Raw genomic sequence first — 59581 nt, 5'->3', positions numbered from 1 at the left:
TTCTGATGTCTTTTTAGAAAGTGAAAAACTCAAGACCCTTTATTAATAACTTACTAACATTTTTAACTTACTAGAAAGAGAGACACATGAGCATTTCTAAGATATTATAAATAATTCCTATAAATCATTCATTAGGGTGACTTATCAGAAAGTAACTAGAAAAGATATTATGCTAATTCTTGTGGACTGAAATGACTGAACTGATGATTGCAGATAATGATGAACTTTATTGAACAGTGCAAAGGATCAGAAGTAAACAGTAAAAGTGCAAACTGGTCATCTTTTTTAGGGAGCATGGCTGGAAAAATGAGGCACTAAAGTCTCAGGTGGAGCGTCTCTGCATTCTTCACACCTCCATTAGTCTGCTTGGTGAGAAACTGCTGGTGGAACTGAGATAGGGAGGGTCGCTCTCAGTTTGGGAGAGGAGCAGGAGTTGGTGGTGAAGGTGCAGGATGGGGAGGAGGAAGAAGCATCTCTGGTACACAACTCGTGTAGAAGGAAGGTATCCTGATGGCCCTCCATCATCTTCTGGTAGATCTTGAAGTCTGTGAAGAACTATCTGCCCAGGCAGGTATAAATGTGTTTGCATGTTAACTGAAAGATCATAGTGTGTGTGTATCTCCAGTCCTCGCTAAGGTTTCCACATGGCAATAGGACAGAAGCTGGCTGTGCAGGTTGCCGGAAGAGGTTGTAGGTGGAGGTTTTGTCTCAGCTGTCTGCCAGAATCTGCAGGTGGAGGTGGTGGTTGCAGGTTGTTGACAGAGGCTGTAGCTGGAGGTTTTGTCTCAGCTGTCTGCCAGAATCTGCAGGTGGAGGTGGTGGTTGCAGGTTGCTGACAGAGGCTGTAGGTGGAGGTTTTGTCTCAGCTGTCTGCCAGAATCTGCAGGTGGAGGCGCTGCCTGCAGATTGCTGACAGCGGCTGTAGGTGGAGGTTTTGTCTCAGCTGTCTGCCAGAATCTCCAGGTGGAGGCGCTGCCTGCAGGTTGCTTACAGAGGCTGTAGGTGGAGGTTTTGTCTCAGCTGTCTGCCAGAATCTCCAGGTGGAGGCGCTGCCTGCAGGTTGCTTACAGAGGCTGTAGGTGGAGGTTTTGTCTCAGCTGTCTGCCAGAATCTCCAGGTGGAGGCGCTGCCTACAGGTTGCTTACAGAGGCTGTAGGTGGAGGTTTTGTCTCAGCTGTCTGCCAGAATCTCCAGGTGGAGGCGCTGCCTGCAGGTTGCTTACAGAGGCTGTAGGTGGAGGTTTTGTCTCAGCTGTCTGCCAGAATCTGCAGGTGGAGGCGCTGCCTGCAGATTGCTGACAGCGGCTGTAGGTGGAGGTTTTGTCTCAGCTGTCTGCCAGAATCTGCAGGTGGAGGCGCTGCCTGCAAATTGCTGACAGCGGCTGTAGGTGGAGGTTTTGTCTCAGCTGTCTGCCAGAATCTCCAGGTGGAGGCGCTGCCTGCAGGTTGCTTACAGAGGCTGTAGGTGGAGGTTTTGTCTCAGCTGTCTGCCAGAATCTGCAGGTGGAGGCGCTGCCTGCAGATTGCTGACAGCGGCTGTAGGTGGAGGTTTTGTCTCAGCTGTCTGCCAGAATCTCCAGGTGGAGGCGCTGCCTGCAGGTTGCTTACAGAGGCTGTAGGTGGAGGTTTTGTCTCAGCTGTCTGCCAGAACCTGCAGGTGGAGGTGGTGGTTGCAGATTGCAGATTGCTCTTGAACCTGTGAGGAGTTCAAGAGTGACAGAAATATCAGAAATTAAATCAGAACAATGAATGAAACATTTTGCGATAGATTTCTCAGTGATGGAAATGTGTTAATTATCTGATTGATTGTTGACACAACATACCTCAGCATATGATTTACAGCTTCATGGTAGAGCTGCTGGTACTCCTCGACTAAGCGGTTCTGTATCTTTAGAGGTTTGTCAAGGTGCAGTGCAGCAGTGTGGGTCTGGGGGCCACGGCGGTCTGCTTCCTCTTCTGGGGAAGGTCTGCAGAAGCAGGAGAGCGCTGGCGCTTTTGCTTTACAACTGGCACCTGGAGAAGGTCAGCAACACACGAGAGGATATCAGGCTCCAGTAAACTTCTTACTTAACAACATACTTTTAACACTTTGAAAGAACAAAGATGAGAATCAAATGTCTCACCTGGTTGTCTCTACAGCAGGGACACCGTCTGCATGCTGCAGGCTTCCTTGCGCCCTCTGCCTGGCGTCCAGAGATTCTCCTTCCTGTCTGCTTGCCTTGCAGGTGGACGGGGACATCACACTGCAACAACACACACATGTTAGAATGTGGCTTCACAAGTACAATTCAACGTTTTCAAAGCAGACATTTTGACTTCGCCCTCATGTCAGTAATAACTTAGTGATGCATATACCGTAGCCCATATTTTATATTTTGTCACATATCTACTGGGAATTACTGTATGTACTAAGCCCAAGTACTTCAGTGCCACAGGCCTATTTTAATTAGCTTCATTGAAATACGCAATATCAATGTATTCCAGCTGGGAGATAAGTGATATACATTATTTTATTATATGTATAAAGGGAATATTATTAAAACATAATTGTACGTTGTTTTTAATGAATAGTTTGACGATTCAAATGACATTGAAAACACTGCAGAGTTTCAAAGTGATCAAATCTCACATTTTCCATGATGGAAGTTTGTTGCGTCGCTTTCGTCAGTCTCTGTGAGTCTTTACTTTTTGTCCGGATGTAAAAAGTCCTCAATAACAGCGATAATTTGGAAGAAATCGTTGAGTGAAAGTTGAGAAAACACTTTTCTTGACCGTTTTCAGACGTTGTTTATTTTTGAAATAATGATCGTATATGAATGATGTACCTGGAGAAAACCATAGCAACCAAGGAATCCTCCACGTCCATTTTGTACACATGTTCTTACAGTCACCTCATGTCTGTGATCTGAAGGTTATACAATCAGAGATCAACTCCATATCTAAATATGAATCTCCAGATCTGACTGCAGCCTCAGTCAGAGCTGGATTATAACACTGGACATGTATTACTCCAGTGTTCAGTTTGGTTGCTCAGATGTAACTCACAGTATTTAGCCTACAGCAGACATATTGTGCGCATGGAGGCGTATCTTATTCACCATTATCCACATACTTATTTATATAGCCTATCTATATACAAGTAAATCTAATGAAAGCACTTGTTATTGCATCATTAGTGGTACAGACCTGTTGTTGTCTTTACACAGAAGGCCGATCATTCCGCACAGACAACATTAGAGTTTCGTGAAACATATATTTAACTTCTTTAAAAAAGAAAAGTAGGCTATCGTCTACCACTGACTGCATATTTGGGTTGTTATTAAGATTTTTTAAGCTTTGGCTCAGACAGCAAAAAATAAGCAAAATCTGCGGGTTCATATCACAGCCTGAGTGAAGGAACAACACGTGACAGTTGTAAAAAGCTGGACGGTCCGCCCGCGGGCCCAGCAGGACTTTTATTTGGCTGTGTGTTGTGTACAGTCCACCATGCTGGATGTGGTACCCATGCCATACCTCGTTAGAAAGCTTCGAATCTCGTCTATTTAGATTTTGAGATCACAATCACAACAACAGGTACAAACTAGCAAGCAAACTCAAAATCATAACTTTGAGCCAACTCACCTATGCAGCCTCATAATAATCCTGTTGTAACTGTCTTCACGTTTTCCCTGTTTATGTAGTCGTACTGCACTTTAATTTTGGTTCCTAGTTTTAAAGTACAGGTTCATAGAGGCGGAGCTAATCTGCGGCGTTTGTGTAACGCGGTTTATTTAATCGACGCATTTAGTGATCGCGGCTCCAGACCATTGTAGCACAGTGCGAGGGGATACGATACGTGCTTTCACGTCAGAGTCTCCAAAAACACCAGAAAAGTCGCTAGATTTGTCGCTAGTAGCTTTTGACAAAAAAGTCGCCAATAGGATTTGAAAAGTCGCTAGATTTAGCGTTTAATTCGCCAAATTGGCAACACTGGTTCACCGTGTTTCTGTGGAGTCGTGTGTTTTGTCCTCAGGGGCTACCGTACACAAGTGTAACGTTACCGTATTCTCTCCCTGTATCAACAACACTGAAAAAGATTAAAATACTGAAACAATGACAACACACTTATGTACTTATATAAGCAAAAAGAGGGGAAAATACTTCTGTTTGGACATGAGCATGCTTTCTTATAAAATAATAATATATATAAGAATAATTATTATACAATAACTTCTCTGAATGTATTGCCCTTTTCCAGAGAATTAAGAACTCTTAAAATTATGTATAAATAACACTTGTAAAAAATTCAGTTTTAGTTCCTTTTACTCACAAATATTGCCAACAGTTGAAATATTAAACTTGAGCCTCATATAGGGCTCACATAGGTATGCTGTTACTTCTGAAATGATGTAAAACGATATCTATGCTAAAAATATCAAGTGATGTTGTACTGAATATATCCACTAGAGAGCAGGGAAGAGCTTTGCTGTGAGTAAGTCGAAGCTATGTAATAATAAAGGCCCAGGGGCTCTCTGTTTCCTTCATCTGCTATTTTATTCTAGGAGACCTATTTATGCAAGCCTAATTGCACGAGGATGTTTGTGATTGTTTGTGTGACTGTAAATCTTGTTTTGTATTATTTATCTATACTTTGTGATATTTTCCACATGCACCCCTCACTCTGCGTGTTTGTGTGTGTGTGCTCAAACCCTAAAGGACATCTATTTGCACAGCCACTAGACGGTGGGAGTACATTATCGGCCTGGAAGACAAAAAGGTATTAGTCAGAGAGACCGTCATCTATCCCACTAAGGTGCGGCTGCTGGCCGAGCACGTTGGTATTTCAGCATCGGTCGCCCAACTTCGATTCTGAATACATCTCCTTTAAAGGGCTTAAAGAGAAGGAGGGCAGCGGGGTCAGGCTAGTCTGTTAGGCTGACATTAAATCTATATCTGGGATATATGGTAACACACACATACACAGATGGATAGATGGGCAGGGAGGAAGGAACATCACAGAGTGGATATACAATAGTATAATATAAACACACACACACAGGTTACACGCACCATGCACATGTGCTATGCCATGTAGAACGTGTACACAAGCATGCACACTCTCACCTCACATACATACACCCACATGAAATGCACACACTTCTGTCATCATCACCTAGACCTCTCTCATGGATATGACGACAACAAATCAGGTTGTCTGCATCCTCTTGACATTTACAGGCGGAGATGAGGACTGATGTGTCTTTCTTCTGTTCTGCGGGCCTGTTTTATTAAATAACATCTGTTCACGCAGCATCCCTCCACCTACCAACACTCTGTAACCTCATTCCTATTTTTATTCATTCTCTGGAGTATATACAGTGCCTATAGAAAGTCATCATACCCCTTTGAAATAGTTACTTTATTTGCCGTACAGCCTGAAATCAAAACCCATTAAAAAAAAGACTTTTTCCAGCTTTATTTACAAATGTAGCCTTACAACATCAAACTAATGAAAAAAAAGTTGAGAGTTGTGAAAATTAATAAAAAATGAAAAACTAGAATAACAGGGTTGGAAAAGTCATCAGTCCCCTGATTTAATACTTCGTAGAGCCACTTTTTGCTGCAATTACAGCCATCAATCTATTTGGATATGTCTCTACTAGCTTTGCACACCTAGATTGGAGAATATTTGCACATTGTCTAGCAGAAGGACACAGTTTTCCTCAAGAATGTGGGTGAACTTGGCAGCATCCATTTTCCCTTCAATCCTGACCAAGTGCCCAGTCCCTGCTGAAGAGAAACATCCCCACAACATAATGTTGCCACCATCATGCTTCACAGTAGGTATGGTGTGTTTTGGATGGTGTGCTGTGTTCGGTTTTCGCCAAACATAGCGTTTGGAATTCAGTCCAAAAAGTTCAATCTTAGTCTCATCTGACCATAGAACCTTTTTCCACATGGCAACAGAATCTTCCAGGTGTGTTTTTGCACAAACAAGACTGAGTGTGGCACCTTTGGAGAAAAGGCTTCTTTCTTGCCACCCTGCCATACAGGTCAGCTTTGTTGTCACATGCACAGACCGACCAGTCCCAGCCATAAAGACTTGTAAGTCCTTCAAAGTTGCCTTCGGCCTCTTGGTAGCTTCTCTGATCAATGTTCTCGTAGTTCGGTCATCCAGTTTGGACGGACGGCCTGATCTAGGCAAGGTGTTGGTGGTGCCATACGCTTTCCACTGCTTAATGATGCTCTGAACAGTACTCAGAGGGAGCGCTAAAGCCTTCAAATATTTTTGTAGCCTTCACCTAACTTGTGCCTTCCTACAACTTTATCCCGGAGGCCTTTTGAAAGCACTTTTCCAACAATGGTACATTCTTTGCAGAACCATGCACTTCTATACAAGAAACAGCTGGTTTGATTCTGAAGTAATCAAAGTCACTTGAATGGATGTCCGGTGGGGGGCAATTAGCCTGGTGTTTGATCTGGAAGTTGATTGGTTGCACGTGAGCAAGTTTATAATGGTATACTCTAAGGGGCTGATCACTTATCCAAACCAGGTATTTCACGAATTCATTTTTAATAAGTGTCCAGAATTTATTTTACATTATTTTTTGCTTTGATGATGAGGGTCATAATGTGTACATGCAGTTCAAAAAAGTTAGATTTAATTTATTTTAGTTTCCAGGGTGTAATGTGACAAAAGGTAAATATTTTCACAGGGTATGATGACTTTCTATAGCCACTGTAAGGTCAGTTTTGTGTTTTCACTTGTGTTTGTGTTTACCACCCAAAATGACCCCTGATGTTTATTTTGCAGGACTTGTGATGGATTTCTCAGTACAGGTGAGCTCTGCCAGATTGATTTTGATTTGATGTGTGCATGTATAAATAAGTAATAAACCAGATGTGAATTATTTTCTTTTCAAAAACATTTATTTCAGTTTTTATCTTTACCTTACAGTAAATTGCATATCCGCTCATCAACATTTAAGGTACAGCGATAATGTTTTTTGTTTTGCCGCCCATCAATGAGACCACTGCTGCTGATGCTGCTGTATAGTTTAAATTGTAATACGGTATAATTCCCCATATGGTCCTTGATGGCTTCAGGCATCAGTCTAAAAATAAGGCTGTTTAATCTGAAAAGATACGAACTGGGAGATGGTGATTCAGCAGAAGTGTTTTGTTATAAAGTACAATTCCAAGTGAAATAGACAAATATTTATTTTCAAAAAGGCTTTTTTGCCATTTTTTCCCAGCATTATATTATAGTGAAATGATAGAGGATGAGGCCTGTGGATAGTGTTTTGTTTTGCCCTGTTGGGCTAGTGCAAAGTTCCACACAATGAACGGAGGCTGAGGACGCTGTCGCCAAGTAATCCCACTTGGTCAGAGCCCAATATCATTCAAGTTTATCTCTACAGTTACATTTTCAAAATGCTTGTGCCATGTCTATTTGAGCTATTACAAATGCTGAAACATTTCAGAAACAGTTTTTGAATTGAGTCACCTTCACAAATTCAATCCCTCCCATTAAATCAATGAATGGAACATGTACGATTAATGTATAACACGGAAAACATTTAAAAGGGCTCCCACATTTCTACAAATACGTTTATGTTAGAATAAATGGATAACCTTCTACCAAAGTTTTTAAAGAAAATTGGAATTGGTTGCTTCACAGTATCCCTAAAATAGTAGAGCACACAGCATGACAGAGTATTTATAATCATTAAAACACTGCTGTGTCTGAGCTGGTATGAACCTGACTATGACTCATACTGAGCCAAAAAATAGGACATTGCACACACATCATCCAGGCAGTTTTCTCCTAAGGTTTTCAACATTATCATCAATTGTCAATGAGGAAATGGGAGCCAAACGTCCAGAGGCTTAATCTTTGGAGCAAATGCACTACTTTGATGTGGATATCTGTGATTGCTTTAAGAGGTTAGATCTTCTTGAAGACCCTCATTTACTTAATATGCACAGGCATATAAATATGAAATGGGTATTTACTAAGAAAATAGTGTGCTTTGGCTTTGCGTTGAACATTTTTGTTTGTTTTTCAAGCCAATTTAAGCATTGCATATTTGTTTAAAAAGTGATTCCTTGGTGGCAAAAGTTGTCAACAACCAGTTCTTTTTAATCACAGCTTTGGCCTTTTATAATCCATACTTGTTTTTATGTTTGATTGTCTACAATTCCATGTAAAAATATTTAAACTTGAGTGATCTAGCACATATTTTTTCCCATGCTAGATGTTGGTGGTCAAGGGTAAAATGTTATGTGATGACAAGGCAAACCTTTTGCTGTTACTGTCCCTGTGCAGGCATCCAAGCCTTGACCGTACTTTAGAAAACTCCGGTTTCAGTAAGTAGTGTACCAGCCTCGAGCAGCAGACACTTGACATAGACGCGTACGGTGTAGAACATCGTGAGGAAGTCCTGGGTACTGAACAGAGTGTCTGCCAGAGCGAATCCCAGCGTGGAGGGGATGAAACCTTGGCCGTACTCCACCATCCACGTCCCGGCGCTCCACTGGACAGACGTGGCCTCACCTATACTGTGTACGATGGTGTCACCTGTGGAGAAAAAGATTTGGATGTGAGGGAAGAGAATTTCCTAAAATTGTACCCCTGAGTAAGGTACTTGACCCAGAGTTGCTCCAGGGAGACTGTCCCTGTACCTGATAAGAGCGTCTGCTAAATTACCTGTAATGTAAAGAAGAAAAAAATAACTATGTTTTTCTCATTCAGATACAGTATGGTTGCACCATTCATTTAGGATAGTAAGGAAAACATGAATACAAAAACATAAAATTGTAGATTAAATATGTTACGGTATTACCAGGGTAGTATATTTCGCTCTTGGTTGTCCCCTCCTTCCACTGTCTGAAGGTGCCGGATATGATAGTGTCAGAAATCTCGGCCCAGTAACGACCTGACGGAAGAAGAGAGCCGACATGGAGTCAAATTTCTATTGGTTGCTGCACAGAGTGATCACAAAATGTTAATATAAAAATAGGACAACAAATATTCAGCATACAATATAAGTAATACAATTGTGGGATACATGTACTGCATGTTAAGGTTTTTTAAACAAACCCCTTCTGTTTCTATTTGCCACCTACTAAAGGCAAGGGTCCAGATTATACAAAAACATGAGTGTGGTCCTCCTCAATATATTCAAGTTTTCAATTGCATGACAAACAGACCAACTCTAAACCCCTGTCATTCCTCACCTGAGTGTCCTCCTGTGTCCACTGCAGTACCAAACAGCAGCAGGTACTCTGTGAGCGAGGCATGGAGGAGACACATGGAGCCCATCCAACCTCCGGCGTTCACAAACACCCACTGCAGGTCCTCGTCGGGCAGGATGTGGCCAGGGTACCTAGTTCAGTTACACTTTATTAGCTGTTTTTTAAACTTACTTAAAACCGTTAAAAAAGTATTCAATCCTATTCTTTTTTAAGACTAAATCAGTACTTGATACATTGGGAAAACATTGTTAGATGCAGTCCTATCTTCAAGGCTGAGTAGCTAACCAAGTTTGATTGAATTGTGACTTTCAATACAGACATAACATAGTCTAAAGCCGAAATTATGAAAGTCAATTGACTAAATATGGTACATTTGGATTGTGATATCTGTTTCAGCACTTTGAATAAAAGCAACCAGCAATGTCCTGGTTGTAGCAGCTTCAAGGGGATGACATGTGTATTAGTTCCAGCTATAAGTGCTTACATGTCAGTCAGTGTATAAATATATTTCTGATTCAAAATAGTGTAAGTGTTTACCTCTTCCTGAGCTCCACCACCACTTTGGAGAAGGCCTGCTCATGGTCCGGTCCTGAGAATAGACACATTTCACTGTACACAAGGAAGGCAGGGAGAAGGACTATTTTGGCTGCCAACACTTTTTAGATTGCATTTGAGTGAACTGCAGGCTGGTCTTGACTTGATGTAGCTATACAACTCCTCATTACCAAACTCACCTGCGTACTGTTTGGCCAATTTGGCGACGTCTTCTTTGTTGAAAACGTACTGCTTAGTGGCCATCCAGTGCCGCAGCAGCAGCACGGCCAGGACGGTGACTGCAGCAAACAGGAATAGTTTTAAACTCGTTTTGACTATAGACATGGTGGAAACAAAAATAAACAGACAAAGACACAGCAGCAGTTTTGACTACACGTGTAAACAGAGGCAGATAGGTTGTTTCAAACACACCATCGGGAGAGGAGGTGTGGAGTCCAACTGACAGCCTCTTCCCGGTCAGGTGGGACCGGGAAGTGGCTGCTCAGCCAATCAGAGGACGAGTCAGTCACGTAGGCGACAGCAACTTCAGGGTTGCCAGCAAACTGTAAAACCCCCTTAAGATAGCTTTTAGATATTTCTGCATACTAATTTAACAATAGTTAATAACCCTAACCACAAATATATATTTTAAGAGTATGTATTGATTTCAAACATTTCATTTTCATGTTATTATATTTGGTCGTTTTTGCCGACGTTCACACGTTGATTTGTCCCAAACAGCAAGTTTTTTTTGCATGTCAAAAAAACAGGAAGCAGGAAGAGGAGTTTTTGGGCAGGAGGTAGCTAGCTGTTAACTAAAGTTCAGAAGGAGTTGATGGTTCAGGGTGAGGTGACAATTCTCAAACAGCACCGACAGACATGAGCACCAAAAAAGAAGTCAGTTTTGATCCAAAAGGTAGAACATTTACAATTATTGTATGCATCCCGGATACGGTAGCTGCAGATCTCTTGTTTACATCGGTGCAGAGAAGTAATTCCAAGCTCCATTCAACATTTGGTCATTTTATCTATTCCTTGCTAAACACCAAATACACACAAACATACTACATACATACTTTACAAGTAATTAGGATATTGAACTTCGCATGGGTCCATAACACTACAGAGCACTAGATATTGTCTTCTTACTGTTTACCTCTAACGCTACCTAAACGCATCATGCTTGCAATCAACCAATTTCAACCAATTATTGCAACATATTTATTCAACCAAAGTGATTTGTGTAAAAGCCGAATTTACTGGTATGTTCTAGTCATTTATAAACTGTCTTTAGACATAGTATACCCGGAAGCTGTTTTTTCTGATACTAGAGGAAGCATTCAGTTCACATATCTTTCATTGGAGTTCGGTCATTGAATTTCCATGTAAAAGAGACCGTATAGGCTCCCTGAAAGCAATATTGATTTCAAACCACTCAGACAGGCCTGTCTTCTTACATTGACAGACAACTTATTGCGTTACAGTACACACAGTCAGCTGTGTAGTCTCGTGAGTTCCTGCTGATTTACTACTGAAATAGTCATCCCTATAAACCACAGCTATACCATAATCATCTGTATCTGAATGCTTTTGGATGTGTTTCAGAGTTTGATGTTGTTTATTATTGATGTTGTTTATGTGTAATATCTAGATTCTAGAGTATAACAAATGTTTGACATTTTATAGAATAAATGACTTATACTTTTTCTTTTCTTTTTTAAGACCAATTCATTCATAATGAAAATAATTATTAAATGTTGCCATGATTGGAAGCATTCAACAAGACAAATCAGCATTTTACTGTCATTGCTAAACCAACATGAAGAGGATAAAATTTACTTTGAGTGACTAGTTTGTCAGGTTGACTTCACATGCACATGATTAGAATTCCGTCTTGGTCACCCTTTTGCCCTTGAGAGAACCAGCTCTCTCTGTAATTACATTGCCTTGTCTTATGTCTCCAAAACCCCGCAGAGCACCAGCATCTGCGTTATAACCCTCTGCGGGACACATGGGTCCTGGTGTCCGCTCACCGCATGAAGAGACCCTGGGCAGGTCAGGTAGAAAAACCTCCTGAGGAACACATACCCAGACATGACTCCCGCAACCCACTCTGTCCCGGGAACACACGTGCAAATGGAGAGGTAAGAACAGGGAGATACAATAATTCAATCGATGCAAACATCCCTTCTGTTTCTATGCAGTTAGTTGCAATTGATTCTGTAATAAACCATTTCACTGAAATTATAATGTATCAATACTATTTAATGCATGTGTCATTTTTTATACATATCTGGAAACATGCGGCAACCAAACATATGACAATTATAAATAGTATATGCTTTGGACAAGAATTAGATTTAGTTGTTTTCTACCATTCTTTGATATCTCTGTTTCTGTCTGTTTCTCTCCAGGTAAATCCAGACTATGAAAGCACTTTTCTTTTTGAAAATGACTTCCCTGCTCTTCAACCAGATGCTCCAGATCCTGGTAAATGCCACTTTTATGATGCTGTAAAAATGCTCATTGTATCACATAATAGACTAGAAAAGTGCAGTCAGAAGAGTGCAGATCTGGGAACAACCACTGCTGTTATGTTTGATTAAATACAAACCACAATTGTCTTACCTAGGGGTGGATAGGAACAATTCCTAAACCCTAGTGGAAATAGGATTCCAAAATGAAGAAGTTGTTGATCACTTGCGGATCATACCAGTCAATTAAGAGGAGTGAGGAATCACAGTATACACAGACATAATGTTTGCCGACTTATCTTATCTACATCTTAGGCACAAAACATTTTAAATCATTTCATGGAACTATGAACTGTTCAATCAGGGCTAAAAAGTGCAGGTGGTCAATGTGTTTGTGCCTAAGATTACAAAGAAAATAAATTGTTGAAAGTGTGATACCTTTTGTTCAACAACTTACATTTGCTGATGTGTTATTCAGGTTCAGATCAACATCCACTGTTCCAGTCTAAAGCTGCCAGGGGCGTCTGGTAAGAGCAAAGATTCATGTCACACATTACAGGAATAATCAATGACTGCTGTCACACTGTGTAAAGCATTTGTGTACAATATGTGTGAATGTTCCATCCATCCATCATCTACCCCTACCCCCCTCCAGCTCCGACTGGGGGATCCTGAGGCGTTCCCAGAACAGTAAGGAGATATAATCTCTCCACCGAGTCCTGGGTCTTCCCCGGGTTCTCCTCCCAGCTGGACGTGCCTGAAACACCTGCCTAGGGAGGCGCCCAGGTGGCATCCTTACTAGATGCCCGAACCACCTCAACTGGCTCCTTTCAATGTAAAGGAGCAGCGGCTCTACTCCGTGTCTCTCACGGATGGCTGAGCTTCTCACCCTATCTCTAAGGGAGACGCCAGCCAACCGTCTGAGAAAACCCATTTCGGCCGCTTGTACCCGTGATCTCGTTCTTTCGGTCATGACCCAGCCTTCATGACCATAGGTGAGGGTAGGAACGAAGATCGACCGGTAGATCGAGAGCTTTGCCTTTTGGCTCAGCTCTCTTTTCGTCACAACGGTGCGGTAAAGCGACTGCAGTACCGTCCCCGTCTCCAGCCAATCTCTCGCTCCATCGTCCCCTCACTCGCGAACAAGACCCCGAGGTATTTCAACTCCTTCACTTGGGGTAAGGGCTCATTCCCTACTCGGAGTAGGCAATCCACCGGTTTCCTGCTGAGAGCCATGGCCTCAGATTTTGAGGTGCTGATCCTCATCCCAACCGCTTCACACTCGGCTGCGAACCGATCCAGTGACTGTTGAAGGTCACAGACCGATGATGTCATAAGGACCACATCATCTGCAAAGAGCAGTTATGAGATCCTCAGGCCACCGAACTGCAACCCCTCTCCTCCACGACTACGCCTCGATATCCTGTCCATGAAAATCCCGAACAGGATTGGTGATAAAGCGCAGCCCTGGCGGAGGCCAGCATTCACTGGGAACGAGTCCGACTTACTGAGGTGCCGGATGGTTTTCCAGAAGCACCTTGGTGCTGACCGAAAGTCCTTCTCCATAGCTTCTCCAAACTTCTCCCACACCTGCTGCTTTGCCTCTGACATGGCAGAGGCTGCCGCCCTTCTAGTCCTTCAGTACCCTGCAACTGTTTCCGGAGTCCTACCGGATAACATAACCCGGAAGGACTCCTTCTTCAGTCGGACGGCTTCCCTGACCACCGGGTCCACCACGGTGTTCGAGGGTTACCGCCCCTTGAGGCACCTAAGACCTTGAGACCACAGCTCATCAACGCAGCTTCAGCAATAGAGGTTTTGAACATCGCCCACTCAGGTTCAATGCCCCCAACCTCCACAGGGATGGCTGAAAAGCTCCGCCGGAGGTGTGAGTTGAAGATCCCCAGGACAGGGGCTTCCTCCAGACGTTCCCAGTTCACCCGCACTACCCGTTTGGGTTTACCAGGTCTGTCCAGAGTCTTCCCCCACCCCTTGATCCAACTCACCACCAGATGGTGATCAGTTGACAGCTCCGCCCCTCTCTTCACCCGAGTGTCCAAAACATGCGGCCTCAGATCAGATGATACGATTATAAAATCAATCATTGACCTATGGCCTAGGGTGCTCTGGTACCACATACACTTATGAGCATCCTTATGTTTGAACATGGTGTTTGTTATGGCCATTCCATGACTAGCACATGTCTGGGTCCCTGACCATCACTGCCACCCGTGTGACAGCGCACCCGACCCCAGCAGTTTTTCCCATGAGTGGTGGGCCCACAGGATGGATGGATGGGAGGCACCACGTAGCTTCTTCGGCTGTGCCCGACCGGGCTCCGTGGCAAACCCGGCCACCAGGTGCTCGCTGTCTGGCCCTCCCTCTGGGCCTGGCTTCAGACGGGGCCCCCGGGCTCCTCCGGGCAGGGTCTCTCCTTTCCTTTCCCTTTTTTTCATGAAGTCGTTTTGAACCATTCTTAGTCTGGCCCCTCGCCTGAGACCAATTTGCCTTGGGAGACCCTACCAGGAGCACTAGGCTCCAGACAACACAGCTCTCAGGTTCATAGGGACACACAAACCTCTTCACCACGATAAGGTGATGGTTCCCAGAGAGGCGAATGTGTGAATGTTATTAATTGGAATGATACATCCTATGAAACTATGAAAATATGCCAAAGGACAGAATAAATAATACATCAATTAGCAACATTTATGTTTTAATACTTGGTTCTTTTTTTTAAATAAATAAATAAAACATACAGTGTCACAATGAGATGTATATTAGATATTAGAAGATGTGGTTAGAATGAACTCAAGGATGCATCTTAATCAACGTTCCTTGATGATACATTCAAATTTATGACAAATTAAATTTGATCTGATGAGAGCAATCATGCAAGCGGTCATGCTGAGGCAACTTTCATAAGTTGTTGTGATTATCATCAGCTATTATAAGAGAAGAGGATTTTGTTAATCAACACGCTGCATGCCACTTGTGTTCATGACATCTTAAATTATGCAAAACAAAATCACAAATCCACACCGACCTTATTGTATATTAATTAGTGTGAAATCCTCTGTGGCACCAGCAGATGGGGATGTTTCATAGGAAGTAGATTACATTATGAGGACTTTGATTTCAGGCCTGTGATATTTACCTCAGACCATGTTTGTTGGTACAAAGTGGATAAGAGCTTTGCATGTTGTCAAATAGTGCTTATTCCTGGGAGTATATTGTATTCAGTTGTGAAATGTGGACTTTCTGATCTATTGGCATTGACTATTGGATTTATTCTGTCAAAGTCGATAGATGGTCTCAGAAGACTACCAGGAGAGCTAATGCTTTGTCAGCGCTCACTTACATACACAATACACAATAGTGTATAATTGCGACATCCACAGAAAGCTATGTTGCACAAAACCTTTGCTAACAAAGTTATTTTTCTTGAAGCTTGGCCTCACATGGCTCTTACTGTGCTGCTGATCAGTAAGTGAAGCTTTAAGCATATAGTGTATACAACCCGTTCACATTTCATATCTAGCAAAAGACATGTGCTCATGAAAGTTTCAGTTTCATATGATATAAAACAGAGTAAAGCAGAACATGACCGGATTTGATAGGCTGAAAACTGTTTTTGCAGAAAAATTACTTTATCGATTATCAAAATAGTGAATCAGTGAATCTTTACAGAGGTTCCTGAACAATCTTGCATTTCGGGAAATAGATTCTGCCTGACAGCAGAGTGACACAGCAACCGAAGAATAGCCTAGAATAAATCAAAACACTGTGCTGGTGGAAAACTGTTGGCAGATGTAGCGGCTGTCAGTTATTTCTCGCCACATGCACTCACAGAGTAAAGAAGCAGAGAAACTGGACTGTTATACGTGTTGCGCTGTCTTTGTATTGATTGTTACATTTCAGGGTATTTTTTCTTTCCCAAAGATTCATTCTGTGTGAGTTTGTGTGTTTTTTCCTTTTTATGATGTAGGTAGTGGTTGTTAGTTCAGAACAGGTTTTCTTACTTGTTGTCCGCGCAGTCCACAAAGACTCGTTGACTAGAGCGTTCTGCCCTGCAGCAACATTCAGAGAGCCAATTAGAGGGTAAACAAAATGGGAATTTGGGTCATGGTAGATAAAAGTGAGATGAGGTGAGGAAATTCTTTCTAAACTCTGTACAAAGTAAGACATAATTCCACCCTGATTCAGCACAAAGTGTTCATATATCACGGTGGATATCATGTATAAAGCTCAGACCATATACACAGGATGCTCATAATAAATACCTATCATAACATAAGGAAAAGCAACAATATAATCAAAGTGTTTGTATTTCTTCAAATTGTAAAATACATTTCACAGGAGCACACGAATGAATTTCAGCCCATAAATGTAATCTGTGTTAATACTGAACTTCTTGCATTTGCTTCTGATTGTATTTCAGAGCTGAAGAAACCTGCAAGTTGCCAGACTTGCTATTTTCTAAGTGCAACCATTTAACAATTGATCTGTAAAGCAGCACCAACAACAGCTTGCTTCTACAGAATATCCAAAGAAAAAAATGTCAAAGAAGACATGTAGCTGTCTTACACAAGTGGTCTCTGAGAAGTACAGAGCAGGTATTTCACAATACTCAGCTCTGGGGTTCAGAGATATATATTTTTTATTTTTTTATTTTTTACAGATTATCACTTTTACTGTTATTAACCAGGCCAGTACATTACATCAAAGCTCTTTTTTTATGTATTTCAAGTAAAACCCAGCCGAGACAGCAGCGCATTCATCACTTATTAGCCACTACCTAAACAAAAACAAATCCTAATAAATAATAAACACACATGAGATAATGGAGAGCCAGACAGAATAAAGACAGAATGAGAGTTGAAGAATTACATTTTTTGAATATATTTTTCTTCCCTCATTTTACATGTAGATTTGGTATATTATGCTGATTTTGTGCCTGGATTTAAAAAAAAGAAAATAATCTAACATTTTCTGCCATCCTCTGTCTTGTTCTTTATCTCTTTCTTCAGTAAGGTCATGTGTTTCCATCCCTGGTCTGACGTCACTCTCCCTCTCATGAACAAGCAAGAGGTTGTCAAGGTGATTAACAAGTGGGCGGAGCTCGTTGAGGAACTAGGCATCACATACCCCTGGGTTCAGGTATGTAGTACACACACACACACACACACACACACACACACACTGATCATTCCTTTGTCTGCTCTGTCCAATTTTAAATTTTATTGTGTCTTGTATTGGATTGGATAAAACTTTAATAATGCCTCTGGGTAAACTAACATTCATACAGCAGCAGCAGCAGAGACAGTAGGATGTAGATACAATGTAGAGATCAGGAGCTGACGTACATCTTTACTGGTTATGATACATTATTACATACAGGTTGATATTCTAAATTAGTGTTTCTCAAACTTCTTCAGACCACGGACCACCTAACTCCCCAAATATCCAAAAACAATAGGCCTGCTTACCACTCCAACAATATATAACAAATGACAGCCTAATAATGAGGTTTATGTGACCTTCTCTATATCGCTCGTTCACACATTAAATCAACAATACAAATACAACTACGGATTCTACAAGCGTTTCGTTCATATGCGATTTAAACGGTGAATGCTGATAGATTTTACACATCATAGGAAACGTGGACTACATTTATTACTGAGTTTATGTCCATACAGAGCTTACCCACAACAAGATCGTTTGCTACTGAGAGATACGCAAAACGCAAACTGTGAGGGCGCCTTCGCCATGTGTTTATTAAATTCATCATGTTTTCTCTCAAAAAATTCTAAAGGTTTCCCAATGTAATCTTTGTTTTTATTCTCAAAATGTCGCTTGAGCTTGGCAGGTTTCATAGCCTCGTTCGCCAACGACTCATAGCACAAAACACAGTGTGGATCCTCTTCATCTCCAGTCCAAAAAAAATCCAAATTTGATGTAGTCGCTGTGTAGGCATGTTTAGTCCAGTGCCACTAGAATGCTGTTTGTATTCACCTATTAATATATTAAATTCCAGTCTAAGATTGTTTTATACACTTTTAGTGCTTGTCGGAAGTCACACACACACACACACACACACACACACACACATATACAGGACTGTCTCAGAAAATTAGAATATTGTGATAAAGTTCTTTATTTTCTGTAATGCAATTAAAAAAACAAAAATGTCATGCATTCTGGATTCATTACAAATCAACTGAAATATTGCAAGCCTTTTATTATTTTAATATTGCTGATTATGGCTTACAGCTTAAGAAAACTCAAAAATCCTATCTCAAAAAATTAGAATAGTTCCTCAGACCAAGTAAAAAAAAAGATTTATAACAGCAAAACAAAATCAAACATTTGAAAATGTCCATTAATGCACTCAGTACTTGGTTGGGAATCCTTTTGCACGGATTACTGCATCAATGCGGCGTGGCATGGAGGCAATCAGCCTGTGGCATTGCTGAGGTGTTATGGATGCCCAGGATGCTTCAATAGCGGCCTTTAGCTCATTAGCATTGTTGGGTCTGGTGTCTTTCAGCTTCTTCTTCACAATACCCCACATATTCTCTATGGGGTTCAGGTCAGGGGAATTGGCAGGCCAATCGAGGACAGTAATGCCATGGTCAGTACACCAGTTACTGGTGGTTTTGGCACTGTGGGCAGGTGCCAGATCATGCTGGAAAATGAATTCCTCATCTCCATAGAGCTTTTCAGCAGACGGAAGCATGTAGTGCTCTAAAATCTCTTGGTACACAGCTGCATTTACTCTGGGCTTGATGAAACACAGTGGACCAACACCAGCAGCTGACATGGCTCCCCAAACCATCGCTGACTGTGGGAACTTCACACTGGATTTCAAGCAACTTGGATTTTGCTCCTCTCCAGCCTTTCTCCAGACTCTGGCGCCTTGACTTCCAAATGAAATACAAAACTTGCTTTCGTCTGAAAAGAGGACTTTGGACCACTCTGCAACTGTCCAGTGCTTCTTTTCCATAGCCCAAGTCAGACGCTTCTTCCGTTGTCTTGAGTTCAGAAGTGGCTTGACCATGGGAATACGGCTATTGTAGCCCATTTCCCGGACACGTCTGTGAACAGTGGCTTTTGATACCTGGACTCCAGCTTCAGTCCACTGTCTTTGAAGCTCCCCCAAATTCTGGAAGCGACTCTTCTTCACAATGCTGTTAAGGCTGCGGTCATCTCTCTTGGTTGTGCAGCGTTTCCTGCCACATTTCCCCCTTCCAACAGACTTTTTGTGGATGTGCTTTGAAACTGCACTCTGTGCACAGCTTGCTCTTTGAGAAATTTCTTTTTGTGTCTTACCCTCCTGATGGAGGGTGTCAATGATGGTCCTCTGGACAGCAGTCAGATCAGCAGTCTTCCCCATACTTGTGATTTAGTTTACTGAACCAAGCTGAGTGTTTTTCAAGGCTCAGGAAACCCTTGCAGGTGTTTCGAGTTAATTAGACGATTCAAGTGATTCGTTGAACACCCTACTAGTATACTTTTTCATGATATTCTAATATTTAGAGATAGGATATTTGAGTTTTCTTAAGCTGTAAGCCATAATCAGCAATATTAAAATAATAAAAGGCTTGCAATATTTCAGTTGATTTGTAATGAATCCAGAATGCATGACATTTTTGTTTTTTTAATTGCATTACAGAAAATAAAGAACTTTATCTCAATATTCTAATTTTCTGAGACAGTCCTGTACATATACATATACATATACATATACATATCATATGTGTGCTTGCAGCTCCTATGATACTCGTGAAACATTCATAAATACGACCATTCAGCTTTGCTCAGAGCATAAACTCCAAAGTCTTGTTAAATTATTGATCATGTACTGGGCTAGCTGCTGTGTTGATAGAAATTTCATTTTTCTGACATTCGAGCTGGTTCCCTCTGGGTACCTTAGGAAAGGCTGCGAGCAAACTTACACAAGAGGACGTAGATCAAATACACACACTTCTAAACTCTGTACAAAGTAAGACATAATTCCACCCTGATTCAGCACAAAGTGTTCATATATCACGGTGGATATCATGTATAAAGCTCAGACCATATACACAGGATGCTCTAGCTTTGAATCTGACCCTGGACATGTGTCATATGTTCTCAAATCAACAAGTTAATCCCTTCTCTTATCATCTTTCCAATTGATGTCAAAAACATTTTTGCCCATTAAATCTTTCTTTGGGATACTAAAGTACTGTCTCATAATAAATACCTATCATAACATAAGGAAAATCAACAATATAATCAAAGTGTTTGTATTTCTTCAAATTGTAAAATAAATTTCACAGGAGCACACGAATGAATTTCAGCCCATAAATGTAATCTGTGTTAATACAGCCTAATATGCGCTTCATGTGACCTTCTCTATATCGCTCGTTCACACATTAAAGCAACAATACAAATACAACTACGGATTCTACAAGCGTTTCGTTCATATGCGATTTAAACGGTGAATGCTGATAGATTTTACACATCATAGGAAACGTGGACTACATTTATTACTGAGTTTATGTCCATACAGAGCTTACCCACAACAAGATCGTTTGCTACTGAGCGATACGCAAAATGCAAACTGTGAGAAAAAAAATCTAAATTTGATGTAGACGCTGTGATATTTTCTCTTCACTTTAGCGTTGGACTTTCTGCTCGCGTTCAAGACGAGTTTCACAGATTTCAGCCGGGTGGTGGTTGGACGGTGAACCGCTCTCCTGGGACTCAGTAACGCACACAAAATCACTTGTTGTCGCTGAATCACCTGCATCAGGACGATGCACCTTCACTGTCGCGTCGGATCTTTGCTTTAATTTTCTTTTAACTGACCCTGTCTAGAGCCATCCATCCATCTTGTCAGTTGACCGTGGCTCAAATTGACCGCGCAGATCATTTATGACGTAAGATCGTAAAACGGACCTACGTAGCTACGCTACATCTATGCTACACTCTAGTCTATACTAGTCATTTTTAAGAAACACTTTAAACTTATAATACATTAATTTCAAATGTGACATTTCACCAATATACTCACGGACCACCAGTGGGTGGTCCGCGGACCACTCTTTGAGAAAGACTGTTCTAAATGAATCCAGAAAAATCACAGCTTGTTTTTGTTTTATTTGTTTAGTTTGTCCAATGGCTCCAACTACTGCTGTACACATGAGCCATAAGCCATTACTGTGTAAATTAAACATGCTGGAGCCGTAGAAGATAGTCATTTATTGGTGATTTTCCAACCAAAATGCTCATGTCTTCTTGCCTTAAGTTTTAATTTAATTTACAATTGTTGAATGATTATTAGACTCAGAGATTTGTTTCTCTCCATTTCAGTATGCTCAAATGTATCATGAGCTAAAGAATACATTTAATGAGATTTCTTAAATTTCTCTAGTCTGGTCAGAAACACAACTAGTGTGGAAAGTATTTACATTCTTAGATTATATTTACAGACCAACCAAATATGACCCTAGAAATACCTCATGTTCTGCATTTCTGAATCATCCCCACTCTGTTATCCTGGATGTCGCCAGATGTTGGTAGCTTATATTATTGTTTCCTGCATAACTGCAAATAAAAAATCCTTCCTGAGATAGGAAAAATACTTGAGTGCAGGAAATTCTCACTTAACAGAAAAGTGCATACAGTGCTTTTCCATATGCTAACGTTCTCCTCGCTTTCATAACTCCAGTCTCTTCCTCGCGTTTGAGTCCCGCCCATGAGAGGAGGCGAGGAAGTGACACGAGGACGGAGGAGCCGAAGCTGCCGAAAATGAGAAATCCTTCCATAGTTCCATAGCGTCAGTCTTAAGCGACATCTGTTACATATGACCTAATTTTGGGCAATTTTAATAAGAAGAGCAGCAACATTGCACCACAATGAGAAACCCTAAGAATAAGAAGGCAATTAAAACAAAATATGTGTTTGATAAATTTCTTATGGGCCGATGATGCATTATCTTAAGTTTGTATTTTATTATACAATAATTTTTTTGGTTTGTATTTTATTATATATATTTTTGGTTTTAGGAAAAAATATACAAATATTCTTTCCTAAAACCAATTTTTTCTTGAATAAAAAAGAGGTGCTGCATTTACCTCACGCCAAGACGTAGATACACCTGTGTTTCCTTGCTCTAAGCGTAATGATTGTCCACTTTGACTTTTGACTCATGGAGGTAAACAGAATTGCCTTCAGCCCAGTGCTGACATCCATTGTAGGGCTCTTCTCTTCTTCTCTTTCTGTCGTTTTGATTCGCTTTGCCTCAGTCCAAAGGGTAAACTAAACTCTGGTTTAACTTTTCCACTTATTTTCTGTTAGATCTTTGAGAATAAAGGAGCTATGATGGGCTGTTCAAATCCTCACCCTCACTGTCAGGTAAGAAATGTACACATGCATAAAAACACACAAGGTAGTCATTTGACTTGCATTCAAGCGCAAGTGCGAATACATTTAGGTAATTTCAACGACACAAATAAATCAAATGTCCTCGAAGGGAGAATATTAAGTTCAGGAATACATACATATATTATGACACATACACCAACCACCTCTTTCGGTACGACTACTTTCGAGGTGCAGCATTAACATGAAATAACAAAAGCTTTTATCACACAACACAATATGATTTGGTCCAATTTGCACATCTGAGATGCTGGCTATTCAGATTCACTGTGACAAGTTGAATGTGTTAAAAAGGACTCTCATAAAGGTTTTGAGTCAACATAGCTGTTAATTGACTCAGAAAACACCAATTACCGATTGTGCTTTTGTCACATTTTCTGTAAGCGTATGTCTGAAATTCTTTCCCATTTGTGATTTTATTTTTTTTAATCCATAATCATATCTATATTTTTGTTTGGCTTGTACAAGAGTGTTTCTTGTCTTTTTATATTTGCCTATAAGGTAAGGAGATCCAAGCAAAATCAACACCTGAGAGAGAGAGAGAGAGAGAGAGAGAGAGAGAGAGAGAGAGAGAGAGAGAGAGAGAGAGAGAGATGTATTTCCTTTCAAACTGTCACTTCACAGTGTGATGCTGAGATTGACCACAATCAGAAGGGAGAATGACATAAACAGAAGCATGGTTAGTGTAGACAGGGGCATGTGTTGAATTTTAAAAAGCAATAGTGTTAATATGTCAGCCTATGTCAGCAACGAAAATCCCACCTGTGCGTGCGTGCGTGCGTGGCGCGGTTTTTATTTAGTTCTCTCCTCTCCTTTCTTCCGCTCTGTAGGTGTGTGCGCACGTGTAGGTGTGTGTGCACATGTAGGTGTGTGTGCACGTGTAGGTGTGTGCATGCGCACGTGTAGGTGTGTGCGTGCGCGCGTGTGTGTTTTTTTAATTCGAGAAAAAAAACAAAAACATCTTGAATTTCAGGAGAGGCGCAGGGCTCCGTTGGCGGGTACGTAAACACATAAGGGACGGGTATTTACATTCAGGAAATACATGTTTATTTAAAGTATGTATTACTTGTACAGACATGTTTATAAGATTTATTTATTTTATTTGATGAGTTATTATCATCAATGTATTTGACGATTGATGAGTTGTGTGGCTTTTGTTTTCCCCGACGAGTACTTCCTTGCGATGGCAGAGTCGGGAAACATGTCCGCTACACTGCGACTGAAATCATTGCAGAAACTGAAGGCTACATTATTTTTGGCGCTAAGCATCGACATCTTTCCCTCAGCTTTGGTCACTTGGTTTGCCTCCGATACAGTTCTTGTCACAAATGAAGTCATTGACAGTGTATGTTTTTGTGCCTCTTGGGCGTGCTTGTGCTTGCACGATTTTTCTTGCTGGCGAACATCTGAATGGCGTCTCCATCTATCTCCATATATTTTCGTCTTCTTCTGTGTTATTGCGCCTGTTTTCTTCTGTGTGTTTACTGGCGGATAACGTTTTTCAGCTAAAGTTAAACATAATGCTCTATTGGAGGCCACTTTACACTTTTTTTAATTAGGCCTATTTTTTTTTTGAAAGGTTAAAAATACGGGATAATTACGGGAAAAACGGGAGGGTTGACAGGTATGATGGTAGGGGAAACACTGATGTATATGAGATTGACTTCTGATTGGTCAGGGAAAGCTCTGAGTGGAAACATTATGCCAAGGTCAACTGTATTTGTGAAAATAATAAACTAAGATGAAAATATTACTGATTTGAAGTAGTAATAATAAGCTTTATTTGTATAGCACATTTCATATAAGAATTGCAGCCCAAAGTGCTTCACAGCAAAAACATACACATTAGCACAAAATTAGATTGAGCATTTACAGTACAATAATCACAGTGTTGATGTAAATGAGTGCGAAATAGCATTAAAATAGCAGAATAGAAATGGTATAAAATAGGGAAACTTGGCATGATTTCCAATGCTATCTATTACATTACATTACAGTTCATTTAGCTGACGCTTTTGTCCAAAGCGACGTACAAAAAGTGCAAACAATCATGGAGATACAACTCCGAACAGCAAGAATCTTGTAAGTAGAATAGCCTCAAATAGGTACAATCGTATAAGTGAACACTTTCTTCAAATAGCCAGTTTGAAGTGCAACAACACAAGTGCAACATACAGAAACAATAGAATACAAATTCAACTATTAGCTATAAATAAGCCAAACCAATTCAAGTGCAACATACAAAGTACAGTTATTTAGTTTTCTTCATTCGCCGAGGTGCAGTCGAAACAGGTGAGTTTTCAGTCTGCGATGGAAGGTGTGAAGACTGTCTGCTGTCCTCACATCAATGGGGTGGTCGTTCCACCATTTTGGAGCCAGGATAGCAAACAGGCCCAGATTCCTTGCAGTCAGAATCGGGGAAACAACAGAGGTGCCGATGTTAATGGTAAGGTCTTGGATGGGAGAGCCCTTACCTGGAAGGAAAAGGAGCTCGGTCTTGTCAAGGTTGAGTTTCAAGTGATGTGCGGTCATCCACCGAGAGATATCGGCCAGACAAGCTGAGATCCGTGCCTCCACCTGGGTTTCAGAACCGGGAAAAGACAGAATCAGTTGAGTGTCATCTGCGTAGCTGTGGTAGGAGAAGAACTGACTGGATGTTGAAGTCACCGAGAAGTACGAGCGGAGGGCCATTTTCAGGGATTTTGGACAGGAGAACGTCCAAATCCTCCAAAAACTCCCCCAATGGACCTGGAGGACGGTAGAGAACAACAATGTTTAATGTAACCGGCTTTGTTACAGTGACAGCATGAAATTCGAAAGACGAGTGAGTGAAGTCTGACAGTGGGTAAAGAGAAAAACTCCATTTGGGAGAGATCAGCAGACCAGTGCCACCTCCTCGTCCAGTGGGAGAAGGAGTAGGCTGTGGAGAGAGCAGCAGGGGTGGAAGTGTTATCAGGTGTGATCCAAGTCTCAGTGAGGGCAAGGAAGTTGAGGGATTGATGGGAGGTGTAGCCAGAGATGAACTCTGTCTTGCGAGTGGCCGACCGGCAATTCCACAGGCCACCTGTGACGAGGTGTTGGGTCTGAGAGGAGCGGGTGGGATATACAAAAGCAGAGAGGTTGCGGTGGTGTTGCGAACATGTGCGAGGCCTGTAATATCTACAAGAAGAGACATGAACGGGAATGGAAAATATACACATTTGAATAAGGAGGGAAGAGCAAGCAAACCAAGATACTTATCCTCCTCACAAAGTACACTTTAGCAGACAACCTATTAAAAAGCTACACACTTTAACTTAGTAAAAAACTCACTCAGTGAAACTAGATCTGGTAGATCTTCTACCACAGTGTGGTAGAAGATCCTCCAAGATTCAGAAGCACTGAATTTGGTATGACTTTCTAGAGAGTATTTATCTAATTTCAGCTGTGTTAGCCACACCCACTGTAATCAGTTCACTGATGGCTTACAATGAAACTGATTCAGGAGTCAAGACTTCAAAACTATGCCGGGAAAAGTCAAGACTTCAAAACTATGCCGGGAAAACTATCAGAGCCATATTTTGAAAGCATGACATCAACAATGGGCCCCTGTGGCCTTTCAACTGGTTTACTCCCTATGACTTTTTACGTTTCAACTGATAGCTAATCGGGCCTACTCTGTAGGACTTGTTCTTTATCTTCCGGGATGCTGCCGGGTATTCTATTCTTAAACTAATCTAACTATTTTTATTTCAATGCTTGCATTAGTATAACACGATAATCTTACTGTGGGACGACTAAGCGACCGTCATCTGTGTTAGCGTAATCCACCCGTATTATTCGCTTTACTTACTTTTGTCTCTACAAAAGTCTCTCTGTCAACTAGGACTCCTGTTACACAGGACTTCCTTGTATTTAATTTACCAGTACGTGTACATAAAGCCCGTTTATCGGTTAAAGCCAGAGAAACTTCCTTAACACAGTCTATTTGATCTCAGGTTTTTCAAAAATACGCACTCTGAAATGTATACACATTCAATGTTAAACCAGTTCTAGCAGCATTTAAATGGGTTTAAAGTGGCATAGAGTAGCAGCATTAAAGATTGTATAAAATATTACCATTAAAAGGCTAAAGTATGAATAAAAGCATTAAAATGATTAAATAGCATAATACAAATAGTAAAATATTACCATTAATAGTAAAGAGATAAAATAGCAGCTTTAATAAAAGCATTTAAATGAGTTTAAAGTGGCATAAAGTAGCAGCATTAAAGATTGTATAAAATATCACCATTAAAAGGCTAAAGTAAAGAGATATGTGTTTAGCTTACTTGTGAAGATATTGAGAGAGCTTGCCTCCCTAATGTCTGCAGGTAAAGTGTTCCATAGCTTTGGTGCATAATTGCAAAAGGCTGCATCCCCAATTTTCTTTTGGATGTTTCTGAGAACATTTAATAAACCAGTAGTGGATGATCGCAATGTTCTTGCGTGCACAAAGTTGACAGTGTAACTTGGTCCAGTTCCGTTTAGGGGCTTTGTATACAAGTCAATTCTAAAAGTTACCGGAAGCCAGTGTAGAGTAGCTAACACTGGACTGATGTGGTCTCTCCTCTTGGTTCTAGTCAGTAGCCTCGCTGCAGCGTTTTGGATGAACTGAAGTCTCTCCGTTTTTGGGAGGCCAGTAAAGAGTGCACTACAGTAATCCAGTGTGCTTGAGATAAAAGCATTGATTCGTTTATTCTCATTTCATTTTAAGAAATTATTGCTCATCCATTTATTTATTGCTAAAATACAGGTGGTGATGGAGTTAATAGCTGTAGTATCATTTGGTTCAGCAGAGATGTACAGTTGTGTGTCATCCGCATAGCTATGGAAGCACACATTGTGTGCTCTAATGATGTCCCCCAGTGGTAGCATGTATAGGGAGAATAGTAATGGACCGAGGCACCTCCCTTGTGGAACTCCAAAGGGGGCATCATGCTTCTCTGACACATGATCTCCAAGCCTGACAAAATACTTTTACTTCTATTAATACTTAATAGTTTAATACACAGTCAGAAAGACCAACCAGTGTTTCTAGACGATTAATTAGGATGTCATGGTCGATCGTGTCAAATGCTTCACTTAGGTCTAGTAGGATAAGAATTGAAGCCTTATTTGTATCAGAGTTTAGTCTGAGGCCACTCATCTTTTTTTGTAAGAGCAGTTTCGGTACTGTGGCATGCTCTGAAGCCTGATTGAAATTCCTCCAGGATGTTGTTTTCTTTAACCCTTTGATGCACAACATAGGTCCAAATAGACCCGAGTGAGTAGACGATGGATGGATGGATGGAGTTTTAATTGTAAATATCTTTGCAATAAATTACTTTAATCATTCAGAATTCCAGGAATTCCTCAATTAACTTGTTTTTGATCAAATTCTTATTTTCATTTTTACTTTCTTACTTTTTGAATAAAAATCAGTTTTGTATCACTACCCTTCTAATGCGCAACATGGTCCAAACGAACCCGTATTGGTTTCCTATGTGATTTCATGCATGGCTGAGTGTTTCTTTACTATATTTTTATTATTATTTTATTAAGTATTCATTAAATATCTTGTTGTTGATTACCACAAATCATTATTTTAATTTCCCCTTTCTTAATTTATAAACTAAAATAGTTTTAGTATTACTACATCAGGTTTACACACATGGGTCTAAAATGACCTGTGTGTGTAAAGTGTGATAACAATGAAAAAAAGACATACTTTAATAATAATGTTGTTAAGAATAATTATTATAGCAGTGGTTTGGACCAAACAACACATTTAATATTTAAAATCTTTATTTGTCACTTTGTCACACTCACACATTTTCTTTAGCAAGGGTTTTACAACGGCTGTTTTGAAGACGTCTGGGAAGATGCCCGTTAGAAGAGACGTGTTTATAATATTTAGGACGTGACTTGAAATGCTATCGAATATCCGCTTGAAGAATGCTGTAGGTATAGGGTCAACACAAGAGGTGGAGGAGTTACATTCCCTCACAGTTTTATGAAGCTCAGTTAATGTGATGCAGGTGAATATTCCCATGGTTACATCACAATGTTTGCAGATGTTCTCTGTGTCTGCATCATAAGTGATGCTGGCTCTGATTGTTATTTTATTATTGAGGAACAATGCGAGTTCTTCACACTTTGACGCAGAGGACTGCGGAGGGGTGTTAAGTAGCTGGTTAATATTTGAGAATAGTATTCTAGAATTTCCAGCGTTCTCTGTGATAATCCTAGAAAAGTATTCCTTTCTTGCTAGCTGCATTGCTTTACCATAGGCAGCCATGGATTCTTTGTAGATATCGTAGTTAACTGTGACCTTAGCTTTCCTCCATCTTCGTTCAGCTGCTCTACAAGTCCTCTTAGTCTGAGTAACATTGCTGTTGTTTAACCATGGGAAGATTTCATCAGTCCATCATCAGTCGATTTCTTTTTTACCTTTTAATGGAGCAACAGTATCCAGGGTAGATGACAAAGTGTTCTTTAGATTTTCAACCATGCAATTAAAGGAACAGTCTGAGCATGGCTCAAATGATCCCATGATGTTAGATAATGTTTCCTCTGCTGTGTCATCTAGTATTCTTTTTTTGACTACTGTATCTCTTTTGGTCTTTGTAAAGATTAGGTTAGCATCAAAAAACACAGTGATGGTCAGATATTGGTCATTCGATTACTGAGACCTTATCGATGTTCAGCCTTGTCGTTATCACTAAGTCTAGTGTGTTACCATGCTGATGAGTGGGTTCACTAATATTTTGTTTTAGATCGTAGCTGTCTAGTAACTTTCCAAATTCAATAGTCTTGGGATCATTCTTCTTATTTACGTGAATATTTAGGTCTCCATGCAAGATTATTCTTTCACATCTAGTGATGCTGAGTGAAATCAGCTTTGAGAATTCCTGTAGAATTTGTGTTGAATATTTTGGTGGCCTGTACAATGTGATGATGAGCAAAGAGTTCTGCTTTGAGCTCAATAGCAAGATATTCAAATGATGTAAATTCTCCCAAGCCAATGTCATTACATACAAGCGATGCTGATAAGATAGCGGCAATCCCTCCACTGTTCTTATTTTGCCTGACTGACTGATAGTATTTATAGTTTGGAGGAAACGTCTCAGTCAGTGTTGCCACACCAGTAATGTTGTTTAACCAGGTCTCAACTAGAAACATACAGTGCAAGTTCTTTTGAACTATCAGATAATTAATCAAAAAAGATTTGTTAGCCAATGATCTGACTTTCAGAAGAGCCACATTCAGCTGCACGGAGTCTGTGATATGAGGTAAAGCCGGTCCTGGTTGTGTACTGATAGATCTAAGATAACCAGATGTAGTGCATGCTGTGCGCCAGTTTGGGGGGGCGGGGGTTGATGTCCTTCAGTGTCCATGAGTGTGCTTTTGGTATAAGCCGAGGGGAAGGTGTGGGGGATGTCTGGGAGGGGGGAGAAGAACAGGGGATGATGGTGGGGCATGATGGTTGGACATGATGGTTTAGAGCGGGAGGTTATTTGAGGTGTCAGTTTAAGGTGGATGAGGAGGAGGGGGAGGGGGGGTAGGGTGTCTTAATGTTACTCCACATAATTCCAACTTCATCCATGTTTGGCGGTGGAGTTGAGGGACTGGGGTCCTTGGTGTGCAGGCTTGTTGTGGCTGGTGCTGCAGCAAGGTCACTCGCTTATTTGGACGTCTCCATGGTGGTTATCTGGTGGTGTGGGGTATGGTGTCTCCTTGCATTTAGCCAGAGTTGGGTGGCTAATGGCGTAATCCATGTTGGAAGCGAACAATGTTTCTCTAGATCTGTTGAGAGAAAGTCCATTTCTTCTGAAAAGGCCTCTACACTCCCAGAACAGATTGAAGTTGTCAATAAAGTTCACTTTGTGCAAGGGACAGGCAATTGATAGCCACCTGCTGAGCCCCAAAATTCAGCTAAAACGATTACCTCCTGACCTGGCTGGTGGGATGGGACCACTGATGTATGTTTCAATGTCTTTAGAGCCTAGAACCTTTAGCAGTTCAGTAAAGTCCAGTTTTAGTGTTTCCGTTTCTCCCCTTGAAATATCATTTTTACCAGCATGAATAAAAATCTTGTTCACAGATTTGTGGGTAGACAGCATTTCTGGATTTTTTTCTGTTATGTCACAGATCATTTCATCAGGGAAGCCGTATGTTTTGGTATCTTTCTTACCGTTAATGTTAATGCCTGATACAGTAGAGTCGCCGATAATTAGCGTTGCTGGCTCAGTGATCTGTGGTCCTCTGTCCGGCGCACATCCTCGATGAAGTGATCAGTTAACACACTTAAACGGAGACAAAGAGAGAAAGAATATACACACTGCTTTATTTTCTAAACAAACTGTGCAAACAGAGACGGTGACAACATATTTTCTGTCTATTCATTTTCATATGAACACAAAGATCTACTTCCTATTCTACTTCATGCATCGTTAGCAACATGGCTACCACTAGCAGACTGGCTAACTTTACTACGAAGATGAAGGCAAAATAAAAACACCTGGTAGTGTCATGATCTTGATTTTCTGTTCTTGTTTTATTTTAAATGTTCACTTCCCCTTGTGTCATGTCTTGTTTTACTTCCTGTCCTTGTGTTTTTCCCGCTGTTTGTGATTGTTGATTTGATCCTCCTGTGTCCATTCACCCTGCCCTTGTGTCTTTGCCTTTTACCCCCAGCTGTGTCTCGTTCCCGTGATTAGTGTCTGTGTGTAAATATCCCTCTCTGTCCCAGTGTTCCTGGTCTGTTCGTCATCCATATTACCTGCCGTGCTTCCTCGTGTCATCCCGGTTTGTGTTTTCACTCTAAGTTTCACCTTGTTTTGTATTTTTAAGCTTTTATAAATAAGGCTCTCTTTTGTTAACCCTTTTTAATCTGCTCTGCGTTTGGGTCCTCACCTTTTCTCAACTGTAACAGGTAGTATAAATAAGTGGGCAGGTTTTGTTATATACTGATCTAACTTAGCACAATTTTTTTTTTTTTATCACTCTTCCTCTTGGCTGTATTTGCCTCTTCCGTCGCGTTTCTACAGTTACTGCGGTTGTACCGCGAACTAGTGATAGCTACTGTTATTTTGTTGAGTTGCCTCTTAGTGAAATGCTCTCTTGTAAGCACTGAAAATTAACTGCTCACTAATTAACAGGTTTTAGCTCATTCCCCAAAATGTTGAATTAATGATGCATCGTGTTAGTTTACAGAAGTCGTACGCCCCAGCTGTAATCAGCTGACAGCCTGCTGAGCCAATCATTGTTTTTAATTAGTCACACACAATTCCCAGCCCATTCTCACATCAAGGCGGCCATTTAAATCTGACCTCCTCCTCACTGATCCCTGCTTCACCATTGCTGCCACACTGCTGCCGGCAAAGCTTTGCCTCCACCTTTCTAGTTCAGAGTCCTAAAATGACTAAAGGTTAAAATGGTATTTTTTTTTTTTTCCTTCATTTATACAGGTAAAGAAATCTCATTGAGACAAAGGGTCTCATTTTCAAGAGAGACCTGATCAAATGGTAACAGCACCATACAAGTTACAGACTAAACAGGCAACAGTCAAAATAAAATATCATAAAAAAATCATAAAAGTGCATTTTCAATGACAAGAACAAACTGACTGATTTCTCTAGATTTTTTTTTAATGTCCCAGGGGTATCAAGCTGGACAGCTTAAGTTCTCGCTGAAGCGTGTTCCAGGTTGAAGGGGCAGAGTACGATGAGGCCTTTTTTCCAAGTTCCGTGCAAATTGAGGGGACGGACAGTGTGATGTAGTTTTGAGATCGTAGCCCATAGCTGTACTGTTTGTGTGATATGTAGGTGGATATGTAGATGGTAAGCAGTCCAAGCAAAGATGTGTAGATGAATTTGTACCAGTGCAGATATCTGCGCATTGATAGTGATGTCCAGTTGACTAGAGAGTACAGTGTGCAATGGTGTGTGAGGGGTTTACAGTTGGTTATGAACCTCAGAGCCCCATGATACACATCGTCCAGCAGATGAAGGGAGTGAGCTGAGGCGTTCATGTAAACAACATCCCCATAGTCCAAGAGCGGCAAAAATGTGGCAGCTACAAGCCATTTTCTAGCATTGGTGGGGAAGCAGGCCTTGTTTCTAAAAAAGAAGCCCAGTTTTAATTTCAGTTTCCTTAAAATATTGTCAATATGGTGTTTGAAGCAGAGGTTGTCATCAATAGTGATGCCTAAGTATTTGTAGGTGTTGACAATTTCAACGGGGGTACCCTGTGCAGACATGATGTAGGGAAGAACAGCTGGTACCCTTTTCTTATTGGAAAATAAATGTAATGTCTTGCTTTGGGCCCACTCATGTATTGAGGCTTTTCTACATTTAACTCCCTGTTTCATGCTGCTTGGCTAATCCAGGGAGCATATTGGTGTTTTCATTTGTTGCAACAAATGGTTAAATCTATGACGAGTGTTCCTAACTGACTTGCTTTAAGTACAATATCTTGATTATTCCCTGCTGCCCACAAATACAGCAGCAGTGCTGCCACCTTGCCTTTTTACATTGTTTGTGTGTAAAGGAGAGTAAGATTTAAAGTTTAAGCAGAAAAAAGCAAGAAAGGTTGCAAAATCAATCTCTGAGGTAAAGAACTCATTAAAGGTGTTTTTATGATTTAACAGTCTGCTGCGGTTTGTATTGAAAAGTTCCTTCCTACTCTCTAGTTGAACAATGACATTTAAAATCCTCAGGCTTTTGGAGTAAAATAAATATTTAAATCCATACAGGCCTACAGTACCTGAATCTGTGCTTTGATGTGATGTTTTCTAAGGCTGTAATATACAAATTAACAGCAGAGGGCAGTATATGTCATCAGAATAACATGGCTTTAACACATTGTATCCTTAGGTACTTCAGAAGGTTGCTATAAAAAAGTAGAGGAAGATGCAACCACTGTAAAGGAAAACACTTTCTGATTAGGATGGTTTAAAACACCTAATACATCTGTATTCCTAGTGCCGTCAAAGTATTGTTTGTTCATGTTATAACTGTTACAAGATCAAAAAAGTATGCTTTGTTTTCATGCGGTCCACTATGAAAGAATTTCAGAGACAAAATCAAACCTGGATCTGGACTTTGATGGAACTTTTTCAAAATTGTATCAGTTTTGTTTCTTTTTTCTGATTTCCCTTAAGACAACAAAGTCCAAGAAAAGTACAGTAAATGTGTACAGATTGACAAGCCCCCCAGGCCTGAACGCAAGAAGCCTAGGTCTAAAACTTTGAAGAATAACAATCAGAAAATGTTAATCATGGTCCGCAGGCAGCGTTGCTTTTAATGACACAGCTGTATGTATTTTCATTTTCTAAGTGGAAAAAGGAAAAACGTATGCCTCTAGAATTGTAATATTCTTTTTCACGTCAGTAATCTAATTCTGTAAATTGCTCAGAATGTGTTTGAAAACATTTGCCTCTCAGGAGCAAACTTTTATTGAGTTTGTATTTACTCCCTAAGTATGTATTTCACTCTTGAAAAGCAAGTTCTGTCTTGTGGGAATAGAGCTTATACTTTGCTTTTCTCTTGTGTTATCTTGTTTACTTTTCTCTGAGAATCAACAGAGGATAGAAGACAGATCCGTGTATACAAAAACACAGGTGTATAAATAGAGCCACAGTCAGCCACAGATGTTGGCAGGCGTGCAAATATATCCACACACACAGTATTATACGTGCCTGGAGGCATGCAGATGTACAGTGTTTACACATACAGTTCACACATTAACCGTACCTTTCTCTTTCTGTCTCTCGAGAATCATGATCATAAACATGGTGCTGCCGTTAGCAAAATATTTAAAGGCATTAATATTAGCATCACGCTTGGCTCGTTTCTGCTCCCTTTGCAGTAATTGTGTACACAATCTTATCAATGGCAAAAAGGCCAACAAACATCAGTAATTCCCAGTTTTTTTTTAAATATTATTTATTTTATTACATATTAAGTGTTATTCATAAATCTAAACCCAGCAGGATACAGTTATATGACATGGGGCCCTAAAGGCAAGGCCAGACATAAACTGCCTCAACATTTCAAAGCTTCTCGATCATCAAGAGGACCCTTTTTTACATTTCCCCCCATGAATTAATACAGCTTTTTTTCCCCGCCCTATTGAAAAGAAGATACAAATAATAATATTTGTAGGAGCTTATGACAGTGTGAGTTCTGCACTGCATTCTGGGGGGAAAAGTGTTTAATCAAAAAACAATTTGCCATGCAGCCTGAAGCAGTGCTCCTTAAAGCAGCAGAGAATGCCTCTGATTATTTCTCTGTTCATGCGATGGAGTATTATAATTGGAAAACCTACTCCTGGTGACACAAATATTCTCCTTTTCAGTAAAACTCTTCTTTAATGGGCCTATAACCTCTCTAAAATGTTAAAAGTATTCACTGAAAGCAGTTAACATTAATGCTTAGCCTGGAGAATGTGCACAAATAATGAAAATAAACCAAAATAGAGGCCAAAACAAAGACTATCAACTCAAACAAACTGCTTCACTCCTCAGTGCAGCAATAATTAATCAATATTCTGGTGAAGGTGTCACTCATCAGAGCATGAATATGTAAATACCTCCTATTTAAACTGTTATCTCAGGTACTGATTTAGTATGCGTCAGTGACTCAGTAGTTACTTGTCAGAGCCATTTGGCACTCCTTCCCTGCTTTTACAGCCATTAAAATACCATAAAGTGCAAATATAAATACACCCAAATGTCTGAGGTGATGTTTACCGTTAGCTAATTCTGCAGACTTAAAGTGTTTTCCTTGTCCAAAGCTTGATTGAAAATGAACTGTGGGGCTGAAAATAGATTTTTTTCCACAAACGGCAGCATCTCATCTGTTTGGGCGTCAAAATGTCTTTTTTCTCCAGTTTACTTTTTTTCAATCACCGCTAATACCAGAATCTCATTTGGAGTGAATACTCTCTGCCGCAGAATGCCAGCTGGTGGCTGATGAGAGGAATGTTTCAACAATGGGTTTGTCTCCCTTAGATATCAAAACAGCTGCTTTTATGTTAATCTTTCTTTTTTTTCGAGATGTTATTAATCACAATCAGGAAGCTAATTTGGTCGGTGAGTTTGTTTCTGCACACGGGAGAGTGCTCTGACATGTTAATTTGTTGTGTTGGGTAACTAAAGAGTTATGTTCACATGACTAACATTAGTATTTGTAGTGTAATGTATTTGTTTCTCTAATTACAAGTGAATTATAGCTATTTTTAATCTTATCTGGTGCAAGTAAACCCCCCATATTCAACAAAACCATGATAGAAGCAAATACTGACACAATGAGTGTATTGAGGACCTCACTCTGACAATGGGTCAGTATTGGCAAACAAGTCCAAACTATCTGGTTAGGGGCAGTGTCTAATATATATGCTGGGTTCTTGCAAAGGATGGTGAAACTCTCACCCCTTTTCCACTAAATCAGCTCTGGTTCTTGAACCGATCAGTTGAGGATTCTTGGAACCATGGTGCTATTGTGCTATTATTTAGCAAAGTGTCCCGCGTTTCCAGCAGTTTTGAGCGGAACCATTGCAATCAAGAATGCATCAACAGAGGGCGTTGCACAATGCAGAACAGAAGTAAACAGTAGGAGCAAGAGGGTGGATTGCATTGATTACCTGCAAGAGTTTGTTCTGTTAGAAAGATGTTTTTTTTTAATCCAAAAAACAAGCATGGACCAACTATTAATGATAAGATTACGTACAGTAGAAGGCTATTACGTAGAATGTGACATGCCCACTGATGTCGTCACCGTTTAGGCAAGTAAAACCTGCTTTTTTTTTTTTGGTTGCTGCTTGGAACGCATTTTTCGAGGTTCCCAACCAATTTGTTTTTGGTTTAAATGGTTTCAAATTGGGTGCTTCAACTGTTGGAGGAAACGGGAAATCTGAGGGCAAAAACCAAAGAAGTCATGATAGACTTTAGAAGACAAGTGGAGGACCCCTCTCCTCTAAACATGACAGGAACAGAAGTGGGGACGTTTTCTAAATTCACGTTTCTAGGAACATGGATCATGGAGGACCTCAGATGGACAATCAACTCTAATGCTGTGGTAAAAGAAAAAGACACTTGTGAGTGAAGCTGCTCGTGGCCTGCTCCCACTGCTCGATCGAGAGAACTGACATGCTGTATTACAGTATGGTATGCCAACTGTTCAGCAGCAGACTTCCTCTGCCATCACTGGAAGACATCTTCAGATCACGCTGCCTCCGCAGAGCCAGCAGCATTCTGAAGTATGCAACTCAGCCCTATCACCATCTCCTCTCTCTGCTGCCATCTGGAAGACCCACACTTGTAGGCTCAACAATAGCTTCTACCCCAGAGCCATCATTGAACTGAACTCCACAAAACTGCACCGTGGCGTGTTGGCAGAGGCATCGAACCGCAAAGTGTAATTGTAGTTACTTTCTTTTTATCTTTCTTTTTGTAACTATTATTTATTTATTATTTATCTGTGTGTTTGTGAGCATGCATGCATGTGATATATCTTCATGCACCGTTTCAGGAGCTGCAGAGCAATTTTTGTTGTACAATTTGCAATGTCAATAAAGGCATTATGTTCTGTTCTACAGTATTTGGTGGGGTTTGATAATTTCCAGAAAAATGCAATAATATCTATTTTTAAAATACATCTGTTATATTTTATTTTAAACGAGGACTCTGCTTGAATCCGTTCTTCTTCTTGATTGATGCGCTGATCCCACTTCAGACCAGTGACACAATGTGAAACGAAAACAAAAAAATACAGATAATTTGTCATGTGAAATAATCACAGCTCTTACGAGTTTGGCAGAACTTTAGGACCCCAACGCTCTCGGTAAGAATTTGAAAGAGAAAATTATGTTGCATGATGTAACCTTGCTGTTCACTGTGATGAAGTACCTGTCTCAATTACTCTTTTTACTCTCAAATTTTTACACCATATTGAAATAAATGAAAGCCAATGGCTGCAGGGAAAAGCCCATTTATCAATCTAAAAAGTGAGTTTTCAAACCCAGAAATCTCTGCACCTGTGAAACACTCATTGATTGAATAGTATTGATGAATAAATCTATCAAATCACACATTTAATGAGGTCATTTGGAACAAGGGTAGAGGGGAAAAGTGGGCAGATTCCTTGTTACCCCTTTCATTTTCTAAACAGAGACACGCATGCATAACTCTAAGCTTTTCTAGATTTCACTTATCGCTCATCATCTTCCTCCATCTTCTTCTTGCTTCCTGTAACATCGTAGGTGTGGGCCAGCAACTTCCTGCCTAATGAGCCGGCTCTGTCGGACCGCTGTCAGAGAGCCTACTATCAGAAACATGGAGAACCGCTGCTGCTGCAATACGCCAAACAGGAGGCTGAGAAAAAGGTACAGTTATACACATAAACACAAAGGAAGATAGCGTTTAAAAAGAAGGTTTAAAGCTTAAGTTTAACCTCAGAAACGTGCATGTTCCTGTTCCTTAGTCTCACCTAGCTCCACTTTAGTTTGGGTTGTTGTGCATTTTACCTTTAATTTGTTTCTAGCGGGTCCTTGAAAGTTTGAATTTTAGGAAGGGGTGAAAATCAATGCCTTGTGTGAAGTGAAGTGTGTGATGTATGTATGTATAGATTTTTTTACAAGAATAGAAATTGAAGTTATGAAGTTGGAGTTATGCTTAAATGAAGGAAGGTCACTGAACTCCATGTACCAGTAGAAATGATAAAGGTGTGATTTGTCTCGAGTCTTAGCAAAAGTACACAGTAAAAATGGTATAAATAGAAACATAAATATGTAACTTACAAAATCTATATACGGGTCAGTCATACAGTTGGCTCACACCCAACAAGTTATTTTAGCTGTTCATACAGGGACATATTGAAATGAATTCACTACATTAATGTGGAGGGCTAAACTAAACTCAAGTCTCGGGCACGGCTCTTATGAACTGACAAAGGTACAATGACAATGACCTAGCCTCTTTTAGCTCATTGCTTTAGTTTCATGGCACATTTACACGTGCATTACAGTCTCACCACACTTTGTTTCCAGTAGCAGCAGGCAGCTCTTTTCAGCAGACTAGCTCTGATAAACCCACTGTATGCTACCTGCGCCAAACAGCAAACCGACAAAGTCAGTGAATAACTGGTAAACATATGAAGCATGTAGCAGCTAAAGAACCAGATATTTCTCTCAGGAGTTGGTGAAGGCCAAACCAGAGCTAGAAAGAAACTGCATAAATGCCAATGTTGCTTTCCATTTGTCTGTGTCAACAGGCTGTTATTTTCTAACACCATGGCCATAAATACTTTATTAGGGGATTATGTCTCAGGACTGTGTGTTTTTCAGCTTGTTGCGGGGTTCTTCTGAGCCACAAGTGGCAAAAAATAAATCTATTAATACAGCTTTAAGAACTGTACTCTAAGGCCAATCGACCCCGCTGCAAATTGTTGTTTATGCTCCGAGGCCTCTACACACACACATTTCAGTTTGTGTATCAGAATGAGGCTTATGAGATTTGTTTACATTCAGTAACTGAATATCCAATACAAAGAAAAACAACAGAGAGGGATGGTCTGTGGTGTTTTTGGGATTAGTATGACACTGACTTTCACCAGATTCCTACTGCTGCTGTTTAGCACACACACACACACACACACACACACACACTGACCTAATCTATTTCTAATTGATTGTAATACCAAGGTCAGGTCGTGTTTGTGCCCACTCATCAGCTTGTTAAATCTCTTTTGACACATTCTGCATTTAAACAGTTTATGATAATAAGGCTTCTAGCTGCAAACAGCCAATCCTGCCTCACCTGATTTATAACCATTTTGAAATCAGTTTGTTGTAAAGTACTCTGTTTTTTTTAATACTTAGTCGTCCCTATTTTTATTCATGTTGTTTTGGTCCAAATACATGTTGTGAAATGACTTACTAGGCTAAAGCAGTCTGAGACCAGCCGTACTCTCTATTGTGGAATATTACGTTTCTACTAGATAAATTGACTGCTGGCTCTGGAACTGGAAATTAGATTCACTTAAAAGATGTGTTCAAGCAGCTCAAGCAGCTGAATGATGTTCATTATACATGCTTAGATGGTATATACTCATTTTTGAATTCCAGGTTTTCAGTTTCACTGGCTCCCATTGATTTGAACAATTCTAAGTAAGTTTAGAAAGCAGCCGTTAACTTAAAAAAGTTTTAGTGGAAATCTGTTAATGTGATAAACGTCCAGTTCTGAAAAGTGAAGCCAATGCGGAACTGCCTGAAATCTGCATTATTTCTCGTGGCCAGCGGGGGGAGACTCCTCTGGTTGCAAAAAGAAGTCAGGGCCTATAAAAGTCTATGAGAAATGAACCTACTGTCACTTTATTTATTACCTCAGTAAACATTTTCCTGACTAGTTCATGGTCTCAATCGCAAGTTTCAAGTTTTCTTCATTACAGCATGTTCATTTAGTAAATTATGGTCTCATTTAGAGTAAAATAGATTATAAAGCAGCAAATGCTTTAAGGCGGGACTACAGTAACTTGTAAATAAGAGGTCACTATATCATAGCATTGTCCTGTCTGGGTTTTGTCCTCTGTGTTTTCACTGTCACCAAAATAATAATTTTTTAGCGTTCGGTTGTACTTAGCTACACCCTCTCGTGCCACTTCTGGTTCCATAAACAGCAAAAATGCCAAATCCGTAGTCCACAAACCCAATCAGTCTTTCAAGCTGGTGACATTTCACCAGCGTTGGCTTTGATATTTCATTACAATATAAAAATATTAAATGATTTTCTTGAAATGTACTATCCATGCTGAGACAAATAGTTTACTGCAACATACTTTTGCTTCAGGTTAAGTAACAAGGTGTTATTTGTAGTACTTTGCATTATTAAAAATGTACTTCTGGTTTTCTATTAATGTTTGTGACTGTTTTGCATGAGCGTAAAATAAAAAACATCATACACATAATAAACATTAAAATGGTATCTTCTCTAGGAGCGTGTGGTGGTGGAGAGTTCTGATTGGCTGGTGGTGGTTCCATATTGGGCAACGTGGCCCTACCAGACGCTGTTGTTACCACGGCAACATGTCCTCAGGATCAATGACCTGACAACAGAGGAGAGGGAGGGTGAGTCTGACGAGCCTGGCAAAATGAGTGACTGAGAAAGCACTGAGGCAATTAAGACTTGTCAGTGGGGAACCTGCAGGTTTAATTTGTGAATTTGTGTGTGTGATTGCTCGCGTGCAAAACTTATTTTTACTTTCAGTTCTTGGAGTGGTGTTTATGGTGGTTTCAAATAAAAAAAACTATGAAAATTTGAAATGAATTAGATATAAACCTACTTACAGTATGGGCCACTATTTAAATCATTGGACGCTAATTTTGAATGGATAATGCACCATTGAAATATATAGTGGTTGCAAGTATTTGTTTCCTGTCAACCCTCCCAATAATATATAGTTTATAAAACACTGCTTCGGTAATGGGTAAATAAATTGGTTATTTACTGTTCGCTTCCCTTTCTCCCTAACTTTACGGTGTTTTAATGATTCTAGCAGATGTTGTTTTTGTTGTTGCCTGAGAGTGAATTATCTTAAGATCGAGGAGATCTGGTGACGTTCCCTTTCTACCCTCTCAAGGACAAAGACTTCTGCTGACAGCTGAGTCTGAGTCTGTTTAGCTGATTGATCCTTTTGTGTAGTGTAGTTGTGAAGCCGAAGGCATGTAGATAAGATAGATCGGTGGTATAGATGTCTTCCGAGACACGGTCCATTACCACTGTTTCACACTGAACATGGGAGAAGAATCAACACAGAATAACAGTCAGAAGTGCCTGCAGCCATTTGAAACAACAGGTCAATTTGTTGAGGCTAGCGTCTAATGTAGGGAAGGTAATGATAATTCACTAATCAATTAATCACCATTGAGAATTAGATCAATCAAGGGTGTATTAACCGAATGTGGGCAAACTTGGCAGCGTTTGTGTATCACTAGGTCATAAATTCTCTGAGTATTTTAAACTTGTTGGATGTTTTAATACAGCTTCACATCAAATCACATTACTATTATTATGCTTATTTTACCATTCATCCCGGGATCTACCAATAAAAAAACAATAAAGAAGCCTATAGATAGAATTTTTTTACGTATATGTTTTTATATCATAAATATAATCCAGATCACAGCAACCGCCAATATCCAACTTTCCGTTGTACAAAAATGGGTTGAATTTTATGTTAAGTGTCCTGCTTATAATTTTATAAAGCTTGGAAATTGCACATAATTATTATGCGTGATTGGATTTTTGTTTGACCTTTTATGGAAAGATTATATTTTATTAAAATAGTATTTTATTTGCTCTATTTTGTTTAATTAGTTTTAATTAATAACTGAATTAAAAAAATATATATTTAAAAAAAATTTTTTATCATGTTTATTTAATTGATAATCCAAATACCCTGGGCACCCAATGTATAATACCCAATTGATTTGGGTTGAGCTGTAAATTGCACATATCAGGTTAAATAAATATTTCATGGAGGAAAAACTGATTGATGAATTATTCATTGTTGCAGATGATCAATTAAGGAATTTGCTCATCTATCTCTAATCTAATGCTTTGTATCCGTCGGTTTTAGATTCAGACAGAAACTTGTTTGTTTATGTAACTGTGCACTTTATTTTCCAGTCCAGATTTATTCCTCATGTGTTCAGGCATTTTGCTTTATATTTCATGTCCCCCCAAGAATAATACGTTTTTAAACTTTTGAATTTACAGCCGTTCTAGTTGTTCTAGTTACGTACATTCCTCTCTCAATATTCAGTTATTATTTCGTAGTTTTCAATCTTACATGCCCTCGCTTCAGCTCCCCTTCCTCATGTCATTCATTATTAACAATGCTCGCTAACATGTTTTCTCACTTTATCTCCTTTTTTTCTTTACTTATCAGGTCTCGCTGACATTATGAAGCGACTGCTGACCAAGTATGACAATCTGTTTGACATCTCTTTCCCCTACTCCATGGGCTGGCACGGTAAGACTGAAGGGTGGGAGGGTTAAAAAGCAAAACAGTTTTGATAACCTGTTTAAAGTCTCTTTTGTAGACTGACAGAAGGAAAGAGGGACAAATGGTGGGAAAAAGAATCTACAAATAATGCTACAAACTGGAGGCTCTTCACATATCAGGCCAGCTATAAATTAATTAACTTTGTCTGTTCGATATGTGAACAAACTCCACTCCCAGTAGTCTGAAGGCAGTGTGCAAATCAGTGAGTCTCAGACTTTTCCTCAGTCTGGATTTTAAAATAATTCTAGTGTTGTGCTTTTTCTTTCACATATTTCCTGATATCCTACCTCAACATGGCATTAATATCACATATGAATATGGATTAGCTTGTCCACTGTCATTGGAAATATGTATGCATATTAAGGTGCAGCGTAAGTTACCAACACGTTAGATAACTCCTCTTGTTTCAATCATCTCTGCTGTAATAAATTGACAAACGAGAAACTCATCTTTGATGTCACATACTTATTACCATTTCAATGAAACACTCAGACACATCAGCATATTTAATGTTTTGTCTTATAGATCAGTGGTTCACTGAGGGTTGAACTGGGACAGAAAGACAAACAGATAGTCACAGAAAACCGCTCATATCTTTTTAGCCTTTTAAGGTAAAAATATATCTGCATTGACATTGGATGAATCATTTCCACCCCAATGATTTAGAATCCTCAAGTCAATGGCACGTATTGTGGTGCTGTGAAGATGTCCCGAATTAGAAAATTGTATTTTACAGACTTTTCTTTGTAAAATTCAATACAAAAAAACAATGTTTGTTCAGATCCTCACAATAAAATCAAACCATGATCATTTAAATTTATTTTTCATTGAAAATTATCATTCCCCTATCAGTCAAAATGATCGCAATTTTTCCAAATCGTTAATCCCCAACAGATGGCACTTTTATGTTAATTGATAATGAATATAAATTGTCGTCTTGTTTTTCCTACATATTGGATGCAACATACATGCAAGGATGTAGAGAACATTACTAGAGTAGCATTTTATAAAAAAATATTTTGTACATTTTGGGCTGTAAAAAAAACTTGTGCCATTGTACAAACATTCCTGTTGGAGTTTTTTTGTGGGTCTGCATGTACCCGTGTGTCCCGGTCATTCTTTGCTCTAGAACAGGGGTGGGGAACCTTTTTCCTATCAAGGGCCATTTTATTTCTTACAACATCCTTTGAGGGCCGTATTAATTATTGAACTCATAACCGTTGTAAAATAAATTTAAGACTCAGCCCATTCATTTCACCTTTCTTTTATGCTGTGCAAAAAAGCAACTTTTTGTATCCGTGTATCTTTCTGTTTTATCAGAAATCAACAATCCTTTATTAGTCCCACAACGGGGAAATGTATCTTATCACAGCAAAAGAACATATGAAGTAAAAAGGCAGTACACAATAATTAAATAGAATAAAAAATAATATAAGTACCAAGTGGTTGATAGAAAATAAAGTGAATCATGGCAGTGATAATTGCACAAATTATATAAAGTGAGTATTGTAAATGGCAGTGATAATTGCACAGCAGTGGTGGAATAGTCTGTTCTTGGTGTGGTGGTCTACCTATCTATCTTTCCATGTTTGTATGTTCCGCTCTGCAGAGAGCTGCTTGTTGGGCCAAACTCCGCCGAAGAGCGTTAACTTTATCCAAATGCACTCGTCCTTTCAGCTCGTGCAGTTTGGCAGGTTTCGTGCAGTAATGACGCTCGAGATTATTTTTCATAACGGCAAGCGTGTCTGCACAAACTCGGCACACTGGCCTTTTACTTCCACAAAGAAATAATCGTTCGTCCATTTCTCCTGGAAAGTGCGACATTCTGCATCCACATTTCTCTGTTTTACACTCACCATGCTGCGTTCACTGATGTCAATGACAGTCTCGTTTAATATTGACGTTTTTTGACATGACGTGACCACGTGATGACACGTTCCGCTCGTGTTTGTGGTCAGTCGGCCTTTTTATTCTATTGCTGACTAGATTTTTTGGATTTTCTTTCTAGTGGATTTTTTTGCGTGTTTTATGAATTACCTCAAGGGTCGGATCAAATGGTCTCGCCGGAGATTCCCCATCCCCCGCTCTAGAAAAACATGAAATTGGAGGAGAGTTAACAATCTCTTTGCCAACATCATCCAGAGTTAAAATGTCCCAGTGTTTTCTTTTACAACTTTACATATTTCGAAGGAAATGTTTTTCTCACTTTTATGCAAGTTAGATTTACTTGCCTTTTCCTGCTTCTCCTCCCAGGTGATTGTATTTTTCTTCAGAAGATGACACACACATTTATATTTTATAATAATTTTATAATAATTTCAAACCGAATCCGTGAATGTTTTGCTTTTGTCTGCTGAAATTTGCTCGGCCTCTGGTGCTGAGAGAACTTGTAAAGCTGGTATTTGATCTTAAGAAATAACTTTCACATATCTGATGCTTTATATTATTCTCAATAATTAAAATTCATGACTATGTTCATTTTTACCAAGAACTTTTAACTTTAGATTACAGTTCTTAAAACATTGTATGTGAATAGACTTTCTACCCTACATATGGAGAATGTTAGGGTGCTCTTTTCATACTTTGTGTACTCTCACCGAGAACATGCTCACCGTAACTATTTATTTTACAGTTGTGTGTCTGGATCCTTCACCCATTCTCCAGTAGTTCCCATTATTTTTGCATCACAACTAAACACCACAGTCAGAGGAAATGAAAGAACCAGGAACAAGACAGAGAGCAAGTAAATAAACCAGCAAACATACAAGACATGCTTGTAGATGTCACCTTTGCACAGAGGGCCAAAATATATTTTCATTTTGACAGAACATGCAGTGACAAATATTTTTGCATAGATCACAGATGATAAAATCCAAAATAAATCTATATCGAAAGGCGCAGCTTGCACAAAAACACAAAACGTGTAAGCTTTATAAAGAAAGTATTTTGCCTTCAAGACAGCTGTTTCTCTTGGGAATCTCAATGTAAGCGCAGCCATATATTTAATAAAATTGAGTTTTAAGTATATCACGTCTCCGAGTACTAAAAGCGCTATCAATGTTTCCCCTACCATTGTCTGTCAAACTCAAGGCCACAATTATATCCAGCCCGCGAGAAAATATCATATGTCTATCATAACTGGGCCGCCAGTTTTGGTCATTAAATCAATGCATGGCACAACCACGGGAAAATATATATAAAGTATCTAAATGTGTGCAAAATGAAACTGCCCCGGCACAAACTGACGGGACTGACGACAGATGGAGCGCCTTAGATGTGCGGTGAAAGAGCGGATTAGTTGGATGCGGGAGAAGATGCAGTTGACGATGTATCACACATCATACACCAGGAAGTGCTGTGTTGTAAAGCTCTGGAAATGGAACATGTAATAAGCACCGGACATGTATGATGCAGTGAGAGCTTTCCAAGCCAAGCTGCCTGTGGGAGACTCTGATGCAGCAAGGAAACTTTGGTCACTGCGTGTTTCCAAACACTGACAAACCATATCCACCGCTTTGTTCCCGACTGCACATTTGCCGACTTTGCAGCTCAGAAATTAAAATTGAACTGCTCAGCAAGCCGTTTGCAGTTGACGTGGAAACAGCACATGTGAACATGGAGCTGATTGACCTCCAGTGTAATGACACACTCAAGGCAAAATATGACTCTGTGGGCGCTGCAGTTTCCAACCTTCATGCCGCTCAGATGCTTTGCATGTTTAGAAGCACATACCTGTGTGAGCAGCTTTTCTCTGTGATGAAGATGAACAAAGACCCACACAGGAGTCTCACTGATGCACAGAACCCCAAACATTAAACTGGCAGCTAAGAAAAGATTCCAAACATCTGGCTCTGACATATGTGCATACTCAGAGAATGTAGCCTACCTTAATATGTTCCATATCTTTTTGCACTTTATCCAATATGTCTATCCTGTTCAATAAATGTGGACCGTGTTTGGCCCTCGACGTAGTCCCAGTTTTTAATTTTGGCCCTAACTGTGATTGAGTTTGACACCCCTGGTCTACTGCTTGCTTCGCGCAGTTTCTCCTCTGCTGTTTCGCGAAGGGCAGGGCTCTGCCCCCTGCACACACACACACACACACACACACACAGACGGGTGCACACACTTACAGTCAGAGACAGCGGAGGAAAGGAGGGGGGAGAACTAAAGAAAAATCCGCTGCTAAATGTTTCAATTTAAAATGACACAGTATAATTATTTATTACTTGTTAAAAATGTCAGCTCAAAATTGTCTGCGAGCCATATCTCGACATCGAAAGAGCCATAGGTTCCCGACCCCTGACGTATAAGCTTATGGTTGCAGGTTCAATCCCTGCAGCAGCTCCGTCTCGCTGAGATGTTTAAAAGAAAGGACACCTCACTGCTCTCTGACTGAGGCATTCTCATTCAGAATGATGTGCAATCTGGGAACATAAAAACAGCATGGATCTAGATGCACTACCAAGGCCACTACAACTATTAGGCGGGTTTCCCCGACTGACGTTAGGCCAGAGACTGTGTCATGTGGGTTTCGCAACTGCCCCGCCCCTTTAGGAGTCTAGCGTCAGGGCTTTAGTATATTCACTCGAATAGGAGAGGTGAGTGTGACCATAGATTATGACAGATTTACAGGCCACATACACTAGTACTCTATAGCACTAGTCTAGTGTTACGATGGTCAAACTGTCAACATTTTAAACTAATGTTTGCGAACGCCCTAGTTAACACATTTTTTAGTAATGCTACATATTGCTGTAAGATGTGTAAATATATATGTTAGCAAAAGAAAATCTAAATACATTAGACCTTAGGAGACAGGAAGTTTATACGATTTCATACCATTGGGGCAGCTTGTTGAGCTGTTCATAGAATGTAATCGCCTCAATTTGCCTAGATTTGAAATAAGAAAACTTTCATAAATCAAATTGTATTTTTAAGATGAATGGTGTCCATCTGTACTATTTCATCAAAAACAAACGAACAAGGGCAACATAAGCAATATCCATCCATCCATCGTCTACCGCTTATCCGGGGTCGGGTCGCAGGGGCAGCAGCTCCAGTATGGAACTCCAAACTTCCCTTTTCCGGGCCACATCCACCAGCTCCGACTGTGGGATCCCGGGGCGTTCCCAGGCCAGTGAGGAGATATAATCTCTCCACCGAGTCCTGGGTCTTCCTTGGGGTATCCTCCCAGCTGGACGTGCCTATAACACAGGGTGGGCAAACTTTTTGGCTCAGGGGCCACAAGGAGTTTAAAACTTTGACAGACGGGCCTGGCTAATAGATGGAGAGTGTTTGTGTGAACTAATATACATTACAAGTAAAAGCCATTACCTAAAAAGAAAATAAAGTTTATATTTAATTTCAGTGGGAACAGTGCTGTTGACAGTGCATCAAAGTTTGGTGTCAGTTTGGTTGTGGAAATTCTCAGGACAGATCTCAGGTGTTCATCAGTTAACTGGGATCTGTGGCGTGATTTGTTGATTTGTCACACTGAACATCTGCTCACATGTAGGTAGAACCAAACAACGCCAGCATCCTCTGTGCCATCCTCCTAATGTTTGGAAACCTGGCTTCTGTTAGTGAAGCATAAAACTCATCCAGTCACATTGAAGATCGATCAGTTCCAATTGCAACTCTTGCAACGACTTGTCCATTTTTTCAAAATCAGAGAACCGACGGCAGAATTCTCCGTGCAGGTCGTCCAGTGATTTTGCTGTATTTCTTCACATATCGAGGAGCCTCTTTCAACGACGCTAGTGTGGGGAAATGAGCGAATGATTTGTTTGACATTTGGCTTGAGAATAAAGTCAACTTGGCTTTGAAGGCTTTCACGTGTGTACATTTCGTGCACAAATTGATCTTTCCCTTGTAGCTTCATGTTCAGCTCATTCATGTGTGTCAATATGTCCACAGCAAAAATCACAAAGCCAATCTGCGTCGCTTAGCTCAAGAAAATCTTCAGCTTTCCTGATTAACTTAAAAAATGAGCTAATCTCCTCTTTGAGCTCCCACACTCGTGATCAGCATCAGTTTCTTCAAGGAACTTAATAAATTGACGATGCTGAAGTCCCCTTGGTCATATAAAGTTAACGAGTTTTACGACTGGCTTCACAACATGATCAAGCTGCAATACAGATTTACACAGGGCTTCCTGGTGGATTCCAGTGCAGGAAAATGACATCCAGCTCAGGGTTTTCCTCTTTCACCTTATCCTGGATTCTTTTCAGCAGCCCGGCGTGTTTTCCTGTTAAGTTCAGCGATCCATCTGTGGTGACATTGGCAAGTTTACACCACGGTAGCTTCAGCCTCTCGATGACACCAGACACCTTGTCATACAAGTCCTCTCCTCGCGTTGTCCCCTTTAGAGATTCCATGATCAAAAATTCCTCCGTTATCTCAAAATTGTCATTAATCCCTCTGATAAAAATTAGGAGCTGAGCTGTGTCTTTTACGTCGTTACTTTCGTCCAGTGCTAACGTCAATTACCACTATTATTCTACATGGCGAGTTACTGTCCTGCGTGATAAACTAAATTTAAAAATGTTGTTTTTGCTCACTGGACACAAGAGACTGGCTGTCTCTACCATGCATCCTATCAAAAACACCCCTTCGGAGAAAGGCTTGCTGGCCTTTGCTAATTTGAATGCTAGCAAATAACTTGCCTTGGTGCTCGACTCTTGAATTGCAGTTTGAAGAAGAAAAATATTTTGCTGAGTGTGTAAATTGGCTGCCAATCTCTGAGCAGTAGCCGCCCGTTCTTGCGTTGACTGTTTGCTAGCGTAGTTAGCATGCTTGGTAGAAAAGTGATGGCTGATATTGTATTCTTTAAAAACCGCAACGGTTTCTTGGCAAATAAGACATACAGCCTTTGATCGCACTTCAGTGAAAAAATATTTAGCTGTCCACTTCATTAAACACTTGGCACTCACTGTCGACTTTTCTTTTCTTTGATCGTCTCATTGTTACAGAAGCACTCAATGCAAAGGTGAATTAGAGAGAATAGACCAGACTCCAGCAAAGGTCAATTGAGTGCGCCAGCTAGTGGGAAACGCCGGGTATTGCAGGAAAAAGGTCAAATGAATGCGGTCTTTACCATAATTTGGACAATTTCAATATTTGACGTTTATATTTTGCCGCCCCCGATTCTCCGGCCAATCTCTCACTCCATTGTCCCCTCACTTGTGAACAAGACCCTGAGCTACTTGACCTCCTTCACTTGGGGTAAGGACTCCTTCCTTACCCCGAGTTGGCAATCCACCGGTTTCCTGCTGAGAGCCATGGCCTTACATTTTGAGGTGCTGATACTCATCTCAGCTGCTTCGCACTCGGCTGCGAACCGATCCAGTGAGTTGAAGATCTCCCAGACAGGGGCTTCCTTCCTCCAGACGTTGCCAGTTCACCCGCACTACCCGTTTGCGCTTACCAGGTTTGCTTGTTCTCCTGCCTCCTTGCTCATGGTCTGGACAGCTCATGGTCAGCCTAACAGAAGCACTACAGTATTGTAAGTATTTATCTCGCAGGTTGCTGACATGCTGTTGCCAATCTCTTTTTGTTTTTTTTGCAAGGAAACCTTCATAAAACATTTTAAAAAGAGACATGATACACTCAAACTGTGTGGAGGGAAGGACAGAGGGCATGAGAGGACAGTTATCCACTTACTTTCTTCTTTTTATTTGATCAGACATCCAATCTTTGAAGTAAGATCTCAGTCTAAAGATGCCTGTGGTGAAGGCTCCTAAAGATATTGTGTTACATTTTGGCTTTAATCTTGTGTGCTTTTAATTTTTTTATATGCAGACCAAAACCAAGACCATATTACATTCTTGTGTCTTGAAGGTTATACGCAGGTAGGTTCACCTTATTTTCTGTGCAAACAGATTAAAATATTAATACAATTAACAAAATTAAAGATTATATTTTTGGCCTTTTGCCTTTATCAGAGAGATAGGACAGATAGACTGGAATGGGGGAGAAAGAGAGAGGGGATGAAATGCAGCAAAGGGCCACAGCTCTGATTCGAACCTGGGCCGCTGCAGTAATGACTCAGCCTTAGTAAATGGGACGCCTGCTCTACCAGGTGAAGAATGGTGCTATTTTAAATTTATCAATAGGATTAAGAGAAAAGAGACTGCTGAGATTATAATTGATGTGCTGTGTCTGTTACATATGCAGACACTTACCGCCTAATTTGGAAACACAGACTCTGATCCACACAAACACGCACACACACACACAGATCTGGTTCATATAATGAGTTGCCTTATCCCCCCATCTGTGGTTGTGATTTATTTGAGTTAATTTCGAAGCAGCCAGGCTTTATTTTTGGGCTGTGCTTATAAGTGGCAATGTGGAGATAGACGTGGCTGGATGTTGTTTGAGTCAACTGGGAAATCATGGATTAGATAAAGCTATCTGCTTATTCCTTCAAGAAGAAGAAACACAACACATTAGAGGCCATATTAAGAGGCTGGATGAAGGGCTAGGACATAGAGAGAGACAGATAGACACGTAGGGACACAGAAGTACATAGCATTGCAAACTCCTGGATAAATGGAAGTAGGAGAAAATTTACAGAATTTTGATTTGTCTCTTATTGTGACAACATTGTTGTCTTATTGTAACTGTTACAATTGTTGGTCCCTTATCCAGCACTTTTTGTAAATTATTGTAAGTCTTATAGTCTCACACACATGCAGCAGAACAAACACACCTAAAAACAATTTAAAAGTGGGTAATTGTTTCCTAATAGGAGCATCTGTCTCTGTTCATTCCTTATATGGCCTCTTCAGTCTTTTCTCTTCTTCCTTTTTTCTTCACAATCCATTAGTTTCCTTTATGTTGACCTCCCGTCATCTCCATCTGTGTCTGATCAGACCCCATTGTCAGGAAACTGACTCTAGAGGAAAAGCTTTTACTGTTTACTAATGTGTTTTGGTTTTTTTTTAAGATTGATATGTGTCTACTTTTACTTCTGTTCTCCTCATTAACCCACACTAAGATCAGAAAGCAACACGCGCAACAAAGACGGTATTTATATGTTAAATACAGTCAGCGATCAATGAAAGTTTTTCACTTTGTTAATAACCTCTCTGGGGATTTAGAGATTTGTGTAGTAATGCAATTGTGCATGCATTAACCTCAAGTTAGACAAAGAAATGGTGACAAATTTAGAGGAAAAATCTGAATTAAAAAAACAAACCGAAAGAAGAAAGAGGGATTTCTGGAAGTTGAATATGAACATATCTCAACCACCTCTGGTAGATCTTGGCACATTTTGCCTTGCTGGTGCTGAGGTATTTATTTAGCCTTAAATCCCAATGGTTTCTCTTTATATTCTGTTCAAACCCCTGCATCGCTGGTGTCTGGTTTTACTGGCCAATTACCAGAATTTAGTAGACCCCTGCCAGCTAATTAGAGCGGAAATTCTCAGCAGGCGTCACATAAAACAAACAGTCTCTGAAAGAATGGCTCATCGGTTCCTCCTCACAAAAAGTATTTCATCACTATAAGATCTTTATTTTTTTATGACACGTAAGATTATTGCTCTATTGCCCGCAGAGTCAACACTGGCTGCTTCTTTAATTCACCTTGTTAGCTTCCTGATAGGGGGCTGTCTGGGCTGCAGCTTAAAGGCGTTAATAAGCAGAGGGCCTGGTTCATGTGGTGTGGATGGCAGAGAGATAAATGAGCATGTTGTGTCCTGGGTATTCATATCCCTTAAATAGCATTTAGAGTTTGATTGTGCTGTCGTTCTCTCTCTCGCGCGCTCTCGCTCTGTGTGTGTCCTCCTGTCTAGTCTTAACATTGAGAAAATGTATATATTATGTACATATTTACATAATAAATAATTTTTATATAATTGTGTAATTTGCAGGTGTTGAACCCAACAAGATGTCCTGAACAAGTCCTCGAGGGAAAGTATTGTTGCTATGGTTACCCACCTACATAAAGATACAAAACAGTCTTAACAGTTGACGGGAAATATGCCTGTTGTACAATTTTACTAAAGAATCACAAACAGGCATGGTATAATGTGTAAAGCCCTTTAGGGTTGTCACAAGAACAAATATTTTGGTACAAAGTCGATAGCAAACATGATGGCATTCAAAGATACCGCAGTGGCCAGGAGTACCATCTTAAAGCAGAACATTTGTTTGGGACGCAGAAAACTCTCTAGTGACGTGTCCAGGGGCCGCACATTTTCCCCCCAATAATGCTACATCGTAAACAACAAATCTGTGTTAGAATTGTCAGGAAGAGAGCTAGTTAACAGATCAGCATTGTGGTGTGTTCAGCTCTATTCAGTGATAATGAGTGTTAGGCAAAGGTAAATTATAGCTTTATCATGTGTTCAATGTTTTCTTTTAAAATGTAATTTTTGGCAATAAACATGAATAAATACAGTTGTTTGAAAGAGATATTTTCACAATATATTAGGAAGTGACCTCTCTGTGAACCATCACCTTATCGTGGCGGAGAGGTTTGAAAGTCCCTATGAACCTGAGAGCTGTGTTGTCTGGAGCCTAGTGCTCCTGGTAGGGTCTCCCAAGGCAAATTGGTCTCAGGCGAGGGGCCAGACTAAGAATGGTTCAAAACGACTTCATGAAAAAAAGTGAAAGGAAAGGAGAGACCCTGCCCGGAGGAAGCCCAGGGCCCCCGTCTGGAGCCAGGCCCAGAGGGAGGGCCAGAGGGAGGGCCCGACAGCGAGCGCTTGGTGGCCGGGATTGCCACAGAGCCCGGTCGGGCATAGCCCGAAGAAGCTACGTGGTGCCTCCCATCCATCCTGTGGGCCCACCACTCATGGGAAAAACCACTGGGGTCAAGTGCGGTCACACGGGTAGCAGTGATGGTCAGGGACCTAGACGGACCAGACCCGGGCAGCAGAGGATGGCTCTGGGGCTCTGGGTCACCTCTCTGTGGGGGAAGGAGCCGGAACCAGTTGAATCTGGTGGGGCTTACATCTACGCACAGTCTTGGCTCTGGAACCGTACTCCTGGATAGGGGTTGGACTCTGTTCTTCTTCAGAGTTGCCCAAGGTGTGAGGCGTCGGGCGGGTGTGGGGATACTCACAAGTCCCCGGCTGAGCAGCGCTACGTTGAAGTTCACCCCGTTGGACGAGAGGGTCGCCTCCCTACGCCTTCGGGTTATGGGTAACTCTGACTGTTGTTTGTGCCTATGCCCCAAACCGCAGTTCTGAGTATTCGGCCTTCTTGGAGACCCTGAATGGAGCCCTGCAGGGGGCTCCAGTAGGGGACTCCGTAGTCTTGCTGGGAGACTTCAACGCACACCTGGAGAGGCGTGATTGGGAGGAACGGCCTACCTGATCTAAACCCGAACGGTCGTTTGTTGTTGGACTTCTGTGCTAGTCATGGAATGGCCATAACAAACACCATGTTCGAACATAAGGATGCTAAGTTACGTGGTACCAGAGCACCCTAGGCCAAAGGTCAATGATCGACTTTGTAATCGTATCATCTGATCTGAGGCCACATGTTTTGGACACTCGGGTGAAGAGAGGGGCGGAGCAGTCAACTGATCACCATCTGGTGGTGAGTTGGATCAAGGGGTGGGGGAAGACTCTGGACAGACCTGGTAAGCCCAAACGGGTAGTGTGGGTGAACTGGGAACGTCTGGAGGAAGCCTCTGTCCTTCAACTTACACCTCCGGCGGAGCTTTTCAGACATCCCTGTGGAGGTTGGGGGCATTTAACCTGCGATGTTTAAAACCTCTATTGCTGAAGCTGCGGTGGTGAGCTGTGGTCTCAAGGTCTTAGGTGCCTCAAGGGGTGGTAACCCTTGAACACCGTGGTGGACCCCGGTGGTCAGGGAAGCCGTCCGACTGAAGGGGTCCTTCCGGGTTATGTTATCCGGGAGGACTCCGGAAACAGTTGCAGGGTACCGAAGGACTAGAAGAGCGGCAGCCTCTGCCGTGTCAGAGGCAAAGCAGCAGGTGTGGGAGAAGTTCGGAGAAGCTATGGAGAAGGACTTTCGGTCGGCACCAAGGTGCTTCTGGAAAACCATCCGGCACCTTAGGAGGGGGAAGGGAGGAACCCATCCAAGCTGTGTACAGCAAGGGTGGGACCCTTCTGACCTTGACTGAGAAGGTTATCGGGCGGTGGAAGGAGCACTTTGAGTAACTCCTGAATCTGACTAACATGCCCTCTATGGTAGAGGCAGAGCTGGAAGCTGATGGGGGATCATTGTCAATTTCCCTGACGGCAGTCACTGAGGTAGTCAAACAACTCCACAGTGGCAAAGCCGCAGGGGTTGATGAGATCCGTCCAGAAATGCTGAAGGCTTTGGGTGTTGAGGGTCTGTCTTGGTTGACACGCCTCGTCAACATTACGTGGAAGTCTGGGACAGTGCCTAGGGGGTGGCAGACCGGGGTGGTGGTTCCCCTATTTAAAAAGGGGGAACAGAGAGTGTGTGCCAACTACAGGGGTATCACACTTCTCAGCCTCCCTGGTAAAGTCTACTCCAAGGTACTGGAAAGGAGGGTTCGGCCGGTAGTTGAACCTCTGATTGAAGAGGAACAATGCGGATTCCGTCCTGGTCGTGGAACAACGGACCAACTCTTCACTCTCGCAAGGATCCTGGAGGTGGCCTGGGAGTATGCCCATCTGGTCTACATGTGTTTTGTGGATCTGGAGAAGGCGTATGACCGGGTCCCCTGGGTCATTCTGTGGGAGGTGCTGCGGGAGTATGGGGTGAGGGAGTCACTTCTGAGGGCCATCCAATCCCTGTACGCCCAAAGCGAGAGTTTTGTCCGGATAATCGGCAGTAAGTCGGACTCGTTCCCAGTGAATGTTGGCCTCCGCCAGGGCTGCGCTTTATCACCAATCCTGTTTGTGATTTTCATGGACAGGATATCGAGGCGTAGTCGTGGAGGAGAGGGGTTGCAGTTCGGTGGCCTGAGGATCTCATCGTTGCTCTTTGCAGATGATGTGGTCCTTATGGCATCATCGGTCTGTGACCTTCAACAGTCACTGGATCGGTTGGCTGGCGTCTCTCTTAGATATAGGGTGAGAAGCTCAGCCATCCGTGAGAGACTCGGAGTAGAGCCGCTGCTCTATTTACGTTGAAAGGAGCCAGTTGAGGTGGTTCGGGCATCTAGTAAGGATGCCACCTGGGTGCCTCCCTAGGGAGATGTTCCAGGCATGTCCAGCTGGGAGGAGACCCTGGGGAAGACCCAGTACTCGGTGGAGAGATTATATCTCCTCACTGGCCTGGGAACGCCTCGGGATCCCCCAGTTCGGAGCTGGAGGATGTGGCCCGGAGAAGGGAAGATTCAGGTTCCTTACTGGAGCTGCTGACCCCGCGACCCGACCCTGGATAAGCGGTAGACGATGGATGGATGGATTAGGAAGTGAATAGATAAAGGAGTGTATGTTCAAGTACATACGAGAATCATGGAATATCACTGGTATTGATGAAGACTACATTTCTGGTATTGTGACATCCTTAAAACCCTCGGCCCATCTGTATAACCTTTAGCAATAACACAGCATCTGATTGACTAAAGCTGGTTCTCTGTCTCCAGTCTAATGTCTCCCTCTTTTTATTCAGGAGCCCCGACTGGCCCCAATTTAAAGGAAGACAACTCTCATTGGCAGCTGCATGCTCACTACTACCCTCCTCTGCTGCGTTCAGCTACAGTCAAGAAGTTTATGGTGGGGTATGAGATGCTTGCCCAGGAGCAAAGGGACCTCACCCCTGAACAGGTGAATAATGGGACATACACACGTTCTACCCCAGCTTTATGCAGTACAGAGATGGACCTGTATGTTCTGCAGTGTACAGTACATATTGTAGATAAATACATGCATGAGCAAAATACTTTCACGTTCAGCATACCAATTATAAAACAAAACCAGGATTGCAGTGGATTTGCTCTCTGTTCCTATATTTGTCTTTCAAACTGTATTAAAGCTTGGCACTATGTTTTTCTATTCTTAGGCTGCTGAGAAGCTAAGGAATTTACCAGAAGAGCACTATAAAACCAGAGAGAATCTGGAAAAAGGAGGAGGAAAAGAGAAAGAAGATGGAGGAAAGTAAAATCCATGATTGTTAGGAGGGGGAAAAACACCTTTATTTCAACCACAGTATACTTTTTGGAAATATACGCTTGATTTATTGGATGTACTGTAAAAAATATAATTACTTCTCTGAAGTGGTGCAACATGTTAAAGTGCCTTTGTAAACCCCAGGTTTTAAGATATTCTTACTTGCACAATAGAGAGTATATATTTTCAATACATTGCTGTGTACACAAAGCTGGTGCTGTCCTAACTATAATTATAAGAAATAGACTTCAAACAACATGTGCTTTGGAACTCCTCGTCCATGTTTTCGGAAGATAATGAGAGAACAATATTCTTTTTCTCCCTGCTGTCTCTTCTGTTGAAATTAAACAAACTTTGTTTGTTGTTTTATGTTTTAACCCTTTCAAAAACAAAGCTTGTTTCTTCCAACAACACAATGAGTTTTTTGTAAATCAAATGAATGCCTTTGTTTGTTCTGAATGTTTTGACATTCATGAAGTAGTTATAAAAGTGTAATGCTTAATTTCATATAGAAACTAATTATTTAACAGATGTCTTAATTACACTTCTTACACGGCTTTGTTGAATTCTCGATTCTGATTCGATTACGTCATTCAACAGTCTGTTACTTCCTTATATCAGACCGCTCCTATAAATAATGGACCGTTGTTGTGGACGCTGTTCTGATCTCAGAGATTTTAAACGAAATCAATACAATCATTTTTAAATCAATAAAATAATTTAAATCAATATTGTGTGTCAAATTATTGATTTCTTTAGTAAGTAACTGTGATAAGCAGGATAATGAACAGCAAGCGGGCCATTCATGGTGGGATCTTGAATAACTTTGAAGGGGTAAATTTGTGCAATAATGACGTGCTCGCTGTACATTATCTGTTCCTGACGCTACACCTGCCAAAGCATTTCGGATAAGGGGGGTATGAAAGAGGTAGGGAATATCTTAATAATGAATGAAGTTATTTGGGGAGCAACTCATGGGTTTGAATATTTCAGTACCATGGAGACCCTGAGGGGAATCTTTTCAGCTCCATGGCCAGAGATTGTGTGGAGACTTTGACGGGGTCAACGCAACTCCTATGCATTGCACACTGTAGTCAATATCTCCACTCACACTCTGCCTTCGTATTTGTGGTGTTGCATCAGCACGATACTCGCTGTCCAATGTGAGATTGGACCTAAACCAATCACGGCGCGGGTTCACAATGGACCTAAGTCAATCACGCCCTCCTCACGCTGCTGGATGACTTTGGACGTGTCGCGAAGCGTAAGACAGCTCCTCAAAGTAAGTAACGACATTAACCTCTTACCGTATGGGTGAATTTTTCCGAAAATGCCTAAAAACAACATACCCAAAGTAAATTAAAAGCTGCTTTTCAACCATTTGCACCATACGCATGTTTTTGGTCTCATTCAAAATATAACACTCTTATTGATCTTGCTAAACAGTCAGAATACCTCCAAGTGCTTTTGGCAGTGAGTAATAGTGGTCTGAATATACTGAATTTTGTAGAAAAAGATGCCTGAGGATGACTATAGCTGGTAGGTATGAGCTGGAAAACACAATATGAACATAGCATCAAGTATTACAAAGTTCAGGTTCAAATTTCAGAACAAAACCACAAAAACATAACATATTAGACAAGTTTTTCTAAGAGTAACACCAGGCGTTTCCAATCTGTGCCATTTGGAGACCCCAAATATAATATTTATAGATAAAAAGGCCATAAATAACTATCATAAATGACTATTATATACCAATATTCCCTGTCAGTAGTAATGACACAGAGTAAATGAAGTACAAACAAATTTTTTGTAATATGTTTGTGCTTTTTTTGTATTTTATTATTTAATAGAATAAATACAATTTTGAAACAAAGAAATAACATTTGTAAATAAAAACCGATTGAAGCAGCATATGGTCTTGTTCAGAATTTCATTTCAGTTCATGGGCATTTACGAAGTTGACGATCAATATATATTTACTGGAATGGATCTATTGGACCTTTGGCAATGAAACAGGAGTGTTTTTGTTGGATTTTTACTGATTACAGGATTATTATGAGGCTTCATAGGTTGGCTCAAAATTATGATTTTGAGTTTGCTTGCTAGTTTGAGGTGCTGATTGTACCTGCTGTTGTGATTGTGATCTCAAAACTGTTTGATCACTAAATAGACAAGATTCTAAGCTTTCTAATGATGTATGGCATTGGGTACCACATCCAGCATGGTGGACTTTAATCAACACCAGGCAAGATACAACCTCTGTTAAAATGTAAAAGAACACATGACGGCCCGCCGGTGTTCGTTAAGAGGTTAAATGTTTTTATTTTCTTTAACAGTTGTACAACTTATATTTCAATTCATCGCTCAAAGTCATTTCACCACGTTATACGGCAACTTCCGTCGGCATAACGTTAGCAAGCAATTGTTAGCAATCGCTAACGTTTCTACATGTAATAATGTTAACTGTAATGTTCATGAATGGAAACAGCCAAGTGTAAAGAGGTCCAAGTATTCACTGTAATTCAAGTATGTAGTTATACAAACGTTGTATTAATTACCATTTTATTAAGCTTACTACCCGTTTATGACCAGCGGTGCTGACGTAAATCATACAGCTACAGAGTGTGAACTGCTGCTGAACTATGGATCAATGGATCAAAGTACATTCCTCAGTTGATTGATCAGCACATCTGTCTTTACTGTAAACAAGCAATAAACCAAGGAAGAACTGATCTGAATCAGTTATTTCCTTTGATCTTTGTCTAT

At 40.7% G+C, this 59581-nt stretch overlaps 2 protein-coding genes and 1 long non-coding RNA gene across 8 annotated transcripts; 1 reads left to right on the top strand and 2 right to left on the bottom strand.

Moving 5' to 3' along the window:
- Positions 1 to 251: 251 nt before the first annotated feature.
- Positions 252 to 2236, bottom strand: LOC115016918 (uncharacterized). The gene is made up of 3 exons (XR_003833208.1): positions 2123 to 2236; positions 1823 to 2012; positions 252 to 1695 (listed from the first exon to the last, which is right to left on the bottom strand). It is a non-coding gene; the product is annotated as an uncharacterized LOC115016918 (long non-coding RNA).
- Positions 2237 to 6887: 4651 nt separating this feature from the next.
- sigmar1 (sigma non-opioid intracellular receptor 1) lies at positions 6888 to 10307 on the bottom strand. Of its 2 annotated transcripts, XM_029445380.1 has the most exons (6): positions 10203 to 10307; positions 9971 to 10069; positions 9774 to 9825; positions 9219 to 9367; positions 8825 to 8917; positions 6888 to 8559 (listed from the first exon to the last, which is right to left on the bottom strand). In XM_029445380.1, the coding sequence occupies exons 2-6, from the start codon at positions 10032 to 10034 to the stop codon at positions 8330 to 8332; spliced, it is 588 nt and encodes a 195-aa protein (XP_029301240.1). In that variant the 5' UTR covers positions 10035 to 10069; positions 10203 to 10307; the 3' UTR covers positions 6888 to 8329. The 2 variants fall into 2 exon arrangements, with proteins under 2 accessions (XP_029301240.1, XP_029301239.1); XM_029445379.1 differs by having other exon boundaries at positions 9971 to 10285.
- A 243-nt stretch (positions 10308 to 10550) lies between these two features.
- LOC115016682 (galactose-1-phosphate uridylyltransferase-like) lies at positions 10551 to 57541 on the top strand. 5 transcript variants are annotated; one of them, XM_029444633.1, is made up of 11 exons: positions 10551 to 10686; positions 11745 to 11914; positions 12185 to 12260; positions 12723 to 12771; positions 17275 to 17404; positions 22595 to 22651; positions 37943 to 38065; positions 40672 to 40804; positions 42628 to 42711; positions 56316 to 56470; positions 56706 to 57541. In XM_029444633.1, exons 1-11 carry the CDS (start codon positions 10650 to 10652, stop codon positions 56802 to 56804), a joined length of 1113 nt encoding a protein of 370 aa, XP_029300493.1. In that variant the 5' UTR covers positions 10551 to 10649; the 3' UTR covers positions 56805 to 57541. The 5 variants fall into 5 exon arrangements, with proteins under 5 accessions (XP_029300493.1, XP_029300498.1, XP_029300496.1 ...); XM_029444638.1 differs by lacking the exon at positions 56706 to 57541 and adding an exon at positions 52625 to 52664 and having other exon boundaries at positions 56316 to 56448; XM_029444634.1 differs by having other exon boundaries at positions 10567 to 10615.
- The last annotated feature ends 2040 nt before the right edge of the window (positions 57542 to 59581 follow it).

The sequence above is a fragment of the Cottoperca gobio genome, chromosome 12 (genome assembly GCF_900634415.1).
Source record: "Cottoperca gobio chromosome 12, fCotGob3.1, whole genome shotgun sequence".
NCBI lineage: Eukaryota > Metazoa > Chordata > Actinopteri > Perciformes > Bovichtidae > Cottoperca > Cottoperca gobio.
The sequence above is the reverse complement of the archived record's forward strand: the minus strand, read 5'-3'. Positions and strand labels throughout refer to the sequence as shown.

Excerpts from the sequence above, each read along its gene's own strand:
- sigmar1 (XM_029445379.1), bottom strand. The coding sequence starts at position 10,115 with ATGTCTATAGTCAAAACGAGTTTAAAACTATTCCTGTTTGCTGCAGTC. Across the intron at positions 9,826-9,970 it reads ATTGGCCAAACAGTACGCAG|GACCGGACCATGAGCAGGCC; the intron begins GTGAGTTTGGTA and ends GTCTATTCTCAG. Across the intron at positions 9,368-9,773 it reads GTGGTGGAGCTCAGGAAGAG|GTACCCTGGCCACATCCTGC; the intron begins GTAAACACTTAC and ends TAACTGAACTAG.
- LOC115016682 (XM_029444633.1), top strand. The coding sequence starts at position 10,650 with ATGAGCACCAAAAAAGAAGTCAGTTTTGATCCAAAAG. Across the intron at positions 40,805-42,627 it reads GACAACAGAGGAGAGGGAGG|GTCTCGCTGACATTATGAAG; the intron begins GTGAGTCTGACG and ends TTTACTTATCAG. Across the intron at positions 56,471-56,705 it reads GGGACCTCACCCCTGAACAG|GCTGCTGAGAAGCTAAGGAA; the intron begins GTGAATAATGGG and ends TTCTATTCTTAG.